At 40.5% G+C, this 60,933-nt stretch overlaps 2 protein-coding genes across 3 annotated transcripts; both read right to left on the bottom strand.

The window, feature by feature from the left end:
* Nucleotides 1-2,071: 2,071 nt before the first annotated feature.
* Nucleotides 2,072-38,722, bottom strand: LOC120597108 (thiamine transporter 2-like). Its single transcript, XM_039855806.1, is given in 8 exon segments — nucleotides 2,072-2,175; nucleotides 7,064-7,184; nucleotides 14,482-14,623; nucleotides 19,895-20,087; nucleotides 23,719-24,106; nucleotides 24,108-24,543; nucleotides 26,270-26,435; nucleotides 38,614-38,722. Coding segments are annotated over 8 exon segments (1,659 nt in total).
* SLC19A3 (solute carrier family 19 member 3) lies at nucleotides 38,317-57,224 on the bottom strand. Of its 2 annotated transcripts, none has more exons than XM_039855561.1 (6): nucleotides 57,051-57,224; nucleotides 47,012-47,163; nucleotides 44,463-45,291; nucleotides 42,737-42,929; nucleotides 40,895-41,036; nucleotides 38,317-38,998 (listed from the first exon to the last, which is right to left on the bottom strand). In XM_039855561.1, exons 2-6 carry the CDS (start codon nucleotides 47,159-47,161, stop codon nucleotides 38,789-38,791), a joined length of 1,524 nt encoding a protein of 507 aa, XP_039711495.1. In that variant the 5' UTR covers nucleotides 47,162-47,163; nucleotides 57,051-57,224; the 3' UTR covers nucleotides 38,317-38,788. The 2 variants fall into 2 exon arrangements, with proteins under 2 accessions (XP_039711495.1, XP_039711496.1); XM_039855562.1 differs by lacking the exon at nucleotides 38,317-38,998 and adding an exon at nucleotides 39,060-40,090 and having other exon boundaries at nucleotides 57,051-57,219.
* Between the last annotated feature and the right edge of the window lie 3,709 nt (nucleotides 57,225-60,933).

Below are 60,933 nucleotides of genomic sequence, written 5' to 3'. Positions count from 1 at the left end.
CACCACCTGCAGATGCTACCGGGTGGGCTGCTGCTCCAGCTGCTGCCCCTGCTGCCGTGGCTGCTGTGGGGGCTGCTGCAGTGTCCCCGTGGTCTGCTGCTGCCGCCGCTCGTGTGGCTGTGGCTCCTGTGGCTGTGGCTCCTGTGGCGGTGGCTGCGGCTGTGGGAAGGGCTGTTGCCAGCAGAAATGCTGCTGCCAGCAGAAATGCTGCTGCCAGAAACAGTGTTGCTGCTAGGCCACCAGGCCGCAGTGCCGCCAGCAGCCAGGCTGCTGGTAAGACTTCTCTCCCTCCCATCCTGTTATTCTTCCCCTACCTTATGGTCCTGGACTCTCTTCCTGTCTTTCTTTGTTTTTTTTTTTCTATCTGAAAAGTTCCCAAACGAATAGGCGCCTTTTATTGGAATAGATACGTACGCAGCCCAGCAGCTGAGTAATGGTGCAAATCACCAAACTCAGCCGAACGAACTCATCATGACTCCTGATGTTTGGGTTGATGGTGTTCACTGCCTTTTGGTTGTCTGTTTTGATTTCCTCTGTCTGCATGCACAGTTTCTTTCCTTTTTGCATATGTATTCTTAGTTATCACATAATGTTATTAAATTTTCTAATTAAATAAAATACCTAGATGCTCATTACATAGTATTCTCTTTTGCCTTCATTGCGTTTGAGCACATGGAACCCTGGTTTGTCTGTTCTAAAACTTGAGAATTTATATCTGAACAAGGCCTTTGAAACACTTGTGATGATATTATCACAAGCAAATGTCTTATCAGAAGCTCTGGCCAGGTCTCTGGGGACCAAACTCTTCCCTCAGTGACCCATGACTGGGTCTCCAAGACTCTTCTTTGCGTCCCAGTGGGTAGCCTGTCCAGGAGATGCTGTCCCCGTTTTAGTGATGTAACGTGACGTGGCACTTCAGCAGCTGCCCCAGAAGCCACACTTGGCATTCCCCTCAGGGTCCAAATACAGAATTTAATGGCGAGTCCACCATTTGGGCTTTGGGTGGGTTTATTTTATTGGCACATTCAATATTTTTCTTCCCCTCTTCCTGTTTTTGGTGCATGAAGTTTTCTTCTTTCCGATTTTTTTAGTACACTGCAACCCTCAATAAAAGACACGTGAAACATTGTGTCATTTAGGCACTCATCACCCAACATGGTAACATGTTCTGAGAAGGTGTTATCAGGCGATTCCGTCGTGTGAACATCGTAGTGTGTACTCACACGAACCCGGATGCCCACAACACACCTAGGCTATGTGGTCTAGCCTGTTGCTCCGGGGCTACCAGCCTGTACAGCACATCACTGTACAAAACAACACGAGATTAAATCAAGCACAAAAGAAAATGATGCCATCCGTAAACACGAGACGGATGAAGCTGTTGCCAACATAACGCGGCACAAATTTTTTTAATAAGTAGAAAGAATACGCCCTAAAACAATGAAAAATAATATAATAAATATATAGTCCAGTAACATAGTCATTTATTATCATTATCAAGTTTCTGTACTGTACATAATTGTATGTGCTACACTTTTAGACGATTGGCAGCTCAGTAGGTTTGTTTACACCGAGATAACCACACACCACAAACCCGGGAGTAATGCATTGTGCTATGACATCACGACAGCTACGATGTCAGTAAGGGATAGGAAGTTTTCAGCTCCATTATAATCTTCTGGGACCACCATCGGATATGTGGTCCGTCGTTTACCGTGGCACGTGACTGTAAAACACATTACGTTGCTATAAACTCTCCCAATGCCTCTGTAATCTCAACTACCTTTAGCAAAAACAATAAATGAAATTCAGGTCTGATGAAAGCAAGCCCAAGGGTTAGGGGGTCTTCAATGCCTCTTTGAAGGGAGGAGTCTTCCGCTTCAGTTTCATGGAAAGTAATAGGGCGATCTCTCCTTTTTTCTTCCTCTCCCTTCTTCTTCTTCTCCGTCTCCTCCTTTTTCTTCCCTTTTCAATTCCCTTATTTTCCTTCCTCTCCTCCTCCCTCCTTTTCCTTTCTGTTTTTTCTTTCTCTGATTATTCTCTAGCGCTTTTCTCCACTGTTGAGATTCCGCTATTCGCGGTAGGTGCCATAGGCCGAGGCACTTTTGGATGACAGTGGCTTGATATTTTCATACAGTGACACAGCCTCTCTGTTCGAAAAAGGGGTGGGGAGAGCTGTGGTGGGAAACATAAAAATGAAACCTATTAACAACATGGCTGGGCTCGAAGACAAGTTAAATGTCTCTGCGGACCAGACACAGAATGGAAATGGAGAAAGCAAGGCTGAGCCATGGCCTCGGTGGCTTCTGGGCCCAAAGGTAAGCTGTAGAGTGGAAATACGATAACAGAGATAAAGCATTCCATGAGTGGGGGCACCGGAGCAAGGCTTACATTTGAGGTTAGGTGCCAAGATAGGGCCCGTTCGGTTTTTAAAAAATCTACTGCTCTTTGCTGCCCAGGGATATGGCTTACAAATTGCTGTCTGCCACAGAGACCGGAGGATATAGACACAGAGATGGCCTGGAGAACACAAATTGACTGAAATTGTCTGCAGGCTTGAGAATAATCTGTGATATCTTATTACTACTTTTAGGAAGAACTCCGAGGTGGAGCAGGAAAATATAACTGCAAATCTTCTAGACAGAAAGAAGCAAAGGGGGTTGGGGGTTGGGGTGAGAAGAGAGAGTGGGAGAAATGAAAACGAAATACCAAACGCCTTGCTCTTAAAGTAAATCTTTAGCTAGGAAACTCTGTCAGCCTCGAAGATGGCTCCCCGTACCCCTGCCTCTCGGTGTTCACACCCCGTGTAACCACCCTCTCTTGAGTATGCGCTGGATCTAGTGACCAATGAATAGAAGATCACAAAAGTGATCAGATGTCACGTTCTCTGTCAGGTTTCGAAAGTCCGTAACTTCCATCTTCAAACTGACTCCTGATGTCTTGACTTGCACGCTTTGAGGATGCATGCTCTGTATTGTAGAAGCCTATATGGCAAGGAAATGAGAGTGGTCTCCTTGGTCTCCTGTCAACAGCAAGCAAGAAATAGAAGCCCTCAGCTCAGTAGCCATGAGGAACTGAATCCTGCCATCCTGCCAACAATCACATGAGCTTGAAAATGAATCCTGCCTCAGTCAAGCCTTGAGATGATCACAGCCCAGTCAACGCCTCGACTGCAGCCCGTAAGAGACCCCGAAGCAAAGGACCCAGTTAAGCTGTGCCCAGGTTCCTGACTCAGAAACTGTGAGATAATAAACGTGTGCTGTTGGAAGCCATGATGTGTTGGAGTGATTTTTTTTTTATGCCATAATAAATAATTAACACAGATCTGAACATATCTAACGTTAAGAAAGGACAACCAAATAAAACTTGGAAAATGAATTCACTTCAGATGAAACTAACTTTATAGAAGTGAAAATGCCATTTAAATTATTATTATTTTTTTGGATTCTCAAAGTGATAAAGGAATAATTTCCATTAAAAAACAAACAAACAGAAATGTATAGGGCAAATACAGGTAGAAACGAAATTAGAATAGATTGATATCAAAACAACCAATTTGGAATTTGGGGAATAAAACACACTAATTGAAATAAAAACTCAAGCAACAAAATAAATGCAAGCACCAGCAAAGAGAGAACGGGTGAACCGCAAAACAGCTACAAAGTGTTTGCTCAGCACACAGCAGAGAAAGACAGATACCCCAAGTGGAAACTGAAGTCGTGTGTCTCAACATGCTATCTAATCTGAGAAAAAAAGTTCTGAAAACTTTCCCAACAGGGCTGCCTCCTATGCCAAAGCATTTCTTTCCACTACTCCAAACTTGTTCATCTTGGACTTAAATTCCAGATCCCCTCGAGTGGATTAAATTCCAGGCAGCTTTAACTTATTAGAAACATTGGACTCCAAATTATCGTGAATCGGTGATATCAGAATTTTCCATTATGGCTGTTAGTGAGTCTTGAGCTGCTTAAAATGAACTAGAACACTTCCACTTACACAGATCGAGTAAGAATTTCATAGATCGCTCATCTGATTTTTTTACTAAAAACACCAACTAGCCAACAGCCTCGGGTTCAGTGAGTTAGACTAGTCTACTGCTTTGACTCCACTGTCCATTATGGATACCATAACCACCTTGTCTTTGGCAATTAAGTGCCACTACTTGGCCCCTGCCACCCCAGGATTGCATCATCACCATTGCATTTTAGTATTCCATGTTCAATGGTAGCAGTCCCGCTGTAATTTCTGACCTAGAGAGAAAAACAACCACGGTGTCCTTCGAGAGTGCTGGTCTCCTCTCACACATGGATTTCTCAGAGTCACAGTAAAACGTGTGTCCTTTGGACCCTCCCAAGGTGAGTGAGCAAATCTTACATGATTAATCCACTCTGGCATTACAATTTCCTAAACCTATGAATACCTTCCTCATACCAAGTTACATACCAAGGTGGTTCTGGCATTTCAACTTATTTAGTGTAGGCCACCTGTGGATCCATGTGTCAGCTAACCAGACAAATGGTTAGAGCTCTTTCTAACCCCTGATGGTAAACCATTGAGTCCAGAATCCTTATTTAGTCAGCCCACATCAGCACATTCTGCCTAATCGAGCTTTAAATAGGTTCTTTCTATCATGACCCCGTACCCTTCAGATCCATTCCCACACATATTCTCCAGATTTCTGCCCATAAACAATGGAAGAATCATACAGCTCTTTTGGAATGTAATGATCTCACCTTTTGGGGCTTGCTGAGACTTGAGTCTAGTTATAGTTCTAGAAGCAAAGAAGGGTGCTAGGGTGGATTCTGGGGAGACTCAGCATTGTCTTGCCAGGCACTACCTCAAGGGAGACCACTACTGGATAACTCCTTGGGCAGGGGTGGAAGGGCTGTTTCTACCAGCAAAGAAGACTTGGCAGGTAGAGGGCTTAGATGTCTCCATCTTTAATGAGATCTGTCTCCATTCTATATGTCTCCATTCTCATGTTCAGGATTCCATTTTTTACCCCCCAACGAATGCCCCTCACTTTCTCAGAGGACATTCTGCAAGGTTAGGAGTTCAATTTGCATTGTAATTCAATCAAAGAATGAGACTTGGTTTGGTTATTAGAAATCTCAACTGTGCAGGTGTAGGAGATGAAAGTTTATTTCAGGGGAGATATTGAAGCTTTCAGGTCATCGATGCAGCATTTGACTGGAATTTGAAGCCCTGAGCTCATCCTTTCGCCCTCTCTTTTCTTCAGTGCTGTTAGGAGCAACCAGCCAATTCTACTATACACCTTAGTTTAACTAAAAATTCCTAAGGTGACAAACACATACCAACCCAGAAACCACACCTTCTATAGATATTTATACTGAATTGAATATCGTCCCCTCCTCCAAATTTTCTTGGAACCTGTGAATATGACCTTAATGGAAATAAGGACTTTGTAGATATAATCAAGTTATTATGAGGTCATATTGGATTAGGGTGGGCCTTAAATCCGGTATGGATTGGTTTCCTTATAAGAAGAGGATGATTTGGATGTGGAGACACAGACACACAGAGAGAACACCAAGTGACATTGGAGGATAAGATTAGAGTGATGTGTCTCTAAGCCGAGGACTACTAAGAATCGCCCACGGAAGGAGGGGCCCTGCCCTAGAGTGAGTTTTGAGTTTTGCCCTGCCAACACCGTGATTTCAGACTTCTAGCCTCCAGAATGTGAGAGAATAAGTTTCTCTTGTTTTCAGCCACCCAGTTTGTGGTAATTTGTTACAAGAGCCCTAGGAAACCAATACAATATTTGATCGGGAACATTCAATGGTGATACTCTGTGTGTCTATCTATAGCCATATTGTACCGTGACTACTAGTGGCCTCTTTATGACTGGAAATAGATTTATTAGTGGCTTTAAACCTAGCCCGATTAGGTAACCGGTTCCAGAAAACACAGAGGCAGTTCAGAAAATTCATCCTTAAGATTTTGTCCTCTACAACCATGCCCAATACCAAAACCTGTATCAGTCAGGGCTCATCCTGAGAAACAGAACCTGTAGGAGCTTATATTAAGAGATTTCTCTCAAGGAATGGTTTACTTGATTGTGGGGGCTGGTGAGGCCGAGTTCAAAATTTATAGGGCAGGCCATCAGGATGGACAGGCTAGACTTCTCAGGCATGAGATGAAGCTCCTCTCCGCAGATGGAATTTCTCCTTCTGGGAACCTGCAGTTATCTAGGATAATCTCCTTTATATAAAGTCAACTGATTATGGCCTTTAATAACATCTGAGAAACACTTCTGAGCTACCCCTAGATTACTACTTGATTGAATCAATGAGGAATGTAGTCTAGTCAAGTCGATACATAAAACTGACCATCACAAATTGCAATGAACTTAAAATTAGTTTGAGAAAAAAATTGAAATCATTAGAATATTCAGTCTTTTCATGCAGGATCATGGTAAAGTTTAATTAAAAATTTTTCTTTGATTTTTTTTTTGTACTGGTTTGTGGAAATTACATACTTCTCCCTATTCTAACTTTTTATTGGTGGTATACGCTATTAGTATAATAATAAAATGATTATCATATATAAATGACTTAATTTGTATCATGCTTACACTATACATTTCTTTATTATCCAACTGAAAATAAATCTCTTTAAGAGGTAGGTCACAGAAGACTAATATATATCATTCACTCTAGATAACATTTTATGTTTCTGCTCTTGGATGGTCTCTCTTGTCTGATTTTCCTGTTGTCTTGAGGATGGACTTGAAAATAACGAAACAGTGTTTGGTATCCCAGCTGCTCACTGAGGCCGTGTTGGTAGTATGTTTCAATTTGGTCAGCTCCATTTTTCAGTTGTATCCAGTTTACTAGCCAATGGCTGAGGTTTTGATGTAGTGTTGATGAGGATTATGATGAGGTGTAGTCTTTCATGATATTTTAATCTAGAACAATGTAGAACACCATGTAGTTTAGCACTATATATTTTTAAGGTTGTCCATCCTCTGAGTCTGTGGTTAGAGAGATCAGGCTAATATTGTGAACCAAGCTTGGATCAGGAATTGAGTCCTCCAACTCACTTAGATTATCACCAGAGAAACTGCGTTTTTTTCTTCTGCATCGGGCTGAATAGATTATGTAAATGCTTCTCATTAGGAAAATTTCAGCAATGACAGAAAAGTAACTTCCATAAACTAAAAACTGAAGAAAAAAAAAGAAAAAGAAATCAGTAAATCACACAAAATGAATATTTGATACTAAAGATGTATAATGATGCTTTACTTCTAGCTGAGAGATCGTAAGCCAGTCACTGCTGTCTTATTTGTAAAATTAGAATAATAGCGATATCTACTCACATGTTTGTTGTGAGTATTAAATAAGTTATTACATATAAGCCTTGTAAAGAGTACTGAGATAGTAAGAAATCAACAAATTTTAACTTTCTATAGTTCTGAAACTCTCCATTATATATATACACTTTCTTCTTGCATTTCATTTACATTTACATTTAGTATATGAAAATGGAAGTTTTCTTTCTAGAATTCAATATATTTTGAAAAAATTGCAGTGGTTCTATGAAAAATATTAAAATATTAATAGATGTATAGAAATTTAGAATTCATATATATTGTTAATAAATAAATTGAAATTTTAATCATTTTTAATGAACCTATTTATATATCCAGATTGATAGGTCTTAATTATATTTTATCTTTTAAAAAATTTAACCATATTAACTTTTTAAAATTTTTGTTTGCATGGTGGAATTTTCTCTCTTCCCTCCCCCAACTTTGAATGTCTTTATATTTTAGATGTGTTTCCTATAAATAGAATATAGTTGTGACCCTTTTAAAATCCCACCGGACAATATTTTTTATTATTTAAAATTTTTATTGGGTAAGTTAGTTTTTAATTGCTTAATTTTTATTTTTGAAAAATTATAAACATTCATAAAAGTGAACAGAATAGTATACAAATGCCCATGTATCTATCTTTTGGTTTCATCAATTGCCAACTCATAGTCAATCTGTTTCATCAATGACCCAACCACTTACCCCTTCCTCTCATAGATACATTTTGTATCTTTAAAAATACTCATAAAAGCATAACCACAAACTATTATCATGCCTAAAAAGTTAATAATTTTCTAATATCATCTAGTCAGCATTCATATTTCTTTTAATTGTCTCATACTTTTAGTTTCTTGGTATGAATCAGAATTCAAATAAAATCCACACATTGCAATTGATAAATCTCCTAGACACTATCTACCTCTCTCTTTCCCCCTCAAATTTTATTTGTTGAAAAAACTATAGTTTCCCAGATTCTGACTTTGGTGATATCCGTGAAGATCATTTAATGAGTTCGTCTGTCTCCTCTATTTCTTGGAAATTGATAGTTACAATCTAGAAGTTCACTTATTGTATTAGTGATAATTGACAGGTTTGTATTTATTTTTTACCATCATATTTTCCCTATTTTTCATATTCCTAAATTTTCTCCTCTTCTTTCTTAAATTCTTTAGTTATTGTTTTTCATATAATATGTTTTATTCTTCTTTTCTGTATAGAAATTGTGTAATCTAGTTCTAATTTTTTAGTAGTTGCACTTGAAATGTTAGCTCTTGAACAAATCAGTGGTGTACAAGGGTGATGGTGGTGGGGGTTGTCTGCCTAGGGTACCGGCAGTAAGAGGGAGAATTAACTGTAGAGGATTTAAAAACACAAATAAAATGTCTGCATTTTATTACTGCCATGACCCAAGAATTCAAAGCAATGATGGTGATAAAACCTGCCTGTCTGCCAGATGGACTGCTAACTTACTCTCTGCTTGGTACACCACCCTACCGGGGTCTAATCAATAATTTTTACCCTCCTCCAGAGCAGGACAAAAATCTTTAGTTTTGAACATTCTTCTACTGACTTATACGCTATTGTTATCCAGTATTTTAGACATCTTTTTGAAAACGCGTCAAGATATAAAACCTAAGTACAGATGCTCTTTGAATTACCATGGGGTTATGACCCAATTAACTCACCGTAAACTGAAAATATCATGTGAAAAAATGTATTTAATACATCTAACCTACTGAACACCACAGCTTAGCCCAGCCTATCTTCAGTGTGCTCAGAACACTCACATGAGCCTACAACTGGGCACAATCATCTAACACAATGAACCCACTGCCAAGTTTTAGTCATTTATGCGTGTGACCCATGGCTGACTGGGAGTTCACCAGTATCACAAGAGAGTATCATACCTCATACCCCCAGCCTGAGAAAAGATCAAAGTTCAAAATTCTAATCACAGTTTCTACCAAATGAATATTGCATATGCGACCACTGTAAAATTGAAAAATCATTAAGTTGAACCATCGTAAGCAGGGGACTGTCTGTATTACTCTTCTACGTGGTCAGTGTTTATTCAGATTTATTCACATGTTCGCTTTCTTTTTCTCATTCCTCCTTGCATCACATACCTTGTTTGGGAATAATGTTCCTTCTTCTTCAAATGGCTTTCATAAGGATCTGTTGATAGTGACACTCATTCTATTTGTTTGTCTAAAAATGTCTTCATTTCGCCCTCCTTTGTGATATGTAGTCTCCCTTTGTGTATAATTCCAGGATGGAAATTATTTTGCCCGGCACTTTGAAGCCGTCGTTTTTCTGGTTCCCATTGTGTGCCACTGAGAAGTAAGTCAGTTTCCAATCTACTTGTCATGTCTCTGTAATTGTTGTTCTTTGTATTCCTCTGACTTATTTTGGAGATTTTTTTCTTTGTTTTCCTGCATTTCCACTACAGAATTATATGAGCGCTGGCTTATGAAGACAAATACCGTGGGTAAATTTCTCTGACATCACCCAGATTAGCCTTCTTTGTTGTCTCCCTTCCCCTCTCCATTAATTTCACATTTTGTTTTGTTCTACCACTAAAACCAAAATTCCAGGTCACGGGGAAAATCAGCAGATGCCGTGAGCACATGAGAGATTCAGTGCTTCCTTATCTGTTTTGTTTCCTGTTCCCGCTTTGGCCTCTGAGGATTTTTTTTTTTTTTTTTTTTTACTTTTTAAATTCAGCCATTGATTTAAAAAAATTTAGATTTACATCCAGGAATTTTAGATGTTTTGTAGTGTAAGGATTTTTCTAAGATCTAGTTTGTTGTTGTTTTAATGGAAGTCAGCCTTTCTTAATTTAATATTTTTAAAAACACCTTTTGAAATTTGTTTAAATTATAAACAAATTTAAACTCAACCACCCAATCTTGTTTCCCTACAGGAAGCTGCACTGAAGCCATCTTCATTAGAATAGAAAAGAAAACGAGTTGATGTTTGAAGATCAGGACCCAAGAAGTTGTTTTGTTTGATAATGAAAATCTGACCTTCAACTTCTATTATTCTTTGAGTTAAGACACCAAAATATATTATGAAATATGAAACCCAAGGCTGACAGACCACCCATATCACATGTCTGAGTTAATGAATGTGACATGAGAACACTCATCGAGCTATCTGGATTGGCAAATATTACATACTTTAAATGCATGGGGAAATTTTCAATTTTGACATATATGGGGCTGCCCCAAATCTGAATGAGTCCTCGTTTCATGCACTGAAAATAATAGCATCTCTCTCCTACTTTTCGTGAGTGCCCCTTCCCTTACTAAGCCCTTTGGGGTTACAACTAAAAAAAATCCATTTTCATGATTTTAATTTTTATTTAATTTAAGGTAGAGGAAAGTACCAGTTATCCTAGCTCAGTAATCTAATGGAGTGTACAATCAGGGTCCATCTGGCTGGTCCCAGAGTGGCTGAGTGCAATGGCTTCCTGCCAAGAGAGGTACGGAGGATCACTTTGCATCTCCCAGTGAGGATACGAAAGACAGAGCAGCACAGTCGCTGTGGTTTTCATGACATCAAGGGGCCACTTGGCACCACCGGCCTCGCCCTTTCCTTTTTCATGTGTATTCCCAAATTTAACAGTGATGAGGTTCAGGATGCACTACCCCAAAACAGGGCAACCTGACATATTGAATATTTTTAACTAACAGAACTTGAGACATGACAGGTGCAGGAAAGACTTTGACCTTCCCCTGAAGCAGGTCATAAGACCTTCATATGAGAGGTGCCCCCTGTATCTAGAGGAAAGGGTCATCCTTGTCTCTGAAGATGGAGGGACCACGAGGAATCTCAATAAACAGGCCACACAAAGCTTCCCCTGTTTATTCCTCTTAGCTCATATCCTTTCTGTCCTATCCCATTTTTTTCCCCACAATTCTCCATTCTTCATCAAATCTAGTATAAAAACACTCAGATTTAACTATTTCTTTGGGTCTTCATTTACCTACGAAGGCTCTTATGTTACATAAAACTTATCAAACAAATCTTTATTCTGTTCTCTTGTTAATCTGTCTTTTGTTACAGAGACCCAGCTAATTATGAAATAGGATAGGAGGGAAAAATAATTTTTCTTTCCTACAGTGTCAAGAATTGCTTTTCATATCTTATCATAAGCCTCAAGACCATGTGGGGAGGAAGAGGGCGAATGCGGAGAGATTCGTGAATGGCAGAGGGGACTTAGGGTCAGCTCCCTTAATCAAGAAGAAATTGATGCTGGCCCAATCTGTTCCCATCCCAAAGGGTATCTCTGCAAATTGGAAGGTGGGACCAGGTGGGGATGAGAGGGACGGAGAGATAATGTAACAGGCACCAATACAGCAATAGGTGGGTGTTTCGATGTGTCACTCGTGGGATGTTATTACTTCATTTACTTAATTAAAGGAATAGTTTTAAAAATTAATCTTTTTTTGAGACATTGTGTGGTTAGGTACCCAGTTCCTCCAAAATCCCTTCATGCTTCAGACTTACAAATTTAATCTATTTTTTTTTTTAAAGCAAGACTTCCTTAAAACATTATATCACTGGTATACCGCCATACATGCTTATGCCTTCAGTAAAGATAGAAACTTTGTAGTGGCCACTCCTTACATAACTAGCTGGATAGTTAAAGATCATTGCTAAATTACTCCTTAGCTTTATCCAGATGAGGTAAAAAGATTCTTTTTAGCTTTTCTCATGGGCGCTTTTTCTTTTAGCCTGTTAGTAATATTTACATCACTTTTTTAATATCTCCATGGTCCTTTTAAATTGGGAAACCCATAAATATCCTGTATTGTGACAACAGTTTCAGAAATGCTAAAAAAATGGAAGAATTACTTTAGAATATCTCAGCAAAGGCTTCTTCCTGATGAATCTGTGTCATACAAAAAAGCTGACTCAGGCTGTATTTTCCATTTTTTTTTAGATTTCAATCTGTTAAAATGGCATTTGGCATTATATCAAGGAGCTCATGGGATATCATAAGTGCATAATCAATGATAAATGCACATTGATGATTGAGATTTGAGAGTTAGCAATCAATATAACTCTATATTCCTGGCTTTCAAAAGTTTAATTCAAGCATATTTAATTAGATTTCTATGAAAAATTCAATTTTTAAGAAGCTTGCTTTTCAAAACCAGGTATCTCCAATAACACATTTTTATCTAGGAAAATATGTTATAGAAATAGAATTTTTCTTCTGTTACGCCTTTAGACTGTATGTTTTTTGCTTACTCTGCTCAGGCACCTGGGTTAACTAGTCTTTTCTCTCGGAGTCGAATTTTAAAATAACTTTTCATGAAAGAACTTTGCTGAAAGTTCTTATAGCATGAGGATATGATAGAAATGCAAAAGAAGATTTTAGAAGACTGCCTTAAATCTGGATTTCTCTTGATGCAGAAGGTAAAAAGATTTGGGAATCTTGAATTATCTGGTGAAACAAAAGTAAAGCTTGACTTTTTCTGCTTTAATTTTTTTCCCAAGCTTTTGATGTTCGTGTGAATTCCCTGGTAAGGTCAAAGTGTATTGATTTGCCTACAAAGCAAAAATTTAAATCAGGTTATGCAAAATAGTAGCAGAAAGGAGGAGAGATAGATTGATGAGTTATTTTTATCTCAAGTTCTCTTTTATCTACTTCAGTTATAGGAATACATTAATTTTAAATTAAAACAAAATGGATTTGAGGAAAAATAAAAGAACCAACTGGAGATAATTAATGTAAAAGTCCTTAGAAAAGATAAGTGCACGTGTGTTGATTAATGTGAATAGATGTTTTTATTCAGTTAGAAAAATAGAGAAACACACTTATGTATTGAGTACATTATAGGCCAGGAATGGTATGTTTTATAAGCTGGCATTTAATCTATGTAAGGCCTCAGGAAGTAGATGTTATATTCTCCATTTCATTGGTGAGAAAACTAAGATATTGAAAAATGTTACATCTCTGGGGCAGGCATGAAGAATTACATATGGAGGGTATAAATAAAACGAGATTGGTCCAAAAGTAATAATCGTTGAAGTTGAGTGATGGGCACGTAAGGCTTTATTACATATTCTTCCAATTTTTAAAAATGTATTTGCAATTTTCCAAAATGAAAAGTTTTTAAAAAGTCACTAATAAACTTGAAGATTCAAATCCCTATTTTGCTAATTTCAAGCCTGTAGTCTCTCCATCACATTATACACTTAATGATTTCTAAAAAACTGGAAAGCAAATCGCAAGCTGGATAATAAATCAGCAATTCAAATTTTATTTCAGAAAGCAACAATGGCTTGTTTTATGATCTCAAAAAGTATTGACTCTATGTGCCTCTTAGTGTTAATATTTATTAAATAAAGATATCCTTCCTCCTATTGAACAAGTGTGAGATTCAAATAGATGATTTGGATGTCCTGGTGTTATTTCATTTAATTGTGTTTTCCAAAATAATTTTGTTTTATCTTTTTGTTTTGCAAAAAGATAGCTCAAAATTCTAAATGTTTTGTATTGAATATTTTTGGAGATATGTACGATAGATCATTTTGTCCATGAGACTGAATGAGTTTCCGGAATTTATGAACTAAGCTTTAATAAGATTGACCCTTAGCCAGGGCAATGAGAACCACTTACACTGGAATGACCTTATGGCTCCATCTTAGGTAGTTCTCTCATTCTTTTTCCTGTTTAATGAAAAGGTTTCTTAAGAAATAGGATGTATCTTAATGCGCTACATTTGTATTTCTCAATATAGATTTTGTTAAATGAAAGAATCCAGAAACAAAAGGCTATAAACATTTGATTCCCTTTATATGACTTTCTAAAATGACAAAGCTAAAGGGACAGGAACCAATCAGCAGTTCCTGGGGAGCAAGGGTGGAGAGAGGAGTTGACTACACAGTGGCATGGGGCACTGTTTGGGGGAAATAAAACCAAAACGTTCTTTATCTTCATTGAGGTGGTGGCGGCTATATAACTATATTTTTGTCCAAATTGATAAAGCTGTACATAAATTTATTTATGTGTAAATTTGTTATATGTAAATAATATATCAGTAAATCTAATTAAATAATATAGGTATGTATAGACATAGTTTAATGAATATGCCTCTGTGTCAGGGCGGGCACAGAAGCGCCGCACTTACCAGAATGTCGACCGGAAGTCCCAGGCCTCGTTTGTCAACCACAGTCACCATCATGACAGTCTGGATCGCCGAAGCAACGAAAGTGTTGATTCCGAACACCAGGGCATAGCGTTCCACGCTGAGATCGATGGCAATCTGAAATCTAACACTGTCCAAATGGAAAGGGTTTTGAAAGAACACATAGGTGGGATTCTCAGTACAGAGCAGTGACTTGTCCCCAAGACTGCTGTGCTCATCATGCTTTCGTTAACAAAGCTCTTCTAGCAGAGAAATAGGAAAGGAGGGTAAATGCAATAGTGAAATGCTGTATTTTATCATTCCCTGGGATGTAATATATTATAAGAATTTAACACTGCTTAAGCTTTTCTAAAATTAAACCAAATATTCCAAGTATTCTGCAACTAGAGAATATTAACTGTTGTTTGATATAAATATGGTTTAGCATCCACTTTTTAAATTAGACACATGATGAGTGAAAACAGGTCAACTCGATGAATTTTTACTTACTTGGAGATTGTTCACTGGCACATTGATTGTCTATATTAGCAGTTTCAGAGCCTCATAGGTGAATTTTTCTCTGGAAAATTCAAATTATTTCCTTTCGTGTTTGATTCAATCTGGCAATCAATTCATTTTAGATAGTTGTACTGGCTTTTTTAATTTAGTCAGGCAAGACTACCATATATGCATGAAAATTCTTCCACACAGTTTAGTTAAAACCTTTGTAACTTGAATCTATTTAAAAATATGAAACTGAAAGACAAGTTTGAACTATTTTTACATCCCTCCCCAAATCCTCACATTAAAAAACAAATACAAGCATTTAAAAATTATGCGACTCAATGAAAATGTATTATTTCAGTGCGAAAAAATTACTAATTAAATATAACAAAACCCATGACTATCCCGAGGTCCCACAGAATGAACGTTAACAGGCGGACCTTGTAATTCCAGGTGGTACTTCTGCTAACAATTCTTTCCCTTTCACAAATGTTCTCCTGGACTGATGCTTTTGAAATCTAGATTAAATCAAATGGCAGTTGCCTTTTTATTACGCAGATTATTCCAGGCGGGAATCTTGATTTATTCTGTACCGATGCTTAAACAGCTTGTCAGTGATTACTTAGTTTTGGGTAACAGCTGTATACATGGTGGGTTCAAATGAAAACACAGTTCTGATGTCAGGCCGACAGTGACATTGAATCCTAAGATTTTTTTTTTTTTTCAGTCTAAATACAGAAATTACTTTCCCAGATACCTAGAATTACATTTCTCAATGTCATCCACTTGGCCACTGAGAAGCCATAAAACTACCATGCAGAGTACGTTGCCCTGGCTAGTAAATTCTTGGAAAAAATTGTATTTGTGTTCTTCTGTTTGGTTTGGTATTTAGCACTAAATACAGGGGAGACTCTCAATATCTATAATTTCACAGATAGAAACACTTTGAAATCTTATTTGATTATTTGTGTCCCATGTATTATGGAGCTATGGGACTGGCATTTTCCAGTGTACCCTATAATTTAAAGGAAAGCATTAGGAACATTTTCTAAAACATTTAAAAAAATATTAGTTTGTGCTTATATAAAAATAGACTGGTTAAATTTAAAAAGTTTAATAGCCTAAAGTTTTTTGTTTTTTATATTGTATTTACTTTTCTTTTTTCTTCAAGAAATGCTAATCAAGTGCTTACTATGGAGGAAGAACCAGTAAAACACTAGGAGCATATTAATAAACAAGCACTCTAGCAGAGAATAATTGGTCCTAGGTATCTACTTTGACCAATTTTCAGTTAAATTGACCGATTTCTATATTATGAAAAAGAACCAGGAGGTAAATATTTTTTATAGAAGAAACAAATTTTTTTAATATAAACTTATTATATCACACGATGGTCAAAACCACGAAAGATCAATAACCTTAGAATTTCTTTTTAAACCTGAATACTAACCCTTTGCATTAGAGATCAATTAATCCTCTTTGCTAAATTTACTTAAAAATTTGCCTAGACTTTAGAATAATAATTATATATGAGAGAATTTATAGGGGTTGGATTAACTTATAGAGGAATGATTTTTTCCATCAGTGTTCTGAGTTGGATATGTGAATGATAATTTATTTCATTTAGCACCAAATTTCACACAGCAGTGAGGTCGAGTTCTCGTCTTTCCCTAATGTGTATGTGTCTCCTGACATTAAGATACTAGGTTTGTTTAGTCCTGCCCAGGAATTAGATGATTTTTAAAACGTAACCAAAATGAACTGTGTCTAAAATAATTTTCTCTTTGCTAAACTTACCAAATATCTGACTGAATTGACAAATTAGATAAAAGATAATTGTGGGGCCTCAGGTAAGAAGTTCTAAACTGCTCTCTGGGAAAATCCCAACAGGCAGTTTATAAATCCCACCTCTACTGTCTCTCAGAATCTTGGCATCCTTACTGTTCATGTGGCTTAATCCTTTACTTTTCTCATGTCTATAATAAAACATTCTGAGAATTTTTTAATACATCCAAACATATTATTTGTACTTTACTAAACCATATCACATTCTGACAGTTAATTATTTCTATTTTTCAAATTTTCGTATTGTTTCTTTAGTAGAAAGATGTCTTGCTCCACGGTATGCAATAGAAATGCAAGATGGCTGTGAACCAATCTGTTTGAAAATATTCAAGAATAATATACATTTACCTTTTAACTATGTGGAAGCTGTAGTTAGCGAAAAGTACAAATAGCTCTGAAAAATTATTTTACCAACTTCCAGGTTCTCCCTCCTCCTAAGCATAACCATTGAGCATTAAAGTTAAACTGATTTCCGTTTAGCTTGAGTTCTTTTTCCTAACCGAGAGTGAGGCTGCTAAAAAAACAAATATTTAAAATGGAAAGGGTAGATAGTGCTCCATTTCTTGTTAGGAGGGTGCAGGACAGAAACAATAATAAAAATAAGAACAAACAGGGTGAACTAAAAATCATACTTTTTCATAAAGAAAACGTAAGAATAGCTAAATTGCTGAAAGTCAAATACAACCAGAAAATCTTAAAAGCAGCCAAAGGGAAAAAAAAAATCACATTTAGGGGAACAGCAATGAGAATGACAGTTAACTTCTTGATGCCAGCCGGAAGACAATGGAATAACAAATCTTTAAGTTGCTAAAAAAAAAAAAAAAAAAGTTAATTAAAAAAATTATCAACCTAGAATTCTAATCCACCAAAATATGCTTAAAAAATGAGAGTAAAATGCATTTGCAGATAAATAAAATTTGACTATCGCCAGGAGATTTACACTATAAGAAATGTTAAAATAAGTTTGTAAGTGAAAGAGAATCAACATCAGATGGAAATCTGGATCTATAGAAAGGAATGAAAACTACTGGGAATGGTAAATATAGATTATTTCTTCTTGTCATCATTTTTTAAAACAGAAATTTTTTGTTTAAAGCAAATATAACAATATAATAATAATATAACAAGTATGATAAATAATATTCTAATAAATATAATCTATTATAGGGTCTATAACAACTATAGGAGTGAAATATACAAAACAGTGAGTAAATGGTATTATGTTGCTCTGTTTATACATAAAGTGGTGGAATAGTAATTTAAGGTAAACTGATAAGTTCAAAGTCTAATTCCACTAAAATCATAAAACAAAAAATTATAGCCAAAAAAAATTACCAATAGAGAAAATAAAAATGAAATAAAAAAAGCTCAATTAACTCAAAAAGATAAATAAATACAAATGAACAGAAGGGTCAGAGAGTAAACAAATAACACACTGGTGGACTTAAACCCAACTGTAAGTTACTTGGAGCTCATGGATGAGTTTCTTGGGTGTGTAAATTGATGTTTTAAATTAATGTCTATGAGTTCTTGGATATGTAAGTTGATGTTTTTGACCAAATCTAGGAAGTTTTTGGCCACTTCAAAAAATATATTTTCTTCCCCTTTATCTCCTCTTCTTCTGGGCCCCTGTAATGCATGTGTTGGTACACCTGGTATTCCATAGGCCTCTGGGGAATCTTTAAGGCCAAAAAACATACCAAAGATGAAACATACCAAGAGTATTAGGTCAAAGAAAATATTTTCAGTTGTTGCTTTATCTCTGATCAACTTGCTAATTAAAACGAAACACATCATCATGCAGGAAATGAGAAGAAACACCTCCCTAATCCCTTCAAGAGTTCCTTAGGAGACATCCACCACTGCCTCAGCTCATCTTTTGTTTTTTTAAATGATTCTTGATCAGACACTGATATGCTAAAACTACTGCATGATATAGCATTTGTTATTTTTATATGTAATTTTATAGATCAGCTTCGCATCTATAACTGCTCTGAGAATATTTGCCAAGTTGTTTGAAAAAGAAATGGACATGCTGCGATTATTCAAGCAGGTAGAGAAAACTGGGAGTGAAAACTAAACTTGGTCCAAATTAGATAGAATTACATCTTATTGTGTTGCAAAATAAAACAAAATCGAGACGGAGAAATTGGAATCTTGGAATGTTGTCAGTGGAATGCAAAATGGTATAGCTACTGTGGAAGCCAGCATGGCAGTTCCTCAAAAAATTAAAACTGGAACTACCATAGGATCCAGAAATTCTCACAGCTGCGTATTTATCCGAAATAATTGAAATCAAGATCTTGAAAAGATCTTAGCACTTCCTCGTTCAATATAGTAATATTCACGACAGGCCAGATGTAGGGAAAACCTAAATGTCCTTTGACAGATTAATGGATAAAGAAAAAGTGGTATAGATATACAATGGAATATTATTCAGCTTTTAAAAAGAAGGAAATCCTGCAAAATAGATAACATGGATGAACGTTAAGGACATTATGCTGGGTGAAATAAGCCAGTCACAGACACAAACTGCATGATTTCATTGGTATGAATGGTGCTTTCCAGGGACTGGTTGGAGGAGAAAATGAAGACTTGCTGATAGATGTGTATAAAATTTCAGTTATGCAAGATAATTAAGTTCTAGAGATTTGATGTACAATGTTGTCCCTCTAGATAACAGTGTACAGCATTGTACAGTTAAAAGGGCAGATTTCGTGTTACATGTTCTTACCACAATACAAATAAGCCTAGGACAGAAAAAAAAAAAATCAATAAAATCGTTCTGTTAAATAAATAAAATATAAAAGATCCCCCCAAATAAAAACCTAAAAGTATATCACTGTTCATTAATTTTGAGGTCTTTGAATGTTTTTGCTTGATTAATAATCTTAGTCAATTCCCAAGAGAAGGTTGGTCAAAATCAGGATATAGTTCCTTTGCCTCTTATATAAATCATTAAATATAATACTGCAAAATGCTCTTCAGAAGAACTGAAAGAATAAATAGAGAAACATTATTGTTGTTTCAGATTTAGATAGTTTAAGAAGGAACAATAAATACTTACACTGCTATGGTTATGAGAAGCATGTAACTTGACTTGACTGTCAAAAGACCGGCATAGCACACCCAAATATTAGTTGTGAAATGCATGATAAATAGGGAACCTGCATCAGCCACCGAGAAGATGCCCAGGGCCAGCTACCCCAGAAAGTCCCAGTTGACTTTCACGTGGCCCATGGGGAACGCTGCCAGAGTGCCTGACAACAGAGGAATCGACGTGTATGACATTGTGCTATTCTGTGCATGATGGTGTAGCACACTGTGTGTTCAAATCCACCTGTGTAACCACTGAGACACTTCCAGGCTATGGAGAAAGATATCGACTTACTGTGACCTTTAATTGAATGAAAAAATCACTTGCTCCAGCTCTGTGAATTGTACATATCTTGTTTTCTTAAAGTTTGAAATAGACCCACTGAGATGGGGTTTCCATAAATCATAGACCGGAAAGCACTCAGAGAGGCCATTTTTCTGCCCTCTTCCCTTTGCAGAAGATAAAACTCTGGCTCAGAAAGAGGTTTTTTTTTTTTTTTTTAAATAAGAAAGACTATTGCAATGGGGAGAATGCTCCCATCACTGAAATCTGCAAGTGTCTTAAAGTCAAACAGTAAAAGGGTTTTCTTTTATAGGATAATCCTTTGCTATAGAACAAGTAGAGATGAGCAGGATCTTTGGAGGGGCAGCTGGACAAACAAGAGGAGATGACCAATGGAATCAGGCAGGAGAGTGTCCTGCTGTGGTCAGCTAATTCCCAGGAGAAGCTGATCAGGTGGGGCATGGTCTACATGAATAATTTTTTCTCTGTGTGTATTTGCTCAGGATTGGGGCAAGCAGAATGTAGGGGCCTGTTGGAAAGAGAGGAGCTGATTAATGTTTGATCCAGACAATACAGAAGGCAAGAAATGGGCAACTGAGATCCCTCAGCGATGAAGTGAAGTGCCAGTTCTTCAACTTGAATGCCAGCCCTTTCTCCCACACTCTTTCTCCATGCCACGTGACTGATGCTTGAGCAGGAATGGCCTCTCTTTGCCCCTCTCTCCTCCTCCTCCTTCCCCCCTCTCCCTCCCCCTTCCCTCCCTCCCCCCCCTCCCCCCTCCCTCCTCCTCCTTCCTCCTCTCTCTTCCCTTCCTTCCTTCCTTCCTTCCTTCCTTCTTCTTCTTCCTTCTTCCTTCCTTCCTTCCTTCCTTCCTTCCTTCCTTCCTTCCTTCCTTCCTTCTGTGATTCATGCATCAAGCACTTTTGAGCTTCTCTGTGGGAAAATATGGTGGTAAACGTTGACTCCTCATTCTCGAAAATAATACAACCTGGTAGGGAAATTTGCAAAATAAACTTATAGTTTTAATGGAGTGCGATAAGGATTGTAAAAGCTCTGACCTTAATACAAATCTAACCTAACTCTAACCCAGTGGCTCTATTTACAGACATCTTTGGCTGTCATGGCTGGCGGAGGAGGGGTGTGCTCATGGGATCTAGTGGATTAGAGGCCAGTAATGCTACTGAACATCCTACAATACACAGAACAGCCCCCCGTCAGCAGAATTACCCTGCCCAAAATGTCAGTTTTGCTGAGGATGAGAAACAATGCCTGACCCAACAAACCAAGTGCTTGAGAGCGTATACAGCCATAAGACACCTCCCTGGGAGAAATTAGTTTCATAACGCGCATTACTTGGATGTCCTTATAATGTGTTCCTACAACGTGCTGTGAACTAGGTAGTTAATTATCAGGTTTCTTAGTACCCTCAGCTTTCTTTCCTAATGGCATGGTTTAATATGCTTGAGGCCTTAGGTCAATCCTGCGTCACCTGGTTTTGCCAAAAAATCTGACACTAATTAGGGACCTTGCTATCCCAAGGAGACTAGGGACTATTTGTGTTTAAAGAGCTTTTAAAGAATGACTTTTATGAAAAGTTTACCTTTTCTACACATGCCCTAAGTAAGGGCACATTATCTGAAGAGAAGACTTTATCTCTTCTCCCCAGGAGCAAATTCTTACCAGAAGAAATAATGAGTATAAGGTGAACCAAATCCTAGAATAGTTTTCTCGGAGTCAAACTGGAATTTTCAGAAAGCACGTGAGAGGAATATTAGCTCAACAATAGACCCCAGAAGGTTCAATAAACATGTGGGTGTGGAACACCCCAGCTTCACAAATAAATATCTTCAAAGTCGTATTTGATGTGGAAGCTCTGTTATGTCGGAGCATTGTTGGGTTCACTTCAAAGACGACTCCAGGCTCCGGGCTCCAGGCTGTGGGCTCCAGGCTGTGGGCTCTGGCCTTCAATTCCAGAGCATTAACTCTTGCACCAGCCCCCTTCCCTGCCCCTTAGCACCTCACTCCCTTTGGAAAAGTGCTTCAAATATCACGAGACATGTTCCGGGGAAAAGGAGGAGGACATGGACAAGTATCTGAAAGCCCCCCAAACTACTGTCGCTGCTCAGCGGGGAGGGAGGTGTTGCCAAAACAGAAAGCCCAGGAGGGCCTGATGGGTGAATCTAGCAGCGGCAGCTGGGAATCATCCATCCCCCAGAGATGAGGCTTCTCTGGATTGCTCAGTCTCCTTGCCTCTTTCCTACTGGACAAAACGCACTATCAGAATCCATCTGTCGGCAAATAGGAAGAAACAGACACTTATCAGCCAACTCAAGGAAAAGCAATAAATACCTAGGTACACACACAGGTCCTTTTAAAGGGCCTGCCTCTCCCACCTTGTCACACCTCACCCTTCGCCTTTGGGTAATGCTCTGTCATCTGCTGCCATTTTCACTGAAACCAAGGCTGCTTACTATTTGTTAAGGGCTACTGTGTCCCTGGTTCTTACTAACGACAATTACATGAACGTGTGATATGCATGAAAGGCCAGAGAAAAAATTATACAGTATAATACAATTACTTAGCTGTGGAGAGGAGAGAGAACGGAAGGATACAAGAATCCAGTTGGAATTTAGCATTATTCCAGTAGATATTTGGATATAGTCGGGGATGGAGAAGCTGGGTGTGAAAAATTTAATCAGAAGGCAACAAGCTTTGGCAAATCTCCACATGTATAGTTCAGGAAAGAAGCAAATCTTTAAGTTATTGCCATTGGGACTCTTGAAATAATAAGGTAGCTCCTAGAACAGTAGCTTTCATACTTCTTTAAATATAGCCTGAGAAATAAACATATTCTATAGGTCGGTCAGTACATGTATATGTGTGTGTAAACAGAATTTTCACAAAACAGAACTTACCTTTATAAGCAGATACACTCTTTATTCTGTTCTATTCTTTAATTTAAACATCAGCCAGAAATCTACTACATTGATTTCAAGATCTATATTCTGTAAAGGGCCAGACAGTTAATATTTCAACCTCGTGAGTCACATATTCTTTGCTTGTTTTTGTTAGGTTGTTTGGCTGAATTTAATATTTTACAACCCTTATCATATATATATTTTTTTCCCCTATACAATCTCTTAAAAATGTAAAAACCACTAGCTGTGATAGCCCATGGGCCATCGTTGGCCCACATACATATTAATGGTTTGCAAACCACGGTTTGAAGGCTGGAGTTACTGAAAGCCTAGAGAGAGTAAAAAGTTTTCACTGTTTAACCAGGTTTGGCCCCTGGGGCACCAATTTGCAGTTCACGTTCTCAGGGATGGGTGAGACTTTATTTTCCAGGTAAAGCTATATCCACGTTCTATTATATTCATTGCTGCTTTTAAATTTTGTGACAAAAGCTCTTTTTCTTTTCAAAGCATTTGTCATTGAAATCGTCATCCCAAAACACGATCGAGAGAATACATTTTCTGGTTTTATCATAGGATAAAACCGTGTATATTTACCCCCAAATGTCGCAAGGGCTTCTACTGCTCCGTTGTCTATTGGGGAACTCTGGGACGGTGCCTTGTATTCCCACAGGGTTTGAACATTGCTCAAAACCTGGTTATAACCTGCTGTGGAAAGAGCCCACCACAGGGACCAGTAAAAAAGACGCTTTGAGGAGTAGCACTTTTTCAGGTCTTGGAACCACTGCATGAAAACTCTCAAAGTCACATTTTCTGGCTTCGGGCCACTCCACTGGCCATCATCCAGCTTCTCCGAAGTGGCGGGTGTCTCCGAAGTGGGCTTCTCCTCGTCACAGCCTGATGTTCTGCCCTCATGAGGTTCCTCTATCACTGCTTCCATGCTCGATGGCTTCTGTACTTCTTTGCTGGGTTTTGCGTGAAAAAAACATGCTTTTCTTGGGCATCGGTAGACAAAGTGAGAAAAGGAAGGCCATGGAGACAGAGACCAGGGATATGACATTGAGGTAAAGGTACGATATTTTGGCCAGGGACACCAAGAGCTGAGCCAGCACCGAGGCCGTCGTGCGGGCCACCAGCGTGATGCCCCTGCAGTAGCCGCTTACTTCTTAATAGTGCTTGGGGCTGACCACGCTGTATAAGTAGGCAGAGTCGGCCACCTCGGTGACGAAGGCCAAACCGTAGAAGAATTCCACAACCTGCGTGGTTCTCACTCCTTGGCCAAAAAGGAGCAGCAGCGAGGTAATGATGAAGCTGATCGCTTCTAAGACGATGACTGGCTCGTAGCAGACATAATCGGTGAGGATAAAGACGGGGAGCACCATCACCAGGTAAGAGTATGTCCACACTGGAAAAGTGTCATTTTGTGAGCTGCAACATTAAACGGGGAGAGTGTGAGGACAAAAACACCAGGAAGTGAAAGGTACCCCCGGGTTCTGACATATACATTATCCAGGCGACAGGTGTCAATCCCTGGACACGTCGTTGGGCTCGTTCCAAAGTTGGCACCGTTTGAGACTTCACATGGATTTCTGATAAGACAATGAAAGCGATGAGGAACCAAAATTCAAGGAAACAAACTGCAGAGGTGACCGATGTGGATTCATTCCCCCGAGTATAAAGAAAAGTCGGCTATTGCTCTCAGTTATCTGCTTCTTGCATCTTTAAGTTGTCATTTGATCTTCATAGGCGATTGAGGCTGGGAAAAGAGCCATAACGCACAGTTGGCTTCCACAATTAACAGCATGTCCGGGGCAAATCAGGGCTGCTTAGCGACCATTGCCCGCGAGCACTTAGTAAAATAGGCTACTCTTCTTCAAAGTCAGAACCGTAAGGCTAAAAAGGATGTCTAGGACCAGAAGAGCCTGACCATCGTCACCTTTGATCCACATGAGTAGGTCAAAGTGCAGACCATCGAGATACCATCTGGGTGAACAGGCAAATACCAGATTCATCCGGAAGGCTGGTCGAAAAATAGACATTTAAATCAAATGGATCTGAGCAACCTAAGTGCCCATCAATAGATGACTGGACAAGGATGAGGTGGTACATATATACAATGGAATTTTACTCGGCCATAAAAAAATAAAATCTTACCGTTTGCAACAACATGGAAAGACATGGAAGGTATTATGCTAAGTGAAGTAAGTCAGACAAAGACAAACACCGTAGGATTTTACTTATATGTGGAATCTAAGGAACAAAATAAATGAACAAACAAAACAAAAACAGACTCAAAGACACAGAGAACAAACTGGTGAGTGCCGGATGGGAGGGGTAGTTGCGGGAGCTGGATGAAAATGTGAAGGGATTAAGAAGTACAGATTGGTAGTTACGAAATATTCATGGAGATGTAAAGTACAGCATAGGGAATATAGTCAGTATTACTGTAATAACTATGTCTAGTGCCAAGTGGGTGCCTGACTAACAGGGGAGATCACTTTATAAATTATATACATGTTTAACCGCTATGCTGGACACCTGAAATTAATAGAATCTTGAATGTCAACTCTAATAGAAAAATTTTAAAAATATAAAGTTGGAAAATCAGTCAATCAATTTGAATGGAGCCTGAGAATTTACATTTCTGACAAGTTCCCAGGTGGTGTCCACACCCTGGTCCATGAAGCACACCTTGAAAACCATCAACTAGCAGGCTTCATAGGGTTAGACCCTTCGACGTGACTGAAAGTTAAAAACAGCCTTAATATTTATGAACAAAGAGGGGGAAATCTTCGGAGGATTTTCCACATGCTTTTTCAGTAACTTTTCCTTCTGTGACTCATAGTATCCTTTCAGATTTGTATTCGTCACCAGAGACGACTTTATTTCAGGTTAATAATCATAAGCAATACAGTCTTAGAGTATTATTTTTGTACAACTGAACGATTATATAAAGTAAGGTTGTATTTCATCCACATCACTTTTGTTGCGGCAAAGAGTTTACCTTTTTATATGATGAATACATGAAAATCATCAAGGTCCACTTGCTCGTATTTGAGATTGTAAGAAGTGTCGATAGTTTGCCCTACTCAGGACTTCAGGCGTTGGTTCTAAAAAGACTTAAGTCTAAGTTAAGCGTGTTAGTTAAGTTACCACACTGAGACTTATATTTTTATCTGGTCCTGTTAGATAAGGTGCAATAAATGGCTCTGATGGTTTCATCATTGAGAAAAATCCAAAGAAGCAGAGGATTACTGTGGGGAGAACCCAGCAATGGCTGGGTGAAGTCCTACGACAATTTATGGGTGGTTCAACTGTTGCAGGAAAGAAAAAAAGAAAGAAAGAAAGTGTGTAAGAAGATGGCTCATCAATCTCACATTTCTTTTTCTAAAACTTGCAGTCTCTTCCTCTTGTTCCTTCTGTCCTTCAGTCTAAAAATGGGGAAAAAAATGATTGTGAAAATATATCTCGGGTAAAAGAGTCTTCTTTTAGGATTTTTGGTGGAAGAAAAAATCAGTGATTACTTAAAAACACCATAGTAGGGGTTAAGTCTCATCTTGGGTGAAATGGTGGGGTCACTGAAGAGAAAGTCCTCTCGAGCATTGCTTAGGTAAGTCAGTCATGTTCACCATTGGTCTTTTAGAGTAGAAAATTATCAGGGAGTCTCACCTATAGCATAAATCTTGGGCAGAAGATAAGATTGGTGGAATTTAAATAAGAAGTTGCGAAGACACAATTGCTAAGCAAACATTTGCTTCACCCCCGCCCCCATCCTAAACCTATTAACATGTAGGTATTGTTATGTGTTAATTACCTATTGATGAACTGGAAATGCATTTCAATGAGTATTTTATAATGGTGAATAAAATAGCTTTTGGAGAGTAAAGATTTATAAAGCAGATAAACCCCTTGCTTTTTCAAATTATCAAAATCAAAGTGAACATTGATTTAACATAAAAAGCCTCAATTAATTTGAACTGTCGTCTACCCAGGTGGTTTGTTTTTAATACCTATTTTCAGAAGAAGAATTACATGACATCTAGACGATATCACATCATAGATGAAATTAAAGCACAACACTTGGAAGTCTTTTTCTGAGTTGATATTTAACTTCGATTTCATTCTTATTTTTTCCCATTTATGTTGCTAATATTGAAATATGAGAACTTATGTTCAGGATGATAAGCCTTCAAGCTGGCTGACTAAAGGGAAGCCAAAGACACTCTTTAGAAAGGCAATCACCAGCTTCTGGAAAAATCTCACTTACTCAGTTAGAGAAGCTTCTTCCCTGAAGCTTCCTGACCCTCTTGCTTCTTACAGCCCTGGCAAGACATTATGGCATGACAGTCAAGGGCAGTCAATCGGCTACAAATTTTTCTCTGCTACTTATAAGCATGTGACCTTGGGCAAGCTACCGGACCCCTCTGGTAAATCAGATTTATCATCTGTAAGACAGGTATGATAATATTTACCTCACGTAGGAGGTAGTTTGGGAACAATAAACAAGGATTTCCTGGTGAGAAGAACATGAACTTTGTAGTCAAGCAAATTCAAATTTCGAATCCCTTTCAAGACATGTGACTCCGGACACATTTCTTAATGTGCTGGGACCTCAATTTCCCTCACTTGCACAGGTAAATTAATAATGCTCATCACAAAGTGATGGAAACATCCTGGCAGGATGCCATCATGGCTGCAGGTGCTTAACATGGGTTAGCTTCTCGTTTCTAACCCGGGAATCCACAACCAGCTTTCAGGGCAACGAATCGGGGAAATGTTGGCATTTGCTGCGGCTGCTCTGGTTTCTGTTGGAGTGAGGAATGCTGAAGCCACAGGAGGGTTCTAGAACCTGGGACAATTGGGGTTTAAGTGAGTTTCAGCAAGCGAGATTGCTGTTCACAGCAGGATGAATCCTGCGGGCCGTTAAAGGAAAGAACCAGGACAGATTTCTATTCCTCAGAAAGAATCCCCTGTGTACTTTATAAAAATTCAAAAATTCTCACTGTTGGATCCATTTCAGTTTGTGAAAGTTTCATAGAGTGATAATTCTTAGGATTCTAATGATAAAATGCAGAGTCGAAACAGTTTCTAACAGAGGGTGTAACAAGAAAACCCTAAGTCCTCCTCCTGAATCGATGCCCCAGGTACTGGTGAGGATGAAGAGTCACTCAGCATTTCTGAGACCAGGCACTTTGGTTCCAAAGACAGCATGGATTCAGGTTTTTTGTGTCGGAAATAACCTCCGATTCCCCCCTAATGTTGGCAGCTAGTTTGTAAAAGCAGAATCTTGAACTCAAAAGGGCTGGATTGGTTGGTTTAACTAGATTATGGAATCCATCGCCAACACCGGGAAGAGTCGCGCTAAGAACCGGCTGCACCCGGTCCTCTTGAAAGTCGACATCTCTATTCCAGTTAGGTTCCAAGTTCGCCCCCTGCTGGTGTCTTTATTTATTGCAGAAACGTGGTGTGCTTATATTATCTGCTAGTGTGCTGCCTGCACAGCTCTTCCAGACGGATTGGCTTTCCTTGTCGCTTCTAGAAAACGAATGGCTCCTTAGGAAGAAGTTTGAAAACAGAGGAGTACAAGATCCCTTGATTATGTGGCCTGCTGAAATTGGAGGGAGTCAAGAACTCAACGTGAAAGATGAAAACACGCCTTCATAGAGCTCTTTTGCTAATTCCAAAGCAATTTTCTCTTTATTCTCTATGTGCTAACTCATCGTAATTCAGTACTGAAAGGTGGAGCTAGAATCAAAAAAAAAAAAAAGACAAATACTGAATTTACAACCCCAAGTTATCCCGGTGGCATAATTTTTAATATTTCAGAAAGATGGGACTTTTTAGTTACTTTTTTGACTTGCTATTTCAAAGGTCATTGGAAAATCAGTTAAAATGTTACCAAGCAAATGCTCTCCTTTGCTCCTAATTATGGTAAAATGCACATTTCTAGCTGGGGGGTGGGTGTGGGGTCGAAAGTGGTGGGCTTCTGTTTCAGAATATTGGTCTGTCCCAGCATGGTTCCGGCCCCGGGGGCCTGCAGCCTGGGGCCCTGGCTGTTGTCAGACCTGGAGCACTGCCTGGGATGGGTGGGCTTTTAATACTCTTCCCACTATTATTATGAGGTGGGCCATCGGCATTTTTTTTTCCCTCTTGTACTTAACCATACTTAGCTGACCTTACTCAAATTCCTTAGCCTCTCTGAATCCCACTGATTAAAAGAGCTGATTCTGGAATAGGTAAGATATTTGGAAATGTTGGAAATGGAGTAAATATATTTTGCATGTGGGAAGACAAATTTGGGGGCTGGAAGGTGGAGTATTGTGGGTTGAATTATGTCCCTCCCCCGCCAAATATGTTAAAGTCCTAACTCTCAGGACCTCAAAATGAGACTTATTTGGAAATAAGGTTGGTCGATAAAATTAATTAAGGTGAAGTCATACTGGAGCAGGGTGGGCCTTTAATCCAATATAAGTGAGATACTTATTATAAAGAGAAGAGACACAGATACGAAGATGCACAGCAAAAAGGTGGCCATGTGACAACAAAGGCAGAGATTGGAGTAATGCATCTACAAACCAAGGAACGCCAAGTGTTCCTCGCGGAATCTAACAGAGGTGTAGGAAGATCTTCCTTTATGGGTTTCAGAGGCAGAATGGTCCCACTGACACCTCAGTTTTGGACTGCTAACCTTCAGACCTGTGAGACAATAAATTTCTGATGTTTTATCCCAATTTGGTGGTATTTTGTTACTGCCACCCCAGGAAACTGATATAGATTCTGATACCCCTAATTTGAATTTCTGATAATTTGGACCAAATGTGTGATGCATTTCGTGTTAAAATTTTTTCTTTAATTACTCTAGCTTGGATTTCCATGTATCTATACTTTTATTATTATTAAGTACAAATGGAACAGATGAATCTTTATTTACATATGGAATGAAATTTCCCAGTTTGTTTTCATAGCTACCCATAAATATCTTTAGCAAGGTAATGAATGTTGGTTACACCTCGTATGGTGGTTATTTAAAAACTTAGGTGTTCTCATAAAAGACCAAATGTTAATTTTTTTAAAAATATAATGTTCTGTGAAATATAGAAATGATAAAGTGATGCCTTACCCTTTTAGATGACCGGATTTTCTAAGTGAATTATAGTTTTCAAGTAAAAAATTGTACATTTCTTTACAGCTTAGTTATTACTGTACTTGTAAATTTATTTTGACAATACCCAGGTGAGTCAAATCACTCTTCGGGGCCTGGGTCTTCCTCTCCCATGGTTGGATACTCTTCCTCCAGCCACCTGCGGCCCGTGCCCCATCATTGCATATATATTGTGCTCTAATGTCCTCTTTCAGAGAGGACTTCTTAGACCGCCCTGTCCAAAAATGACCTTCCTCCCATCATCCTCTATTTCTTTACTTTGCTTTGTCACCACTGGTTATGCATTAATATGCTTAATTGGTTTTTGTCTAATTCTTCCTTCTAAAAAAAGTGTCATAAAAGAAAAGATTTTTATATCCATGTTGGTGTCTGCTATATTTTTAATTAAAAATTAACATTTTTTTAGATAAATGAACTCAATGAACATTTTTGGATAGATTAAATAATGCTATCAAAGTATAAAATATAAGACCGATTATTGTGCCAGTGAGGGTTCTCCAGAGAAACAGAATCAAAATCAGTTGCAAGTTAAGTGTGTGAAAATGGTAAAAACTAGTGTGTTTTATGAAATAGTTCTAACAGGGCCCAGATATTCTGAACACTATATGAATTTATAGAAACATTTCCACTTACATTGCTGGGTTTAAGGGTACAATATCTGACACTTTCCAGTAATTGTTTAAATTAATGGTATTTTATTTTTACATACTCCGGTTATATTAGAGAATATTTTTATGGGCTTCAAGAAGTTTTCATTTAAATGTTACTAAGGTGATGGGCATTTATATTTATCTAAAGGCCTCACTGAAAAAGAATTCTACACCAGATTTGACCGTGATGAAGATAACTGCCTTGCAGAATACAGGCCACTTTTTAATTTTTCATCTCCAAATCTCACAGGAGTGCCTCCAGTGGGCAGACTGCCCCATATCCATACAGGGCAACGAATTCAGGCAAATGTCGTCTCAGGCTTCTTCCTGTAGGAGGGAGGACTTGCAAGGTGGCGGGGGAGCGGGATAGGGGGCAGGGGGCAGGGGGGACAGGTTTGAGCTGGCAAGGAGGGTATGTGTTGAGTGGGGCCCTCTCAGCCTTCACATTAGGAACCCGCGTGATAAGGCTGATCTGAGAACCTCCTGCTGAGTCTCCTGTATTTTTTGGGATTCTTTTCTGAAGCATGTTGTCCCACAACCTCTAATGACCGCACGCTATGGGGTAGGGAGGAAGGCTCCCTGTGTGTGTGTGTGTGTGTGGTATGGCATACAAGGCTGCTGCACGCAGTGCGCGGTGGTCTTAGATATAAAAAAAAAAGCCTGCAAAGAAATGCAATATATTAAAGAACTGATGTGTTAAATTCCTGGCTTCCGCCGGTATTCTCAACTGGAGCGACCCTGGTCACAGTGAGAGATGAAAGTGTTTCTATAAACACATTTACACTTAACTTGCTAGTAACAATCCATTAGTTCTCTGGTAATTTCACTTTGAAAGGAGGTTAGAGATAATGCTCACCGCGAAAGATGATGCTCCCCAGCAAAGAGTGAGCAAACTTGGCTTTGAGTGGGACCAGGATGTTAGGAGGGAGGACCTTCCAGATCACCCCTTGTTGCTTGCCACCCACTCTACCTTTCACAAGGTGGGCCTTATCTGGAGACCATTTAGGTGGGTGGTCCTCTTCCTTGAGGTAAAGCAAATACTGATCTCACCTAGATCAACAAAGCTCTCACTTAAACAGTAGTGGCAATGACAGTTGGAAACCGAAGTACACGTCAAGAGCAATGATAACGATGAAAGAAAATCGCCAGTGGTTAAGTTGGGGGTGACTGTTTTCCATCTATCTCTGCTTCCCAGGAAGTAGGGGGCGGCTCTCCTATGCAGGGCGCTTCCAGGTTTTCTAAGTCTTTTTTTGCATAAGTGACTGATAAAACAGCTACCTCCCAAGTCGGAGGAGCCTGACCCGGGGTCAAGTACATTTTCTCCTGGCAGCCCGCTCTCTTCTTCCGTCCCCCATGTCCAGTCTGACCATGGATTTTTGCTCGCCTCCAAGGTAGAACTTTTTTTGTCTTTTATTCTCCATGCCTTTTATGGAACCCTCCTCCTCCTCCCCGCTACTTCGGCTGTCCTAGAGATATTGAAATTCCTCTGCCTTTTCTCACTTTGACCTGCTTTAGTACTCCTGCCCCCGTGAATTTGGCTTGAGAAAATAAAAAATAAACCTAATAGAAAAAACATAATCTCCCACCTGATGGGAGAGGATGGAAGAGGACCTCAGCCTCCTTGGAGAGAGGAGCAGATGGATAGGAAAAGGTGCCAGGATCAGGCAAGAATATGGAGGAAGATGATTTTGAGGGGCAGGGAGATGAAAGTTAATCCCCCTAACTGATAAAGAGGACAATATGCTGCTAGGATTTTTCAGGTCCTTAAGTTCAAATAGCAGCTTCATCATTTTCTAGCTACGATCTCTGGCATTTACAAGTGGTCGTTGATATTTTCCCTGCTTCTCATCGATGCTCGAGACAATTATTCTCAACCCCTTGGGAGAAAATGACAATGTTAATTTCTTTGAAACTCATTTAACTAGGTCACTTTCTAGTGGTCGAGTTGGTGATATCTACTGACCTCCTGATCTCTCTTCCTCTGTCATGACTGACCTGTAGGTCTAATGCCCACTTGACATCTACACTTGAACGGCTCAAGGGGATTTCAAATGCCACACATTCAAACCTAGCCCGGGATCTTCCCACAAGCATAGTCTCTTTTCATTGTTCTCTATCAAGATTATGGTGCCACCAGAAATCTAGAAATTCCCTCTCCTGTAATTATATTCAATTTATCCCCACATTCTATCAAGTTTCCCTTCAATAATTCTCAGATTCTCCTCTCTATTTTTACTTCCAATATCTTAGTGTTATTAGCACCATTGTCTTTAGTCCGGATAAATGCCAACTAACTTTTTTCCACAAGTCCTCTGGCCCTCTTTCTCATTCTGTAGCCAGCATAATCTTTTTCATATGCAAAAATAATTAAAATTTTTTGCTTAAAAATCCTCTAATAGGTTCTCAATCTCCTCGCCATGATCTACAAGGCCCTGTACTTCTTCCCCTTGTTCCACGCCCCCCGCCACCCACACACACAGTGTGACCTTGAGCCGCTTACTCTTTTCTCCCATGTTGGATTTTTGCCACACTGATCATCTTTCAGGTCCTCGAGCACACTGTCTTCCTTCTGCCACAGGACCTTTGCACAAGCTGTTCCATCTGATCGCACAGTCCCCCTCGCCCTTTACCCTGGTTGTTTACTGTTCATCCTTCAGCTCCCAGCTTCCTTAGAGATGTTTTCCTTAACTCCCTAGTCAAGATCAGATTCCTTCGTCATGTCTCTCATAGACAAGTCTTCTTACAGGGCATGTTTTTTAGTGGGCGATTTTATGTTCATTATTGTACCTATTAAATTAATAACTGAGCTCTCCATGAGGCTGTAAGCTGCATGACATTAAGGATAGAGTCTCTTGTTGTTTGCAAGGAACATCCCCAGTGCCTAGAAAAGAGTCTGGTAGAGTATGGGCTTAACAAATATTTTTCAAATGAATGGAAAAATCTACTGAGCCCCAAATGTCTCATTTTATAGAACAGCAATCATTATGCAGGCTACATAGGAATGCTATGAAGATTAAGTGAGCTCTGTGCATGTAAAGAACCGAGCACAGTATCTGTTACTGCTCAGTATCGTTTTGGTTGCTATTCTCCTCCTTCTCTTTTTCTTCTTTACATTTTATAACTAGCAACTGTTTACCTGCCCTCATGAGCAGGAAGTATATCGATGTCCCGTGGTCCAGACCTGGTTTTGGCAGATGAAAACAATGAATCATGTTTTTGGAGGATGGTGAAGGCTCATCCCTAACACCCCCTGTGGGAGTGTTCAGGGACTCCCTTAGGCTGTATTTCTCTAGACCCCTACCCATTTCCACTGTGTTCAAAGCAGGTGCTTCTGCCAGGGGGAAATGACAGCAAGGCCATTTACTCAGAACCGAGCCACAGACCTTTATTCTTAGAAGGATGGGCAGAGAGGCCAGATCCTGGGCTTACAGGGAAGACCTGAGTTTCTCAACAATCATCAGAGGACTTCTTGGTAAGAAGCATCCTTATTGTCTTTGACCTTCAATCTCAGCAGTGAGAGCTGCTGGAGAGACTTCTGGGCCTGAAACCCTGCCTCTCAAACGTGCCACCACCTCCACCTTTATTCCAATGTTTGGGTCACCGTCCCAATTGATTCACTTACGTGCCTGCCTCACCCTTTGCTCCTCTCTCATGCAGGCCATTCACCAAGACTATAATGAATAGCTTTTAGCATCATAGTCACTTAAGAAACATTGTAAAAATACAAATGTCCTGGCCTCATCTCTGTACCTTCTGGTTGACTGTCTCAGGTCTGAAGCCCAAGAATCTGCACATTTAAGCAGCACTGGTGTTTCTGATGGAGTGGTCACGGCTAGACGCAGTGGACTGAGGAGAACTGCATTTCATGCTCTCCCCTGACTCAGGTCTTCCAGAGGCAACTCCCCGATGTCTATGCCACAGCAGCCGTTCATGAAGGGAGGAGGTGAGACTTATTACCTAGGGCTTTCTCCCATCCTTCATGGACATCCTGCTGTGCCTTTGCTCACCCTCTACCCCCAAGCTGGGGGCCACTCTGGTCCCCTGCCCAGATTGCTTTCCCAAAAAGGGACCACTTGAGTGACAGGTCTGCATACTACACAAAGTGAGATCGTTAAAACAAATATGCACACACATATCTGAAAATTTTCAGCCTACAAGAGATTTTTATTACCTCTATATGCCCTGAAAATAGGTAATAAAATACATCTTCTTCTAATACCTTTTTCATTTTAATAACCACATATAAATATGACCTCTAGCAACCTCACTCATTTCTGGCTGCCCCCGTCTGCCTGCATTTCCTGACTTCCTGAGTGCTCAGTTTACATACACTCCAAGTATGCAATTCTCCACCAGAATTAAGTCAATTCTTCCTAACACATAGTATCAATTAGCACGTTAAAATACACACTGCTGGTAGCTAGCTGCCATTTTTAACCCAATTCCTCCTTGGGCAGACAGCTATACTATGTGATTTCCATGCCTTGTTTCTGATTCTTTGAAAAGTTTGCAAAGTAGATATTGTCTCCATCCGGTGGATGAGAAAGCAGACGCTCAAGAAGAGACAGTGTGGCCTGTCCTGGGTCATACGGTTTAGAATCCAGTTCTGGACACATGTAAATCCTGGATTCTTCTCCTACCTGCTAGGCTGGGACGTGATAGTCTCAGTCCCTTCTGTCATTCCTCACACGTTGTTCTGTGGTCTTATTTACTTCCTTTGTCCTTGCTGGCTACCCGCAAACGTTGAACCTGTATGGCGTATGACTGAAGATTGCCATCAAAAATGATGAGTGTCCTTAAATGGTCATGTGTTACCCCAACTGATCATAAATAGAGCATTCGTTCTTGCAATTAGTTCAATGGACATTTACAGAAACTCTCTGAAGAGTCTATACCCCCAAAGGCTGTTCCTTAGGCCAACGTGATTCTGTACTATTTAATGCTAGTGACCTCTACCAGTTGTCAGGCTTTGGGTAATAGACACTTAATTCCCATCTGTAAAAGTGCCTAAACGGACAGCTCAGATGGAAGGGGAAGAGAGACGGCGCCGAGAGGCAGCCCTACTGGGAGGCCTGGGAAAGCCCCTTCTTTCCCCTTCCTCCAGGACCCCCTGTCCCAGCCTGCTGCTGTCACTGACAGAGTTTGGAGGTTGCTTCAAAATGCTTTGCCTTTATTGTTACACCGAATAGTATAACACTTTGAGCGAATGTTGCTGCCCCTCCCCAACCAGAGGCAAATTATAAAAGTCAATGACATTTTAATTATTGCTTGACTCATGTGAAGGACCTACTGCTTCACAGACCCACGAGAGATAGAAATGAGAATTCCATGTGAATTACTATTTTGCTATTGCCCTCGCTGTTCTGATATGAAACAAACAAACAAACAAACAAACAAACATTTCTTTCCTCTGGAATAAATACTTTTCCATACTTTGTTTCCCCCTGTTATGATCAAACAAGAGAGGTTTCACGTTTGGTGAAATCAATGTCTGACGCAAAAAACGGAAGGATGTCTTTCATCAGCTGCTTCTCCCAGCAGGTGAGGCAAGCTGGTCTGAGCTTACCTTTGTGGTCTTGAAAGCAAGAGGAGAGGAGACTTGGAGCAGAGGGAGCGTTGGCCAGCAAACAGAGGAACTAGCCAGGCGAGTGTGGAGCTCTGTCCTCTGCACCAGTGGGACAGCTACTATCAGCCATGATTTCAAAATGCCTGTCTCTAGGACAGAGAGGACAACACGTGCCACAAATCGTGACTGAGCAACGAGTCGTGCCGTGACATGTCACCACCTTCAGCAGATGGGAAGGACCAGGTCAAAGTTCCATTACCACGGATCAATGAAACTCACTTTTGTGTCGGGAGAAAACGGACTTCTCCTTGTATTAGGAAGACATCACTGCTTTTCTACCAGACTGGGAGGAGCTAAGTGTAGGGCTTTATCACACCTAATTTTGTTAGTGACCAGGAGACCCCTAATGTGCCTACTATTTCACTAGCTTCGTATTTTAGTCTCACACCATAGGTCTTTTCCAAAGTCACTATGTTCTTCCTGGAACATCTACTGGGGTCGAATTTTTAAGAGTCCACTTGCCTTGTTCCTCTATGACATTTTACTTTAATTCTCACCTCCAGAGTTGTTTGTATTTCTTTCCTCCTATCATTTTCTTTGATCAAAGTCTCTCCAGGATCTCCAAAGTGATTTAGTCTCTTGAAATGAAAGTTCAGACATCTGCCTCCCTTTACTGCAATTATTAACGTGCTGGTTCATTTTGTCTGTCACATCACTTACAAACTGTTCTTGACTCATTTCCTTCAAGATGTCGGCAGCTGGCTCCAGGCCACCATTTTTGTCTACAGGCACAGGTGCAGCTCACACGGCTAGGCATCTGCCAGGCAGCACTGTGGGTTTCATATAATGGCCTTGAAGCCCACATGTATTCTTAGATTAGGTCACTTGTACTTATAATTGTTTTGAAAGACCGGAAAGGGAAATGACGGTCATGAAGGAAACAGAAAAGACAGTGACGCCCAGGATTCTCATTTTGTGCAGAGTAGAGGGAACAGAGTTGGGGGAGAGGGTGGTTGTTTCTGGATTTCCCTTCTCTGAATTTCCATTTTCTCCTTTAAAAAAGCATTTTTTAAAAATTCTTCTTTGTTAATTTTCCAAATAAAATTTGAAATCATCCTTACTATCTGAAAAAAAATCATATTGTATTTTTTTCTCTGGGATAAGATTTAACTTATACATTTATTTAAAAAGCCTGACTTTTTATGTATGTTTTCTTTCTACTCATGAACAAAGTAGGCTTTTCCATATGTTTTGGTGTTATTTTGTCATCTTCAAAAGTACTTTCAGGCACATTCATATATGTCTTACACATTTATCATGTTATTAAATAAATTAAATAGTATCTTTGCATTATTTTTTCCTATCATAAATGGAGTCTTTTACCGAGTGGTTTTTTTATCATGAAAGCTCTTCCTTTCTGCATACTGTTGCCATTTTCAGCTGCGTCTCTTGGGCGTATATCTGTAGCTTCTGGAATAGTAATAGTTTTGCCTTCTTTTTTTTTTAAGTGTTTGACTTCTCATTTTTTTGCTTGTCTAATTGCGTTGGCTGATACCTCTAGGATAGTAAGTTAAATAATAAGGAGAATAGTTGTCATCCTTTCCTTGCTTTCGATGTAAGTTTTCTCCACTAAGTAGTGTTGGCTTTGGGGCTGATTTTTTTTTTTTTTTAATTTTTGGATTTAAAGAAAAATATGTTTGAAACACAAATTTTTTTTTTTTTTAACAATTCGCTTTTTAATGAGAACAACCTGTGCACAGATGACGATCACAGACCACCCATCAAATTCATTCCACCGAGGAAGAATGAGAGGGAGGATGCGCAGGGCTCCTGAGCCAGCGGCCCCGCCCCTCGGCCCTGGGAACCGTGCGGTCATTGACTGTCCGCCCACACGCGCCTCTTGAAGGGTAAACAGAGATCCAAAGCACAGGAGCAGTAATACTGGGTAAGACCCTCCTTGCGTAAACCACCTGAATTAATTCACTGAAGGCATCAAAAATATACCAGGTAAACCAATGCGTCATTTACACCTGCCTTTCTTTCCCGTCGCCGCGGCAACTATGTGTGAGAGAAACAGTCCAGGTCCTCCAGCAGTCGCTCGCCCCAGGCCGCACCCGGCCCTTTCGCACGCCCATCTGGCCTGCAGTGGTTTCCAGCAGTCTCGTTGGATGGGGCAACCCGCGGGGACCGGGACGAGCGCGCTGGGGGCTGGACAGGGCCCATGTCCCTCTGTCCAGAGTGCTGAGCGGGATGGGGGCAGCGGGAGGGGGCGGGGGCTGCTAGCTCACTTTAGACTTTGGTTCCAGATGTGTTAAGGGGGGAAGCAGTGGCGTGGGAAGTACGTGGTTGTCCTGCCTTGGGTCCCTGGCCATCCCGGCTGTGTGCGTGTGGCTGCCACGCGCCCGCCGCGTCCAGTCCCCGACCCCTCTTCTCCCGAAGAAATGCAAATCTTGAATTAGCATCCTTTATTCTCAGTGACAGACTGCTCCATGTGTCCCTCTGTTGAAGTTTCAAAGGACAGACAAGCTCAGACGATTTTCAACATGTCATCAAAAAATTAGAAATTTTAAACATATTATATTTAGCACAATCTCTGCCCCCATTAGAGTTTCCTTATTTACAAATACTTAGAGAAACCTCTGAAAATTTCCACCTAAGTTTCCTGTTTTAGACAGACATCTCACCTGATACAGCATTAAAATACCTATCCCGGGGAAGGAGAAAGCTCATTGCCTCTTCTTAGGCCACGAGGAATTGACATGAATGTCATTCTGTGGACACACGGGAGTGTCTGGAGCTCTTCCTGAGGTAGAGTTTCAGCAACAAAGCTCAGCAGAGCACGAAATTAAAAATGATCATTATCAAATAAAAGCTTGTGAATAATGCTGTTTTCAAGATTGAAGTGGAGTCCTTAGAAATGGGACCAAACCTTGTGATTCTCTCAGAGAACCATAAATTATGCAGAAATATACTTAATGGAAAAAGAAGGAAAATGGCTCATGTGACAAAAAAATTTCCTATACGTTGCCTGTTTTGATAAGATAAAATAAAGATCTAAGCCAAGCAACAGAGTCAGTCCAGTTAGTATTTCTGCTCACAAATGGGGAACATCAACTTCAGGATGGCTGGTTTGTTTCTATGCCATTTGTATGTCTTTGCAGGTAATCAAAACCAGAATTTTCCAGTCACTGCTATTCACTGGGATTCCCAATGTGGGTTGTTTAATTGAGATGATGGGTCCTATCGATAGCGTCCAGCTCAGCTGGGCATATCGATAGATATCTGGTCTGTAGCTCAGTTTTTGTTGTGGTTTTGAACGGATTCATCGGAATCAAGACTCGTGAAGGGTGTCAATTTGTGGCACTCAGTGACTTTGTGGCCAGCACAGGCTTTAATGGTTGACATAAAAGAAGTTTAGAGGTTTGTTCCCTTGATGACATTCCTTGGTCCCTCTAGGGGTGGTGCATATGGATTCTGATGTATAGCAGAGTTTTATACTTCCTTTCGGCATTTGGCTGAGTAGATAATGTATATGCTTCTCATAAGGAAAATTCCAGCAATGACGGCGAAATAACTCCCATAAACTAAAAACTATAGAAAAAACAAATAGAATTCATTAGACACACACAAATCTGATCATCTAGGTCACTGATGATACATAGTGATGCTGTTGGATTTGCTGGAATTATGGGGTAACTGAGATCCAGGCGCTTAATATGGGGCATTTAGATTTGCTCTATATTTTCTTTTCCCATCTTAGAAGAACCAGGTACAAAAGTGTAAACGATGCAGTAACTAAGAGCGTGGGCTCTGGAGCCTCGGGTTCAGATCCTAGCTAACATTACCAATAGTGAAAAAAATATTAAAGCCCACTGATCCATGTGTCTATATTTGGAGGATAGTGTAATGCTAAATGTAATGTCTCTAAGAATGAATTTTAGACATTGAGGTTACTTCTTATCTGCCTTATATCCTTCTCCCCCCCTTTTTTTTTCACATCCATATGTAAAATGTGAGGTCGGGCTAATTCGAAGTCCTTCGGTGGAGTGGGGGAAGGGACGAGAGCTCTGCATCCATGTCCCTCTCCCTAGATGAATCTCAGAGAACCTTGGAAGTGAACAGTGGGAGGAAGAGGAGAAACATATGAGGGCACAGTGACAAGTGTTGTCTGATATTTTAGGAGCTACAGGTAAATGCTGACCTATCATGATTACTGCTTGAAACTACTTGGTGTGTTATACTATGAATAATGAAGGAATTGCTTATTTAAAAATTCACCTAGCTAAGGACGTCAAGAAATTTAAATATTGCCAGTGGCAAAGTTGAAAAATACCCTTGACATTACCTTATTATTCTATATCCCCACCAACTATAAACAGAAGTGTTGCAGCTTACCTGAATGCTGATGGGCAGGTTAAGCCCTCTCTGATCTACGACGATGATGGTTATGAGGGTCTGAATCACCAGGGCAACGAAGGTGTTGATGCCAAACACCAGGGCATATCGTTCCACGCTCAGATTAACTGCGATCTGAAACCTATTGTTAAACATTGAACACGTTTTCAACAACAACGTACATGGGATTCTTCCCTTTAAAAGACAGAAACAAAAGAGAGAGCAATCTGCCAAATGGGAAGGGGATTGGGAGAATGGGTGAAAAAAGGGAAGGGATTCAGATGTACGAATTGCCAGTTACAAAAAATAGTCACAGGGACGTAAAATATAGCGTAGGGAATATAGCTAGTAATATGGTAACAACTATGTATGGTGTCAGGTGGGCTCTGGACTTATGGGGTGATCACTTTGTAAGTTATACGAATGTCTAATCGTTATGTTGCACACCTGAAACTAATACAACATTCTATGTCAACTGTAATTGAAAAATAAAAAGAAAATTAAAAAGAAAAGAGATGGTAGTATCTTGTTATCAGCACTTTTTATCTAAATCTCCTCCAGTATAGACAAATAGGCAGAGCAAAAAAAAAGGGCGGGGGGGTGGAGTTTGAAAATCAGTTAAAGGCTTAATTAAAATAGTTAATATGGCAAAATTCCTCCTAATTTAATACTTCCAGAAATTAAACCTAAATGTTCTAAATTCTCATAACTTGAAAATGTTGGGTGCTATATGATTTTTAGATACTGTTTTACAGTAACTTTTTATAAAAATGCAAGTAACACCCAATCTGAGAAATTTTTTGGAGAGTTGTTAATTTTATTGTCAATTGTCTGTATTGACAGCTTCGAAAGTTGGTAGGTGAATTATTATTCTTTGGAAGATCCAGACTGTGACTGGTTGCACGACTGAGTGAATCTGTAATTCATTTTTAATAATTATATAGATTTTGAAATATTAAAAATACTTATGAAAGACTAGAAAATGTATGTTATTCCTTGCAATATAGGTAAAAGGCCTTTGGATTCTAAATATTCTTATGATAAAAAGAAATAATAAAAAAAGAAACTCAAGGCACATGAGTTTGATTCATTAAACTGACACATTTCAGTGAAAAAAATAAACTGGCACACAAGTTTCATCTCTTTCCTTTGTTTCATGATCTTTTCCCAGAGTGTTTCTATTTCTGTTTATGTTGCAATTATCGATTGCTTATTAAATATTTTCCCCAAATTAAAAAACAAAACTCAGTAGAGCGTTTGTCTCTACCTTTTTCATGTGATTTTAAATTCAAATGTTTCTTATCTTTTGGGATTAATACTAAAGCACATTTCCTATAGTCAGCTTTCTTTGCACTTAGATACAAAACCAAATTTAATTGTTTTTTTAAAAATGATTTCCAGAATTTATTTCTCATAATCTTTGCATCTACTTTTTTCAGCACCCAACTTTTTATTACCTGCTGGGACTATTTTGCTTTCACACACAAGTATATCCCTGAAATTATGTAAGCAACCAAGTGAAATCAGGGATGAAGTCTAAACCTCATTATTCAAAATCAGATTGTACCATATCTTGTTATGGCAAATCGCTTGAAATTAAAAATCAGAACCTCACAAGGTATCATTGCTCTTGGTTTATGAACTTACAGAACTTTCTTCCCTTGATGACTACTCGAATAGTTAAATAAAAAGATGGCTTAATTGTGTCTAATTTAATAGGTTAACATTTAATATTGCAATCAATTAAAAATCCTTCTGAAGTTCTCAAAGGTACTATAAGACTACGGAGAAGAGACTACGGTTTAGTTTCAGGCGTGGAAAGGAACTGTTGGTAATACTTACACTGCTATGGTTATAAGAAGCATATAGCCAGACTTGAATATCAGATAGCCAGCATAGCATGCCCAGATGTCGGTCGTGTAGTGCATGAGAAACAGGGAGCCAGCATTGACCACTGAGAAGATCGCCAGAGCCATCTCTCCCAGAAGGTCCCAGTTGACTTTCACATAACCCACTGCGAAGGCAGCCACGGCCCCTGACAGAAGCATTAAGGGGGATCAAACATAGTGACTTCGCACGTGGGAAATAACAACATGCTTTCTTGAAAACTCAGATCTCGGGGAATTCTAAAAGATGAATATATTGCTTTCGGAGTTAGAGAAAATAGTGAGATCCATCTAAATGTGAATCTGTTCTTTTCTCAGCCATGGTTTCCTTCTCTCTTCGCTTCCTATTCTTTCAGTCATTTAGTTTTCACTATTTTTTTTTCCAGTTGTCGTTTTAATGAGCATCAACTACATGCCAAGCACCATACTAGGCAGAGGGGACCAGACAGGTTCCTAACCATGCAGAGTGGAGAGAAAAGAGACATAAACCAAGTCATTTAATTCAACACACTAAGAACAGGGATAAAAAAAAAGACGAAACAATCGCTCTGGGAATACGTGTGCCCCGTCTGTATTTGCCTTTCTGTATTGTTTTTCGTAGTGTTTTCCAATGATGGGTGACTTGAGTGTGGCTCTGGGTGGTAAATTCTAGTCATTATTATTAACCTTTACTAATCTTCATTTCAACTCTAGTCTCTGCCTTAATATCATCAAAATCTGGCCTAATTTACATGAGGGTTTAGGTAAACAGATCTATGCTGATTGATAGAGTTGAAGAGATTGACTAATTGACAGTAATTAGGATTAGTAATTACGAGTCTCTTAAACAAAATGACAACTATTTGTTTAAAATTTCTCTGAGTGATCTGGAAAAGAACTATGACTGAAAAAGCAGTAAAACTATTTTCCCCTCTAGAATTTAGAATGTGGAGAAATAATTTCAGTGAACCAATTTCAGCACAGCTGTGGTTTCCAAGAGTTAAACTGAAGTCTCCCAAAGGGAAGACAACGATAAACAGACGCCACCCAAGTTTTCCGAAACTTTTGTAAATAAGGGTGTGGAATCTCCTGCTTCCTAGAGAATAGCTTCAAAGTCTCATTTGACATTTAAGTTTCCACTTACCAGGATATAAATATTTATTGTAGAGTGGACTGCAAAGGCCGATTTCCCGCTGATATTAGAATCCTGACTCTCATGTGTCTTCCACTCATTTAAATCTCATAAGAAAGCGACTCTTGAACATTCTGGATGTGTAGCTTAGAATGGCTCAAGGTGGGTGCTAGCTCAATCAAATTCTTTTTAACAAAAGCTCTTCCGATGATAATTTAGAAGCCTTAATAGTTCAATTCATTTAAAAAAATATTTGCCTTTTGACAGTAAAAACAATCTTGGAAGAATGGGGCATTATAACACTTTCCTCATGACGAAATGGAATCTTAGGAATTTGGCAAGAATTTAATTGGTGCTCAATTCTGAGCTCCTGAGTAAGTCGTTGTAACTAACATACTACATAGAAATGTCATTTTCCTATTTTTCCTTTCCCAGTGCCTTTCATTTCTAAAAAAAGATTAGTATGCCCTCCGAACAGACCTAATTTACCGTCATGGAGAAGTTTAGCAACTAGAAAAAAGAACTTAATGGGGGTAGCCCATCAGAGAAAGATCAACCAATGTTTACTTGCCTCCAAAGGTTGCGATAGCTTCTACTGCTCCATTATAGACAAAAGAATTTTGGGACGGTGCCTTGTATTCCCACAGGACTTGAACATAGTTCAAAATCTGGTTATAACCTGCTGTGGAAAGAGCCCACCACAGGGACCAGTAAAAAAGACGCTTTGAGGAGTAGCACTCTTTCAGGTCTTGGAACCACTGCATGAAAACTCTCAAAGCCACATTTCCTGGCTTCGGGCCACTCCACTGGCCATCATCCAGCTTCCCCAAAGTGGCGGGTGTCTCCGAAGTGGGCTTCTCCTCGTCACAGCCTGATGTTCTACCCTCATGAGGTTCCTCTATCACTGCATCCGTGCTCGATGGCTTCTGTACTTCTTTGCTGGGTTTTGCGTGAAAAAACATGCTTTTCTTGGGCATCGGTAGACAAAGTGAGAAAAGGAAGGCCATGGAGACAGAGACCAGGGATATGACGTTGAGGTAAAAGTACGATATTTTGGCCAGGGACACCAAGAGCTGGGCCAGCACCGCGGCCGTCGTGTAGGCCACCAGCGTGATGCCCCTGCAGTAGCCGCTTACTTTTTGATAGTGCTCGGGGCTGACCACGCTGTATATGTAGGCGTAGTAGGCCACCTCGGTGGCAGTTACTATCCCATAGAAGAATTCCACGACCTGCATGGCTTTCACTCCTTGGCCGAACAGGAGCAGCAGCCAGGTAATGATGAAGCTGATCCCTTGTAGGATGAGAACTGGCTTGTAGCGGACGTAATCAGTGAGGATAAAGACGGGGAGCAGCAGCACCAAATAAGAGTATGTCCACACCGGAAAGATCTCATTGGTCATCTGTGAAGTTAAAAAATGAATCGTGGGACCATGAATGAACTAGGAAATAAAAAGGGTACCTTTCTCAGATGGGTACATTACTACAGTACATGTGGCTTGCTGGATATCAAATTTTGCATCCAATTGGATAGGATATTTTTCATATTATGAAAAAGCACAATAGAAAACTCATTTTCAAGAATGCCACTAGAAAAAAAGATGCCCCCCACACCCAGCAAGAAAAATTTTATACTTACATGCGTCCCAGTAGAAGTATATATGTGTAATCTGAACTATATTAAGTTTAGAGAGTATGTATATTTGAGTAAATTAGTTAAAAATTGCTCAACAGACACTTCTGGGTTTTTCGGGCTCTTAAAAAGTACCATTTCCTTCTTGTTCAAAGATTATCATCAGTGGCTATAAAGCTAAAAGAATCTGAAACGCTTTATCTTTATTTGACCCATCACTATGTCAAAAATGTCAGCTTTCCCAAAGTCTGGGTGAACATATACACAAAGAAAGCAAAGACTAAGTAACCTTGCAGAATTGCGGACTGGGAAAAGTAATGCATTTGATGTCCTTCCTGGGCTCATTTGCTGAGCTCCTGAACCCTTTTTTCCTCCAATTCTACTGATCTGTCTCTGCTTACTGAATTCTGGCCTCCGTTTCATGTGAGTTACATCATGGATTTAGTCAGAAATACATGGGACCTCTGTCTTCATTGGTAGAAAGAAAGGACAGAAGAAGTTGTTGACCTTTGGGTCATGATGGGTGCAGACGCAGCTCAGTCACACCAGCCTTTGCTCTGTCCCCTCTGCTTTCTCAGTGGGTAATCTCAGTGGGTTCAAATGTCAATGATGAGGGAAAGTTCAGTGACGTGAAAGGCTGGTGTGACTTAGCTGTGCTTTCGAAGCTGTAGGGTTGCAGAAGCAGACCCCGGTGGGTTCACTGGCTGATTCTGGTTCCGTATCTGTCGTTCGTTTTGCCTTAATAGTGGCATGCTTCCATCTGGGGAACTCTGAAACAGAGTAGTTGCTAAATGATTTTACCTCACAGCACAAGCTTGCCTTTCAGTCCTTGACACCTCATCACCAAAAGAAAAACCAACAAAAAATGAAAAAAACAGCATCAATTAGCTTTTCCCAGTGGAGCCTCATCCTCTGCAGTGTTTTCAAAGCTCCACTGCAGATGAGAAAACCAGCCTACTGGGTCAGTGCATGTTCTTGTCCTGCTTGTTATAAAAAAAAAAAAAAGTGGATCTTTAGTAGAGAATTTGGATTTCTGGGGAAAATAAAGCTGGGAGATCAGGCTGTTAATGTCTCACATGCTGGTAGAGAGTCTTTCAAAACTGGGTGAGTGTCCTAAAGCAATGTGACACTTCTTTATCAGAGTCTGCTTCTATGTCATCAGCCTGAACGTTTGTTAGGACTAGATTCAGGGCCCGGCGGTGATTTATTTTAGGATTAGTGAGGTTCCCAGGCGGTCAGACTCATGTTAGAGTTCCATAAAAGCTGAAATGTTTATTGCACATGTAACATATTTTGGTTTCCCATTTCTGCAAGTGTGAGGAGGAAAGAGTGGTTCAAACGATTCTATTAAATAACAAAATACCACGAAAATGAGGCTCGTTGAGGTCTGTGTGTTAGTCCCATTTCAAGTTCAATAAGGCCCTATCTGTGTCCTCATTCAAGTCCCGTAAAATTAAACCACATTAAGGCACTTATGGATATTAACTCACCTCTGTGCTGGTCAGGTTTTTATCCGGTCCAGATAAATACGGGATGAGGAAGGGTTCTGAGGGTCTCATCATGGAGAAAAACCCAAATAAGCAGAGGATGACAGTGGCATAAAGCCAGGAACGGCTTGGCGAAGCTGGGAAACACTCCATGGCTGATGGAAACGAAACGAAGCCAATGTTAACTGACGTCCACTCTTTTTGGCATCTTACATGCAACGAGAAACTGGTTATTTCTAAATGTTTTATGCAAGTTTCATCCACCTGCAGCTGAAATGAAAAGGAAATGATGCATAACTGTTCTCGAATATTCGATTGGTGAGCCAGTCAAACCCTCCGTTATCAACGAACCTCTTATTCGTTACTGCTGGGGGTAGAGTCTCGCTTTAGTGACCTCCATCGCAAAGTGGTGATGAGTAGCCAGCTACTCATAAGTGTCAAACAACGGGCCAATGAATGTTTGAAAGGAAGTGAAACATTGGCTGGTGAATTATTGATGTATCTGTGGTAGGCAAGGTATTTCCAGAAGGTCAAACCCATGAGAACATAGATTGAGTAGCAGATCAAGCCTGCTACTATTTGCCCACTCTTTTCTGCATTGTGACTCTGAAGTCTTTACCACACTGAATGGCGTGTATTTACGCATGTATCTTTCCCTTCGACTGTCGCTTGCCTAGTATTATGCTTGACACAGAACAAGAAGTTTTCGTTGTCTTCAATCTTCTGAGGATCTGTAAGTCTTCAGTTAAAAAATTAAACTGGATAAAGATCAGACTTGGCACCCTCTCCACGCCCCACCCCCCCTTTCCATACTGGTGCGAACTCTTAGTGGGAAATAGGAGGCATCATTTTTTTCGCTTTTCTTTAGGACTAGGCCCATTTCTTCCGGAAGTCTCTAGTCTCACACTCAACGAGGCAGGTAGCTAATTAACAGTTCATACTTTTTCCCCCTAACCCAGAAATAAAATTGCTTCATATGAAAAACTCAATGGAGGATCTCATTTGTCACTGCCCAGGAAAACAAAACAACAAAACAGAGCAGAAGCCCTCTTTTTAGGGGAGCGATGTTTGAAAACATCTCTACAATGCACACAGAAAAATTCACTCTCATTCCTTCTTATTTTGGATCAAGCTTTACTTTGTAAAGCTTACACATTTTCGGTGCTCTTGGATATAGTTAAGCTCTCTGAGATAATTTATAGGGAAAAAAACTAACCTGCTGTGACTACGATGCTTTTCTGCACATCGTCTCATTAAATCTTCATAATAGCCGTGTATGTATAATTTCCCCATATTCTCAGGTGAGTTATATAGGAAATCCAAGATGTCCAACAACTGGCTTCAAACCACATGGTTCATTTGAATTCAGCTCTCCCTGTCTCCCGCCAGGGTCTTCTCAGTGCTCCCCTCTGTCTCTTCCTGGTGGCCCTTTGTCCTTGGCTGCTGGCATTAAACTAATGACAACCTCTCCCAGAGTGAGGGAAGAAAGTGTTTGTATGAACACAGTCATACTAAAGACTATGGCTTAATATGTAGAGCTCCCAGGGGCAATTATAGTTTGAAAGTGGGCCAGAGAGACGGAAGACGATACTCACTCCAGAAGAGCAAGTCATCTGGGTAGAAGTCCAGGTATCCAGAGGGAGGAGCTTTGCTTGGGGCTAGGGAGGTGCAGAGGGCCGACCTGGTCACTGGCACTACTGGACCCCAGAGAGGGTCAGTTCCTCTCTTACGGTAAATAAAGTAAACGTGGTTTTGTTTGTTAGTAAAACCCTTGATGAAGCAATACAGAGACAATGGAAATCGGAATTTGGAACTGGATGCAAGCAATTGTGAGTAATGCTGACGATGTGAAAATTTTGCCAAGAGCATGTTGGAGTTGCCTGTCCTCTCTTAATCTAGAATGCATGGGATGAACGGCCCTTCCTGAGTCACTGCTGGCGTTGGCTGGAGCCTTCTTTCTTTGTGACTGATATTTGTGAAGAAGAAGCTGTCCTGGGCAGGCAATCTGAAGCTTGGCCATCTTTCAAAGGGTAGTCCTATTGGGTGGCATCTGGGCCTCTATGTCTAGAATGTTCTCTCCATCTATGCTGACCGTGGATGGTTCACTAACTCCAAGTCATCATCTTCTCCATGCATCTCAGATTCTTAGAACTATGCCCATGCTCCTTGGGTTGCTAAAAGTCCCCTGGATAATAAATCTCTTCATCTCTTTCCTGTGTTAATACCGTTGCCCAACTGAATTTAGTTGGGAAGGTCAAACAGAAAAAGACAGTATGCGCCTCACGTGAGTGTGAGCAGGAGGGCAGGGCCTCACGTCTGTTTGTATCACTGCTCAATTCCTAGTGTCTGGAAGACGACTCGACACACTGGACGTCTTGTGGAAGGAAGGAGATGAAAGTCAAACCTCACCACGGAGAACCAGTAAAGCTCTATCTGGGTCTCCTGAATGCACTTCTTGGTTGCATCAGGTCAAGGCCAGGGATGTCCTCAACTCTACAAGTGCCTTGCAGTTTAGCTGCTCACCTGTAAAATGGGATAACAGTGCTAACTGCATGTGTGGGCCTTCTGTGAGTGCCTTGACACCTGGAAAGGACATAGTGCCATGTCGGGCATGGAATTGCTACTCAGACACATGTCATTTCTCTTTCGTTGTCTCTCTTCATGCTGGAGGATTCAACAGTGATTTTAGCTTCATGAGGAGAAATGAGGGAGGGTGTCTACCCTTAGCTGAAAACAACTAAGAAACACCTGGGGGGCTCATCCCTGTGCCCTAGGATGCTGGGCTTCCTTTCCTCATTCCTTTTTCCAGTACCCTCTCCCTAGGCACCCCTCCTCACCCCAAAAAAAACCCAAATGTATTCTCCGAAGCTAGTTTTTCCAGGCCCTTTAAGAGGCCATGTTTCTCCTGGTGACCATTCTTGTGTCTGCAGGGCCACAGTCTCTGTCACTGCCTGCTGGGAGGCCTCGGATGCTGACGTCTGCTGTTCTTTCCCCTCCCCCATCCCAGGGTACCTAGTCCGGAGCCTGCCTCATTGCATAACCCTCTCCAACCCTGGCCAGTTAACACAGTGTGTGAACTTGACTTGCATATCAGAATCACCTGGAAGCTTGGTAAAATTATGGATTCCTGGGCTCTATCCATAACGTGGGATTCAGTAGGTACAGGAGACCCAGGAATCTGCATTTATATACCCTGGGTGATTCTGACCCAGGAGGCCCAAGGACCACTGTCCCTTTTCTATCCACTGGGCTGCTTGGCCCAAAGCGACCCTTTGGCTCCATGTCACAGCCTTTGATCGTAACAGGGTGGTGGGGGAAGTGGATGGAAATCTAGGGAACTTTTTCAAAGCTCCACAGAGACCTGCAAATCTGGAATTCTTTTCTGGCCCTCTAGGCCCTGGAGAGGCCAGGACAGGTGGAAAAACCCACAGGTGATTCCATGTTTAGAATACGCCTCTCGCACCCTGCCCCAACCTGCTAACTCCTCACAGGCACACACCGCTTCCTGTCTGTGACTCACTCTGTCCCTTCCAACCTAAACTGCTCGTCCCACAGGGGCCGCGGATGCCTGAGTTTAATAAAATCCCAGAGTGGCTCCTTTAGTTACCATGACACGCAGGCACCTAAAGTCCTCCAGCCCAGTGTGAACTTTCACTCTCTGAAGGCAGTGATTTTTGCCCTGTATATAAAAACTGCAACTTAGGCAGGTAAAATAACCACCTCCCAGCTGTTCTTTACTTAGCTTCTGCCTTACACCAAGCACTGTGCTAGTTGCTTTAAATAATTGTCCCTAATCCTCAGAGCAACCCTAATTATATGTATATACTATATATAATTATACATTTTATCTTTCATAATATGTAATTACATTTATGTAAACTATAGTATATATTTATTATATTTAATATTACATGATTGTATATAAAATGTTCCCAATTTTTCAGACATAGAAACTTAGCCTCCTAAAAGCTCATGGCTGCTCAGCTAGGAAAGGTTAAAGCTAGGTTCAGGGTCAGGTCTGTTGGCGTCAAGTTTACATCTTCCCTCTACTATGATGGGTACTCTGTGGCATCATTCCCATTGTGACACTGTTCTCGGCTTCTGGCCAGCTATGCACAAAGGTACTGTCAATGTGGGAGCTAGGATTCCAACCAAACAACCTGGGTACCACCCAAATCATTCTGTCTCCTAGTGGAGAAGCTTGTGGCTAATGGTCTCATGATGCCTAGAAGTATTGGCCCCATCTTTCATTTTTATCTTGTCATTGGGGAGATGCTGGCCTTTTCTGTCATCATGACTATGAATATGGTAATCAAATTATTAATATGATCTCTTCCCATAATATTTACATTTGGAATATTATTTCAAATTTCTTTAGACTATTTTGTGAGGTTAACACAGAAGGGTATTGTCATTTTACAGATGGGGCAGCTGAAGGCCAGAGGCAGTAAGATTCGTGCCAGTTTTCACATTTAACCAATATCAGAGCCTGAACTGGGACTCAGTTTTTATAAGTTCAGTAATCTTTCTTCTTACAAATTCCATTCAGTTTACTTTATTTTCTTGTTATTTTTTTCCAGTTTATTTTAGAGTACTGTTTTTTGAGTTGTGGGTGTCAAAAAAATTAGTGGGTTGCAAACAGGATTTTAAAATAATGTTGCAGAAAGATATTAAATATCAGAGTACATTGCAGAGTTATTTTTTTTTCTGAAATTTTGTTCGGGTTATCAATACGTAAATATCTACATGTGATCACACTGTATGTAATGTCTTACTGTGGGACGCAGTCACGGATTAGAAGTCGCAGAGGAAAGACAGGCTAAATACCTCCTTATGGCCCTGAGAAGCACACCTGTTGCCGTCATCACAGAATACTTGTCTGAGAGGCTCACAGCCCTGATGGCAAAGCACCATTCTGGAACAGATTGATCTTCTGCAATTTCCATTTATCTTTCCACTTTGACCTCATAATATTATCCTCCTCCTAAAGAAAACTCAGCTTGCCTTCCCTTCATTGAATGTAATTTGAGGGCATGAATTGAACTGACATTCTGATTTGACCTTTCTGAAAGCGAGGTGTTTATCTTTCCCCTTTCTTACTTTCCAAATCAGACAATCCTTTTAACAGTTGCTCCTGTGGCAGTGAGTCTCACTTATGACTCATATGCTCCATCATCATTTTAAAAAAGGTTCACCAGAACATTGTGTGAACAGTCGGTTAATAGAGAAAAAGAAACGACGCTTAAAGGGCTATCTATCGTGACTTGGCGTCTACAGTGAAGGTGCCGGAAGTCACAGGAGAGGCTGAGTGAATCAGCTGCTCCTTTTAGCAGAGACTTAGAGCAGCTAAGCCTACCATGGAGCTTGCCTTGCTGAGCTGGGATGTTCAGGAGAGCTCTAGCTAGCAACCGTGGATGGAGGGGGCCAGCTATAGGCATTCGCCTCTATTTCACTCCTAAGCTATGGTGGCTTCAGCAGGTCTCAGCCTTCCTGCTCCACCTGCTTGGCAGGTCAGACAGCACCTGCCTCTGTCTCTGTTGTGCCATCTGCACACGTGTGCAGCATGTCACATGCACGTTGGAGGTCAAGAGTTATGTACACTGTTGGGAGTACCAGCCAGCCCGAGGGACCTTGAATGAGCCCCCAAGACCACCAACGCCTCCGCATCGGAAGTGACCCAACTAAATTACTTTGGAAATGAGGTGTTCCTTTCTCTTTTTGCTGGCAGTTGGAATAATGATTATTTTTTCATTAAAATCATGGCTGTTTCGCGAGGGACTCTTCAATGTTCTACCGTTAAGCCTCCAGCTTCTCTCAATCTCTAATTTGGGTCTACTTCTAGAAGGCCACACATTTTTACTGCTGCTTTCAAGGCTTGTAGGGTGCTGTAGCCTTCTTCAGAATAATCCCCCTGCAAGCTTATTTAACCTGACCTCACTAGAAGGCGCTCACAGGTTTTTCTTCATCTCCTACAGAATTTAAGATTTACTTGTGTTTCAGCTCTGATCAGGGCTGGAGTGGCCTCTCACCATGTTCGTTTCCATCTGCCTTGAAAACATTTTTTTTAGGCAACCTCTTATAAGTTTTTAGTCTCTTGGGATCAGAGTTCAATTTCTCCTCTTCTCTTTTATTCCAATTATTACCAAGTTATCGAATAGACTTTTTCCACTTTTATTGTTCTTTAACCACATCCTTAAATCTTTCCAACTGGCTTCAGGCCAAAGTTCTTTTCCATATGAACATGCATAGCTTAAATAATAAACAAGCATGGCATTTACCTATGAATAATAAAATGGCAATTACTACATATCTAGCAACAATTACATTAAATATAAATGGATTAAATGCTCCAATCAAAAGATTGAGTGGCTGAGTGGATAAGAAAACAGACATTTACACATGATGCAGATTGAAAGGCACATGCAGACCGAAAGTAAAGGAATGGAAAAAGATGTTTCATGAAAATGGAAACAAACAAACAAAAAAGCTGGATAGTAATACTTGTACAAGACAAAATAGATTTTAAAACAGAGGCTAGAACAAGAGACAGAGAAGGACCCAATTATCCCACTTCTGGGTATTTATATGAAGAAACCTAAAACACTACTTTGAAGAGACATGTGAATTTACGTGTTTACTGCAGATTATTTACAATAGCCAAGATATGGAGACCACCTGGGTGTCCATCGATAGATGAATGGATAAAGAAGAGGTGGTATGTATATATAATGGAATATTACTCAGCCATACAAAAGAATGAAATCTCGCCATCTGCAACAACATGAATGGACCCAGAAGGAATTATGCTGAGTGGAGTAAGTCAGACAGAGAAAGACAAATATCATAGGTAGAATCTAGAGAACAGGATAAAAAAAGAAACAACAGAAACAAGCTCAGAGATACAGAGAGCATTTGGATGGTTGTCAGATTGGGGGGTGGGGTGATGGATGGAGGGGGAGGGGATTAAGAGGTACAAATTGGTAGTTACAAAATAGTCATGGGGGTATAGAGTATAGTTTGGAGAATATAGTCAGTAATATTTAATAACTATGTATGGTATCAGATGGGTACCGGATTTATCGGGTGATCACTTCATAAGTTTATATAAAAGTCTATTAATATGATGTATGTCAACTATAATTGAAAAAAAATTATTTAAAAAATACATTTTCCCTTCCCTTTCCCCTTCAAAGCATTTTACTGTGTAGGACTCCACGCCCTGGACTTCTTCTATTGCTTCGAGAACTAAGTTTTTTCCAAACTCCACATCCTGACAAGGCTTGTCGCTAGTCTGAAAACAGAATAGCATCTTTGACATTGTGTCTGTCCTAGAAAACTCAGAATGGAAAATTCAGAATGCCCATAAATCAAAGCTAAGACTGGCCGAAAACCTGTAAGTCTGGCCACATGTAACATTCTTCAAAATGATAGAGATAGAATCAGTGTTACCTGTTCCTTCCGTGCCCTGAGTTTACTTCTTTCGAGAACCAAGTCTGGCTTCCTGCCTTCAGATCCAACTTCTGCTCCTTCCTGCTGCCTGCCTCATGGGTCCCAGTCACAACACTCCTTCCTCTCATCAGAGTCTCCAGTCCCCCTGTCAGGAGCAATGGCTTTATGCACCGAAGCCAACCCTTTTCTGGTGGCTTTTTTCACTGGAACCCACCTTCTTCCGCAGTCCCCTTCTTTGGAACTCCATTAAACAAAACAGACAACCAGATTCAAATCTTTCTAAAACACAGATGATTCAGGAAGTAAACACTTTCCCCCGAATGTTCTTCCTAAAATAATCTCATTTAGTTTCTCTAGAATTTTGTATTAAGTAACTTAGAATCGCCGAAAACCACAGAGCAGCCCCCTCACCTATCCCCTCCCCCCATATCTTCCCTCCAAACAAAACCAAACCAAAGACCATGGAATCGTCACTGAAAGGAAGCACCCCACACAGCTTCGAAAGGTGTGCCTTAGGTCCAGATATTCAATCTGCAGGTCCGAACAGTTCTGCTTTGGGTCTAAACCATTGCAAGGGTAGCTACGAGTGATCTTTAAAAGACGTGCATGCTTCAGATTCCATTCTCTCCCATACACCATCATTCTTTTTCACTGGCATGAAACATCTGCCGATGAATTAAGTCCCTCCCTCCCAGACTGTTTATGCTCTGTATGACTACGGCTGGATCAATCTCGTCTCAGGTGCCTGGAGGACTGCGCCGATCGGAACCATGAAACTGGTGTACGGTCTATGCAGGAAGTCACCCCGCTGCATCTAGCCACTGAGATGCAGTGTGAGTAACCGGTCAAATGCATAGGGTCGGGGTAGAACGTAGGGAAAAAGTTGTCTTTCAAGGAAACGTCATGCACTGTTTGGGCTATCTTAGAACTTTGTAAATTGTAGTAGCTGATAACAATGTGACATGTTCTCATTCATAGCCATACAAATGAATTCTATCCGTTGAAGCAACAACCCTGTTCCCCTCTGCCACATAAAACCCCAGTTTTGCCTGTTTCAATATTCCCGACCCATTCTTTAGATCCTCCTTTGATCTAGTTGTAGCATCCTCACCGGCTTCCTCATTAAACAAATTAACAAGACCTTTAACACTTGTATCTGTATGAGAGTCATGACTTGACTCTTTTCCCAAAATTATCTTTTAATACTTGTTACCATTCGCCGTGCCTCCAGCCTATCCAAATAACTTCCGACTTATTCCTCTGAATCTAAATGATTTGCTAGTAGTTGTTAAATTACCCAATCGGCTTTAATATTTTTGACATCTCACCGCAGATCTTTCTAGACTTAGGCTTGTCTGTTTTTTTTTTCTCTCTAGGTTTGCGTTTTCCATGGTCACTGTGATCCAGCGGAAAGAGTGTGACATTGGAGTTTGAAGCTCCTGTTTCTCCTGCCCTAGTCCCATTTATGGCAGGTACCTAACCTCTCCCAACCTCCTCTTATAATGTGGATAATCACACCCACCTTGCAAAGTTGTCTTAGAGACTGCTCAATCTAGTGCTTGGCACACAGGAGATGCTCAATACAGATTCCTTCTCAGCTCCCTTCTGTAAGCACATACTGTAAATTCAACCAGAATGAACATGGCTGGGCACTCAGAGTTCAGAGATGGTGATTTCAGAAAGGCAAATAATTCACAGTAAATAATTTCACCTAAACTGCTAAGGGCAACAGGCCAAATAAATTCATCTTTAAATACTTATGCTTGAATTACATTTACCATTCTGCAACCTTGAGTAACCACTGTTGGTCTCTAATGACTCAACGACATTAGTATTTTTGTCCATTTCAGCTCCTCCTAAGACAGTTTGAAGGAAAGAAACAAAACAAAACCATATTTGGAATTTAATTATGTGTTGGTCTGTTTAAAATACATACCTTAATAAAAACACACCTTTTGCCTTAAGAAACACTAATGTGTACAGACAGCGGTAGGAGTGTTTTTAGAAGATACTGTTTCTTTCATCCTTTTCAAACTGCCAACACAACACAAGCTCAAACCTTTGCATTTTTCCAGCAGCAGCGCTGGCGTGACCAAGAACTGTTATGCGTGTCATCTGATGAATCGGGTAACCGTCCCTGCGCGGCTGTGCTATCTTTTAGTTTCAATTAAAGTCGCTCTCCGCAGAGCCCCAGGTCTCTAACCTTCCAAGTCCCTCCCCTGTCTTTTCTGGACTTGGACCTTTTCGCGAGTCTTGAACCGGGGTTTGGAATTCTGCGCTAAGGTTTCTTTTGCGTAAACACAGGTGCAACCACGGGCGACGGGGGCGCTTTACCAGAATCACGGGCGGCATCACCCTGCTTTTCCAGAAGGTTGAAAGTGAGAAGGGCAAACACACCTCCTTGGGCGAGTTCTGCGCACTGCACTGCGCAGGTAGGGTCCCTCCGCGTCGGGTCCCCTCCCGCGCTGCGGCGCAGGTACCCGTCCCACCTGCGCTTGGGGACCTGGGGCAGGGGAGCCCTGCGGCCGGGGAGCCCTGCGGCCGAGACATGATGCATTTCTTCAATTAACTCTCCTCCCAGAGCTACTCTTACCTATAGGAGGGGGCTGCCTTTCTCCAAATCGCTCACATTCCAGGATAGCAAGCCCCGGGGACCACGACCTTTGGCCGCGTGAAGCCTCCCGCAGGAGGTAGGCGTGGGGGCGGGGCCTCGGGCTCCGTCCCGCCCGGTGTCCTGTGCACGCCGGTCACAGGCGTCCAGAACCTTTAAACTGTAGGCGGGAATCCGCAGTCCGGGCCAACACCAACTCCGGACCTGGAAGAAACAACCGAAAGTAATATACTGCTACTAAGCATCGACGTAATAAAGCAGGGTGGACTGAACGCAGTGTCGATCTATTTATAAATATGCCCTTTCTTAGAATTTATTTCTCCCAAAACTTATACGAGAGGTACAGCTATGATCCCCATTCTACATAGGAAGAAAGTGATACAGAAGGAAGACTAATAAAGAAGCCTGGATTTCTTTTTGTTGTTGGGGCATTCAGGCTCCAGCGCCGATATTTATAATCACTTTTTTTTTTTTTTTAAGGTGGGGTAGAATGGTTTCCTGGTACTTTGAAATTTTTAAAAGAGGAATAGTTCATCTATTAAATACTTTTTATTGAGCAGAGGTTTAAAAATTAAAAAGCATTGGAAAGTCCTCACTGGTTAAAATGGAGTTAAATTTTTTTGTTCATTTGTTTATCTGTTGGTAAAAATGGAAGCCCCTCCCAAAGATAAACACTGCTTGGTTTCTAAGGGATACTAGTGGGGATGAAATTGATTAAAATTCCCCCAGGTGTCTTGGGCCACTGCTTTATTGATTCGGATTTCCTATTCTCACCCTCCTATGATTTGTGAAAAGTCTGCCAATAAATAACCAAGATGCATCTCGGGAGGTGGAAGGCCCTGTTTAGAGTGCAGCCATGGCCTTGTAAATGGCAGGGCCCTCCAGAGAGGTGTGTGAACGAGGGAGGGGTGTGAACGAGGGCAGAGATGACCAGACTTGGGTGATGGTTCTTAGGAAGTTATGATACTATTCTCTACTTTTGTGGATGTTTGACATTTTTCATAATAGTTTTAAAAAGTCATCTATTCATTAAGAAGCTATTAACTGAGTACTGTACTATGTGTCATGCTGTTCTAGGTGCTTGAGATATGTCAGGGAACTAGAGAGTTAGAAATCTTTCTTTGTAGAATGCATGTTTCATTTAGACATGGGGTAAGGCAGAGGGAACATCGTAAATGTGATAAATTCATGAATGTTATGGTATGTTAGGAAGCGTTAAGTGCTGTGGGCAAGGTAAAAAGAGAGAGTGGAGATCAGATGAGGATGTAAAACGATGGAGGACAGGGCTGGACTCTGAGCCTTCACCAGTCAATGTTGATGAAAAATCCTACAGAAGAGGCAGGGGAGGAGCAGCTGGGAGGGAGGGAAGGAGGGAGAAAGGGAGTTAATAGGAAAGAGGAAGGAAATTGGCTGGAGTGGTGGTATTAGGGAGAACGGAGTGGTCAACTGTGTCAAATGCTGCTGGGCAGCCACATGAAAAGCCCCGCGAAAAGCGTATAAACCACTCACTTGATTGACGTGCCCAAAAAATGAATTGCAAGCCTCTCACGTTGGTACTTATCAATGTGACTGCAATAACGTACACAAAAATCTATTTGAATCTCTCGACGTAAGAAACATCCAAACCTGTAGAGAATTTTTATGAGAGGGTATTTGAGTCAAACTGATGACATATGCTGAGGAGCCAGATCTCAAATGCTCAGGAGAATGACAGTTGTGCATTTTCTTTCATACATGTGAGTTGTGGAGGGGACCTAAGGGCAATTACATGGAGGCGGGAGAAAACAAGGCGGGGAGGATAGTTAACAAGGTCAAGTGCTCTCTTCAGGGTTCATACCCTTTTGGAAGGGTATCACTTCTGGCATTTCAAAGATGTGCTAACCTAGATGCACAAGAACCGTGCACAGGGCTTAACACCTCTCACTAAAGAAGTTATAGGCCTGGGTGTGACCATCCACCTGTCCAGTTAGGAACTTATCAGATCACCCTGTGTGAGGTGGCATTCCAGAGAACCCATTTCTTTCGTCCACAAATTTTGTTGATACGGAAGTGGAGAAAAGGTGGCTAGGCAAAGACGGTCTGACCTGAGAAGCTCCGTTGTAATTGACTCTCTGTTTCCCTCTCTGACGTCAGCCTTTGAAAGCAAAGGCTGATTTATCTTTACCTCTCTAGTGCTTGGCCGAATACCTGGCCTAATAGAGCGCTCACTTATTTGCTGAATGAGTGAGAAAAAAATGCATGGAGTGCTGGAGGGAAGCTATGAGCAGCCACGCTCGGGCTGTCATAACTAGTGGGTAGAGGCCACGGATGCTGTTTGATACCCTACAGGACACGGGCAGTCCCCCCACAACAAGGCGCTGCCTGGCACAAAATGTCAGGAATGACCAGGGTGAGAAAATCTGCTAGAGTGCCTTGTATGTCCAAAGCATTTCCTCTTTTACTATCTCAAGATAATATTGTTACCTGAGAGTCACCCAAAAGAAAATGATCCCTCGATTCGTTAATGAAGATGCACAGAGCCCCTGGCTTGTGCGAAGATCTGAGCTGAGAGGTTCTGAAATGGATCATTTCGTGCCTTATTGGGTCCGTGATTTAGAGCAGGAACTAAGGGCCGCCTATATGAGACGGAGCGAGGCTGTGCAACGTGGGTCATGTGGGTTGGTTTCGATTGTTTTGAATATTAACTAATGAAATATATCTCCACGGTTAAAATAATTCCATGGTCCCCTGTGCTATTTCACCTTACCGTCTAGGTCACTCTACAGAGGCAATATTGTCCTTTGATCAGCTGTGTCTGCTGGGAGCTGATGTCACATTTCTTACTGATTCCTTTGAACGGCTATTTCTCGATTGCCAGTGTGGGTTTTTGTTACGATAGATGGAGTTTTAACTCTCTTATACAACTCCCAAAGTATTTATATCACCATTATAAGTAAAATCAATTATCGATGGTAACTTAATTATTACAATACGAATATTACTCATTCTAGAGTCAAAATAGTCTACTGTAATTATATTTCTTTCATGTATAATTTTTTTCTATAGTATCTTTTTTTTTTTTTTCTGCTTTTGTTTCATTTTTCTTCATCGATCTGCCATTGTGGCTCATATTATTTTGCATGCATATTTTCCTCTTAGTTATCAATTGATACAAACACTTCAAGGACCCGAATTCATTTTTCATTCTGATTGGGAAATGCCTTCTTATTTTAAATGCAATAGGAATTATACTAGCAAAAGAGGAGCCACTGCAAAAATGTGCTTGTGCTTTCTGAGCAATCACACGATGTGAATGATACCAAATAACGCGACGCGTGACCTGCTTTGCAGCGATGTGGTCGGAAGTGAAATCTTTCATTCCCGGGTAAACACACTTCCGTGAGGGTATCAGGGCTGCTTCTGCACTTGGCAATGACGTTCGAGCCTGAGACCCCTTTCATTTCTCCAGGCATTAGTTAAGAGGACTTCTGGGCTGCACACGGGACTCGCCTCCTGATGATGCTTATGGGTCGTTCAGATGTTAGACCGTCACTTGGCTATGTGGGCCTGCCGAGTGTGTGCGTGACTGTTGACAGCACCTCCTTTTCCATGGCTCCCAGGGGCCCTTGCTGGAATTTTTAGGGCATGTGACTTAGAAAAATAAACAAGCAATCTAATAAATCTAGCTGACGTCTCAAAGAAAGGGAAGTAATTAATACATTATGTGGTTCCCATGACAACTGAGCCAAATAAAAGCAAGGAAGTGGTCATGTGTCCTCCCTTTCCTGTCCCCAGGATTGGTATATAAAGGCTCCCCCAGCAGAAGGGACATCAGACCTCCCTCACCTCCTGAATATTCCTCCTCATCTTACCTAAGTCCTCTCGC

This window comes from Pteropus medius, unplaced genomic scaffold (assembly GCF_902729225.1).
Source record: "Pteropus medius unplaced genomic scaffold, Ma_sr-lr_union100, whole genome shotgun sequence".
Taxonomy (NCBI): domain Eukaryota; kingdom Metazoa; phylum Chordata; class Mammalia; order Chiroptera; family Pteropodidae; genus Pteropus; species Pteropus medius.
This window is presented reverse-complemented; position numbering and strand designations above follow the sequence as displayed.

Coding starts and splice junctions, on each gene's coding strand:
- SLC19A3 (XM_039855561.1), bottom strand. CDS start 47,161: ATGGAGTGTTTCCCAGCTTCGCCAAGCCGTTCCTGGCTTTATGCCACT. Junction 45,292..47,011: donor AAAACCTGACCAGCACAGAG/GTGAGTTAATAT, acceptor TTAACTTCACAG/ATGACCAATGAGATCTTTCC. Junction 38,999..40,894: donor ACCTGCCCATCAGCATTCAG/GTAAGCTGCAAC, acceptor AAACTTCAACAG/AGGGACACATGGAGCAGTCT.